A 61,935-nucleotide genomic window follows, 5' to 3' on the forward strand; every position below is an offset into this window, starting at 1 on the left:
GAGTATTAACGGGAAAAGTTCTAGAGTGATGGCACAGAGGCGGAATGTTGTAAAAAGAAACAATGTTTATGAAAAGAAATTGAGCAAAAAGCAGAAGAAAACTCTCATGGTTGAAAGAAACACCGAAGTTAAGAAACAAACACTACAGGAAGGAAGAGGAAAGCCAAGGGGGTGCTGCTGTGCAGCAAAGGAACCAGTTCARCAGCACTTTCACCAGACTCAGCTGCTTCCGAAAGCCACGTTCTCCATGACTGCACAGACGGATGGTGTAAAGATCTTAAATGTCCAGTTAAAACTTTCTTCCCTCCACACCTTTATCCCTTAAGCTGTCTCACTCACCAAATCTTTGCGTTTGGAAATGCCCTGTTTGTCCTTCACTACAGGTGCCAGCACAGCCCTTAAAACCACAGCAAACATTGTGTCTCCCTCCCAGGACAGGTCCTGTGCGGCAGGGAAGGGTTAGCCCCATTTCATGGGAAAAAAMCATAAAAAATGGAAGTCATTAAACATTTTGCAAAGTTACAGGCCTGTGGTTTAAAATCCATGAAAAGATCCCAGGAAATGCTCCATACATTCTTCTGCAATCTAGTTCCCACCTACTCCAAGTGGCAATGGAACTGAGAACACATCAAATGTATCAGAGTCATGAACACTACAAATCTTGCAAAATGAATTTTCTGGGATCTAAACTGTACTTGATCTTTATAAATAAGTTTTGCTACAATGATCAAATCATCAAAACACTACTAGGGAGCAAAAMTTCTGTGTTGAGGTGGGCCCCAGTCTGTGCAAGAGACCAAAGCACTGCAGTGAGCTGAGTGTCCTGAGAGCTCAGCAGGAAACGACTCAGACAGGGTGGTTTTGCCTCACATGGGAATCATTCTAGAGAATTTAATGTGTGCATCAACCCCCCAAACCACAACCTTCTGCACATCAAAACCAAATGAACCTGCAGGACAAGAGCAAGGCAAACATATTCTCCTTAACCAACAACTAGAAACTCCTCAGACAGGATTCACAACAGATCAGCCAGTTCCCTTTGAAATGCCTTGTCACCTCCTGACCTGTGAGATATATGAAGGTCTGGGATACTTTTTCTTAGGATATTTGAATGGACAGATTTGGGAATCCTTGACTATCTGATTGACCTGATCGATATCCTTGACTGATCTGTTCCAGTGTTCAGGCGCTGCACAGGAAAGTTGTTTTTCCTCGTGTTCAGGTGGAACCTCCCGTGCATCAGTTTGTGCCCATTGCCTCTCGTTCTATTGCTCGGCATCACCGAGCAGAACCTGGTTCCAACTCTTGACGCCTCCTTTCGATATTTATACACATGGATGAGGTCTCCTCTCAGTCGCCTCTTCTGAGGCTGATCAGGCCCGGCTCCCTCAGCCCTCCCGTGTGAGATTCGCCCCAGTCCCTCGCTCAGCTCTGGGGGGTTCCCTCGGGAACCGCCCGGCGCTCCCAGGCCAGGCCCGGCCCCGTCAGAACTCCCGTCCCCGCTCCCGGCCGATCCCTCTCCCGTCCCCGTTCCCGGCCGATCCCTCTCCCGTCCCCTCTCCCGGCCGATCCCTCTCCCGTCCCCGCTCCCGGCCGATCCCTCTCCCGGCCCCGTTCCCGGCCGATCCCTCTCCCAGCCCCGCTCCCGGCCGATCCCTCTCCCGTTCCCGGCCGATCCCTCTCCCGTCCCCGCTCCCGGCCGATCCCTCTCCCGTCCCCTCTCCCGGCAGATCCCACTCCCGTCCCCGTTCCCGGCCGATCCCTCTCCCGGCCCCGCCGCCCGGGCCGTGACGCGCGGGCCCCGCTCCAATGGCGGCGGCGCTCGGTGTCGCTGTGGGCGCGGCGCTCCCCGCCGGTCGCGGCTCCGCGGGGCCGCCCTGCCGGGGCGCGGCGGCTCCTTCCGCCGGGAGCGGCGCCGGGCGGCGGGAGGCAGGTGAGGGGCGAGCCCGGGGGCCGGCACGGCACGGCACGGGATGGGACGGGGCAGCGGCGCTGGCTGATCGCGGGGCGGGCCGGGCCGGGCCGGGCAGGGCAGGGCGGGTGGAGATCGGGCCCCGCCGCCCTTCCCCGCGGCCCCGGCGCTGTTGGGAGCCGAGCAGAGCCATGGGGAGGTGCCGGCAGCTCCGCGCAGCGCCCCGGGGAGGGCGCGGGGGGCGCGGGGGCGTTGCGGGTGTTGCCGCAGCCCGCGGGGAGCGGGGATCGGGGAGCGGGTCCGTGCCCGGCCTCGGCCGTTCCTAAGCCGATCCGGCTTTAATGCCCGGCCGGAGGGCCCCGTGCGGGGCTGCCGAGCGCGATTTGCGCCCTGTGGCGTTTGTGCAGCGCTCCGCGATCCCCGCGGCTCCGAGCGGCGCGTCCGTGTCTGGATGGGGGGACCGGAGCAGTCTCGGCTCGGTTCGAGTGACACGGAGCAGAAATGTGTGCGCGGTGTGCCTTCCACACGACGGCTTCTCTGGTGGTTCACATCCTGCCGCCGCCGCGGCCTGAACTCGGGGACAGCGCCCTGCTCTCCCGAGSAACATCATTGCTTTCATCATACGAAAGGAGCTGGGATATTTGTATTGCATTCAGTAGCAATCAGCGATGTGTCGGGCCGCTGGAAATTTTAATTAATWATATGTCATCTTCATTTAAGTAGCATTAGTTCTATCAGAAATTASCTGGCTGAGCTGTGGGGTGAGGAATAATTCAGCAGATCTGATTWTTTCCAGGCCCAGGCTGAGAATATTTGACAACTTCTGCCTTCACTGAAAAGCACATAAAACACAAGCACTGAGCATCCTTCAAAACTCAGCAATATCCATCTTCATCTGCAGCACAGCCACTGCAAAGGGGCCTRAAGTGAAGTCTCAAAAGTTTATAATCCCAAACGCATTAAGGATTTTCCCATGATTCCCCAAACACTGTCTCAAAACTTCAGATGAAAGAATATGCAGAAACTCTCGCTTGTCTTGGCTGCCTTGAGTATTTTAAACCAGTTGCATCTGCCTGGGTTATTTTGATTGTCCCATCTGTTTTTCTTAACTTTATAATCTTTGGAACTCTCACATTTTTCTGAATTGTTCCAGGTGTTTTTCTGTCTGCCTGAACTGTCATTCTGGGTACAGGCCATCATTTATGTATTTGCCCAAGCATCACTTTTGTTACCTGGCTAGGTTGCAACCCTCATTGCATTATCCACAATGCTTCCTTTRCTCCAGACTCTCTGGCATTCTAGTTTTAAGATTAAATGCTCAATATTTTCTTGTGTTATAAACACTGCTTGGTGGATTTGTTCTGATGGCACACAGAAGTGACCTGTGTTGGCCTTTCTTGACTTGTGAAAGGACTGAGAAGGGCAGGGCTGCAATGCCCAGAAAATGACAGGTTATTATGTGACAGAACTGGAATGGAACTCACACAGGTCTCTGCTGCCAAACCATGTTCTGTGTTTGCCTAAATTCATCACACCTACATTACTAAAGATCAGATCCTGAAGTTGGATCTGATCCAGAATGCTTTGAAAGAGATTCCCATGGATTAACACTGGATGAGTGCTTATGGAGAAGGGTGAGCACCACCAGCATCACCAGATCTTGAGAGAGGAGCTGCCTGCTGTGGAATGGTCTCTGCTGCTTCATCCCCGTGCAGGGCTGATATCCATCCCCAGAGCTGTTCTGTTCACTTCATGAGCTCCTGGAGGATGGACAATAGTGGGCTGCTAGAAAGGTCTTTCATGTGGCTTTTCAGGGTTGGCCACACAGCTCTGACAAAGAGATCTTGTCAGAGATCTGAGAACTTTGCACAGGCTCTTTTTAAAAAATCATCCCTTACATCTCTATTTAATTTGACTGATGATGGCTCAGAGCACAACTGATCTGCAGTAGGTTCAAGAKCCATTTTTATACCCAACATTTCCATCACTAACCTCATTTTTGCCTTTCAGATATGGCCATGCCCAGTTCCCTTTTGTGGGCTGTMGACATTTTCGGGAGGGTTTACACTCTGTCCACTGTTGGCCAGTACTGGGAGCTCTGTAAGGACACCCAGCTGGAATTCAAACGGGTCTCTGCTGTCAAACAGTGCTGCTGGGGAATAGCCTGTGACCATCAAGTGTACACCTACGTGTTCTCGGGAGATGTTCCCATCAGATACCAGGAGGAAACCTATGAGAACCAGGTATGACAGGTACAGTACCTCTGTCACACAGCCACATGCTTGGACTGACAGCAAATCCACAGGATTGTGTAAAAATTAYAGACAGATTTTCAATCACTCATTTTCCACATGCCCTAAAATGTAAGCCAGTATTACAGGAGAGATTTTGCCAGTATTTCTATAGTATGTAGGAGTTTGGGGGGAGAGAAAAATGACAGCTGTATTGGTGAAAATCCTTGTGTTATTTGTTCTGTAACTGATTCAAGGCAGATTAGAGAACAAACGTCTCTGGTATAACATAAGATCCAGGGGAGATTTGCTGATACAGTTCCCTGGACACAGTTGCTGGCAGAGGCAGTGCTGTTTTTCTAGTGCAGACAAGACATGAATCATCTTTCTCTAGGAAGCAGCTTAGAGATACCAAGGCCATCTCTACAGCATTACCCTGAAGCTGCAGTGTCATGGTGCCTGCATCACCMAAGGAAAAAAGAAAGCATCAGATAGCATCAGATGTTCCTGTTGATGGAGCTGAAGATGACTGGGTTGGGATGAGCTCTACAGTCAGCCCTTCTTTGAGACTTAAAAAAAGCTTCCTCCAAAGGCTCTCAGGGAGGGGCTCGTGGAGTGAACACTTTCTCATTCAGCCCAGGAATTTATTCCTCTTTTACTGCAGAAAGTAAGAAATGTGTCAGTTGTGACTCCCTGTAGATGTTCAGTGAGATAATCCCATCTCAAACCAAATCTTTATTATTTCTGGCAGCGCTGGAATCCAGTTGGTGGCTTTTGTGAGAAATTACTGCCCAGTGACCGCTGGCAGTGGAGTGATGTGAGCGGGCTAAAACACCAGCAGCTTGATAGTTTCACACTGCCTTCACCACACTGGGAGTGGGAGTCTGACTGGTATGTGGATGAAAATATTGGAGGGGAACCAACAGAGAAAGGGGTAGGTGAACACTACCAAAAAGAGATCTGTTCTGGGGATCTTTAGTCTATAAAATGAAAGGAATTTTTATAGAAGTGTAAAAAAGTCTGTAAAAATAAAACTTGCCCTAGGTGCTTCTTTCTGGGAAATAACTAATACAACAGAAGGAAGGATCTTGTGGCTTTTGAAGTTTATAGTGGCTTCTATAGAAGCCTTTTTCTTTTGATCAGGCCACAAAATCCTGGCAACTGAATGCCATTCTTTAAGGTCTTTACTATGAAGAAACTAAAATGTTTTACTGTGTCTTGTTTGTTGTGTGTATATCATGCAGAGGAATTTGGGTATGATGCATAAATCATTCATGGAATTAGCTGATCTGTTAATCAGGGCTCTAGAGACACACTGAGTGTCTTGTGCAGAATTGCTCTGAGTTATGACTTCAAACTTTCCCTTGATCCTGTTTTTCATACAAGAAAATCTCTGTTTGCAGGGCTGGACTTACGCCATAGACTTCCCCAGCACCTACACAAAGGATAAGAAATGGAATTCTTGTGTCAGACGCAGGAGATGGATCAGATACAGGAGATACAAATCACGGGACATTTGGGCAAAGGTTCTGGATCTCTTTTAAATATTAAATAAACTGATTGTCTGAAATAATCAATTATAAGTGCAGGGAAATTTTTATGACTTCTCTGTAGGTTGAATTTGGATTCCTTCACTTTCAGCTTGCTATTCTTGTAAGCATAAATGGCAGGCTGGAATTTTTCATAGAAGCCTGTGGTAATAAGGTGCCAAATTCATGGTGTTGCAATTAGAGAGGGATGCTCAGCTCCTCTGCAAATTTCAGACCAACGTTTTTACTTCTTCTGGTTGTGTGGCAAAGCACTCTTGTTCAAGGTGGCACCTGCTTTGCATCATTCACCAGCTGTGTCCTTTATCTCTGTGAAAAACTGTTCTTTAATAATCGTTGTTCCATTCTAAGATCATCCAAAATTTATAATTAGTGATCTTTCAGCTTTCCAATTCTGTGTGCACTGTTCTGTGAGTTAAAATGTCCTTTAAGGTGCAGAACAGACTTCTCTGTGCTGCCTTGGCAGCATTTCCCTCCCTACATATGGAAGCCTTGAATGAGAGGGAGAATGTCCAGGGAGTGCCACATAACATAACCAATCTGCAAGGAACAATTTAGGCCACCCGTTTGCAGTGTCTCCTGTCCTCATTCTTGCTTCTCTCTGCTCCAGATTGTGTCCCATGATGAACCAGACCAGCTGCCAGACCCCTTCAATGACATCTCCATCGGAGGATGGGAGATCACGGATGAGCCCCTGGGCCGCCTGTCAGTGTGGGCAGTGTCTCTGCAAGGAAGGGTATGAGTGAGATTTCCARTATCAATTACTAGTGAAAAGGAGTTAAATACTTGGAAAGCAAGGCAGGGTTGGTATTGTCTTATGTTGGTAAGGAAATMCACTGCTTTTGCATCTGGCAGAGGACAAAAAGCTGCTTTGGGACTCCATTATGTAACAACTTGTGTTGTAAATGGAAAGGTTTACTTGCTGTTTTATGGAAGCTTTTAACCTCTATGAACAGGTGAATCTTAAAACAGGTGAATCTATGAACAGGTGAATCTTAAAACAGGTGAATCTTATGAACAGGTGAATCTTAAAACAGGTGAATCTTACTTAGGCTGAGTAGTACCTTATATCTTGGAAAAATGCCCAGAATGCTGCCTGTGGTGCTGGTAATCACGAGGAGGAGCCTTAAAACCTGACAAAGGTTCTGGTGAAACATTGTGCTGTGCTTTTGGGGTGGAGAGATAGGGATGATTCAAGAGTTTACAAAATGGTTTTCAGACTTACTGATCAGCAAGTGGTCACCTCCTGACCTGCCAATGTGGCATCCAGCTCTGAAATGTTTTCATTTTATTTTCTATTGAAAACTGGACATCTTTCTTTGTTGTTGTTGTTGGTTTTAGGCCTCCCACGAGGTCTCCTCTTTTGCTCTGTGCTATAAAGAYGATTCTTGTTTTTCCTTGCTTTATCCTTACAGCATGAATCTGATGCTCCTTTGTCTCTAGACATTTTCTACCTTGTGGTCTCACAGGATAGAATGTAATTCTTTTAACAGATAGCCTGAGCTTTCAGTCACATTTGGCACTGTCTGGAGAGGCAAGCAATCTTGATTAAATTGTTTAAAATAAAATTCTCATACTTTCTAGTAATACGTGACAAGCATCCCAGTCTACAGGCTTGCTTGACTGCCATTGTAAGATTCTTTTATCTCCCAAATGAATGTCCCCAGGGGAATAAAGTACTTCTAAAAATGAAGATTTAGCACTCAGCAGTCATGCTGTGGAGCACTCATGTGACTGCCACAGGATGCTTTCTATGTTTGACCTTCCTATTTGACTCTGCTCTGTAGAAAAGTGCACAGTCCAAGACTMCCAAAGGCTGCACACAGAATGGAATGTTTCCCCATATTGTGGCAAGATCTGTTCAGTGAAAGTGAGGTCAGGCTGTCAGCTAACAGTAACATTTCTGTGTTATGTATTTGTTCACTCTTGGTTTATATAATATGCTCTGAGATACACTGAAGTGGTTTAAATGTTGAAATACACACAGAACTTGTAGCAATAGGTTCCTGTACCCAATCCAGATTCAGTTCCATGATAAAAGCTGCTCTGTGGAACAGCCTCCTCCCTTGGTACATAAGGAAATAGCTTCAGCTGCATAATCAACATAAAAAAAATGTACCTTTAAAGGTCAGAGTGCCATAAACCACATAAAAAAATCCTGTTGTTAAAGGAGAACTGTTCTTTCCAGTTTGTCTTTACACTTGTGTCAATGGTTTCATTGTTGTAGTGGGTTTTTTTCTTATTTCATTTGTTTTTGTTTTTGTTTTTTTTAACTGGTCTAGGTATGGTACAGAGAAGATGTCTGCCATCACAATCCAGAAGGTTCCACATGGTCCTTAGTCAGCACTCCTGGTGAAGTTGTACAGATCAGCTGTGGACCCTATGACCTCCTTTGGGCAACTCTTTGGGAAGGGCAAGCTATTGTGAGAGAAGGGATTGACAGGAATAATCCTCAAGGTAAAGCTGGTTACATTTGGCTGGAAACCCCTTGGATTTGTATAGTGTTGAAAAAGAAACTACCTACAATGCCTTCTGGGTTCTSTCTTTTGCAGGCACTTCCTGGAGTATTGTAGAGTCTCCAAGCTCTGAAAATGGGATTATGCACGTGTCTGTGGGTGTTGATGTGGTGTGGTGTGTTACAAAGGACAGAAAAGTAAGAGGCTCATGCTCTGCTTCTGCTTTTTTCTTCCTTTCCCTGTCTGCTGTTCTCAAACAGGAGAGTAACTTGCACAGGAAGCATTGGTGATTTGGACTCTGTCTCTGTGGTTTAGGGAAATCCAGCTTTCCTTGCTGTTACAGGAATGCTCTGTGGTTTGTGATAGTTGAATTTAATTTAAGGAAGACTTTCTGCTTTTCTCTTGGAGGGAATTTTCTAAACTCAAGTCAGACAGATTTGGCAGGTGATGGGGATATTGGTGGGGCTGGATATGAGGCCTCTTCTAAGGGATATTAGGCATCAAAATTGAAGTGACTCCAGTTTCCACAAGGACTAAATTTTACATCAAAAGCAGCATGGGGAGTATTCTCATCTACACTGTTTGCATGATTCTTTTATCTTCCTACTGCAAATGTTCCCTCTTCATCAGRGGGGTTTTGTTATTTATTAGGTGAGCTATCTCTTATGTGGATGTGTGTTTATTTTTTTACTGGAGTTTTAACTTAGACTCATAGAATGTCTTAAGCTGGAAGGGACCCAAAAGGGTGATGGAGTCCAACTCCTGCTCCCTCACACTGATCTCAAAGCYAGGCAGGAGCTGAGTGCAGTTTCTCTGGGCAGTGAGTCTCTCTTGTCAGCTGAGCCATGGGAACAGACTGTGCCCAGGCTGCTCCATCTGCCAGCTCCATCCACTGGAATAAATGGASATCAGCTGGTGTGTTTGCCTTCAGATGTGCCACGGTGCACTCAGGCATCCTCATCTTATGGGATTCATCCAACTGTTCCTAAGGGAGCTGCTGCTGCATACAGAGAGAACTTTTTCCAGGTACCCAGCCCATAGACACTTTCAGGTTGGTAAAGTCAGATCTAAAGGCAGACAATTTRAAGAGCTGTGCTGCTAAAGAGATCCCTCTGACAGTTGCCTCTGGCAGCTCTGTTTCTAGGGTTTGAATGTAAGAACACTATTTAGAAGTCCATTCAGAGTGATCAAAAATAGCCTACATGTTGACATGTAATAGTATTTTTCCAACAGCAGAGAAAGCAACTTTCTCACAGAAAATCCTGAAAAAAGTCTCCTTGTGGGCTCCTCTGGCTGCAGGTGGACACACAATGTGGGTATTATTGAGAGAATTGTTTTACCCTTATCTGATAACAAAAGGAATCAAGGAAGTAATGGACTTCTTAGGACAATGTGGCAAGTCAGTATTAGAGATTAAGACTAATCCACTAAAGAAACTAAATTCCAGCTACTGCAGAAGGAGAAAAATTGAGACTTTCTGTTGTTGTTGTAGGTGTGGTTTAGAAGAGGAGTGAACTCCCATAATCCTTGTGGGACAAGCTGGATTGAAATGGTCGGAGAGATGATGATGGTGACTGTGGGATTAAACAACCAGGTGAGAGCAGCTGGGAGGGTGCAGGCTCTGCTCCCAGTGCTGAGAGCTGTCAGCCTGGACAAAGGGACCCAGAGCTTGAACTGCTGGGAGGGAAAGRGGCTGAATTCTGCACTGAAGGTGACAGTCAGCACGTGTCCTGTGTGGCAGACTGGTTCTGCTACAGAATTTTGTCCTGCATCAAAAATATCAGCATTGAGGAAGAACACAAAAGGAAAATGCTGCATGCAGCAGGTTTTTTTTCTCAATTCTGCAGCACTGCACCTTTTTTGTATCTGATAGTGCATCCCAAACCACTTCCTTCACCAGGCCCTTTCCTTCCCTAGGTCTGGGGCATYGGCTGCGATGACAGAGCCATTTATTTTCGTCAAGGTGTCACACCAAGTGAGCTCAGTGGGAAGACATGGAARGCAATTGTGTCTGGCAGAGAGAGTGACAGATCTCAGACTGGCAGCTCAACAAGTCTGCTCAGGTACTTTGTGAAATACCTGCTCAAGATTYTGTATAGCAAGAGTTTCAATGCTAGGAGATACTTCTTTACAGACAGGAAGGAGTGGGGAAGACAGCTCTAATCATTATGTGTGCCAAAAGGCATTTGCATTTTTGCCATCAAAATTGACAATAAGCAGCAGTTGTTGCACTCAGAGTAGAAACTGAAGCTCCCACACTGGAATTCACCCCACACCTGTAGTAAAGCATGTTCCTCTGGGCTTCACTGTCACTATCTGGAAGTAGTTTCTAATAAGAGAAAATGCTGTCTATGAAATATCATGGAGTGTCAACTCCACTTGGGAATTACTCTTCCTGAGTGTCACTATATGTTTCTTTTCCTAGGGAGATTAAATCAGTTATTCCCCACTGCCTCTGGCCTCTGGGCTGTGCAACACATGCCAGTGGATCTGGGAGTGCTGCAGAAGCTTCTTATTTGAGTCAGAGTGTGTACTGAGAAGTCTCCTTTAGCAAAGACAAATCATAAAGTTAATAATGGGCTTCAAAAAATCCTACTCATTATTTCATATTCAGAAAAATGGGATGTTGCTTCAGTGTTTTCCTGAGAGTGGTAGGCAGCCAACACCACCAATTGTTTGAAAAGATYAATGAAATTCCTTCCTATGTTTCAGTTTTACTAGACCAATTTGCCWAATTTGTGTTGGACTCTTTCCCCTGATGATAGAATTTGAGTACAAATTTTATCTGTATACTATTCTATACAAATTTTAAAAGAGARGTCTGCTGTTTCTGTCATACAGTGAAACACTAAGTGAATTTCTGTGTRTCTGTGATCTAAGGCCTGTACTAATTTCCAATGTTTTGGATGATAATTAATTATCTATTTGTCCTTCAGTGCTGGCTGTTTCTTTACTGATGATATTCAGAACCAAACAAGCGCGGTCATTCAGGGTGATGCAGATCCTTCCTCTGATACAGAGCTCGCCGTGCCCACGAGCCCTGGCAGTGCCCTGCTGGGAGCTGCAGCTGCTGGGAACAGCTCAGGCAGCCAGGCTGAAACATCTGCACCTCTCCCCGAGGATCCTCTGTGCTCTGAACAAGGAGAAGCTGCTGCTGCTTCAGCCACTAATGAGAAAGCTAACCTTGAAATGAAACCATCTACAAACCCCAATCCTCCTGCAGAAGCGCAGTGGATAAACATTGACTTGAAGGAGGCTCAGAAGCAGCCAGTGCTGTCTGTGAGCAGCTTTGCAGACACCTCCAGCCTCTCCTCGCTGGGCGCGTTCTCGGTGGCGGCTGAAGACGCGTACGGAGCCGATGAGCACCCGCTGTGGGCCTGGGTGTCAGGGGGAGGTTGTCTGGTAGATCTGCACAGCCCACTGAAATGGTTCACTGCCCCAGCATCAGGTACTGCCCAGCACACCCCAGCTCCACTCACAGCTCAGTATGCTCTGTAAGAAAAACATTGGTTKGTTTTTCTGGTGCAAAACTTGTGCTAACCCACTTTCTCTTACAGTTTGCTAATAGGTTCCATGTCTGAGCACAGTATTTAACTGTAGAGCACTCTGGGCTTCAGATATATAAATGTAAAAGTGATATTTTCACTTGAGTTCCTGTAACWATTGTGTAAAGTAATCTGTGCTGGATCTACATCTCATCTTTAATTGTACTGAAACTGCAATTTCGGGCTAAACTCATAATCACTGAACAGTAACAGAAAGCAGTGAAAAGGGCTCACTTGGGAGATGCAGATGCCAGCAAAAACTGCCTCWCTCTGCCATTCCTAYTGAGATGGGTAAARTAAACCATGGACTGTGGCATCCCASTATTTAACAACAACCTAACTYKKGATGCAGTGTATTATCTAATTGTCTTGCAGTTCAGTGACAAAACTCACATTTTAACAAGGTTATGGCTTTAAAAGTTTCTATAAAATCATCTAGTGATCCTATTTCTATGCATCATTTACAAATGTTGACTATAATATATTGATTCCAAATTATAATCATTATAAAAATGTTGTTAGACTGGGTTGATTCAGTCTGGTGTTTAAAGGAGCATCATCTTTYACCTTTCACAGAACTGTACTCAAAGCTCACTGGAGTTTACTGGTTCTTTCCTAGGTTTGTCATCATCTGTGCAGTCTCTGTCCCTGTCTATCACTCCTGCACAGACAGCAGCGTGGAGGAAGCAGATTTTTCAGCAGCTCAGTGAAAGAACAAAGCGGGAACTGGAGAATTTCAGGCACTATGAGCAGGCTATTGAGCAGGTAAGCAGTGAGGAAATTCATCTCTTRCCTTCTAAACACATCTGGCAATCAATAACACATTTCTGATGTACTGGTTTGACCTTACTGTCAGCTTTATATTCTTGCCCTTATTTCTTTCTGTGACATCTCTCCTGGATTATTAATGTCTGAGCTCCCTGTGGGAAATTAAGAGCTTGTCAAACATGGAGCAGCAATATTCACCTAAAAGCATTATCAGCTGCTTTTGTTTAGGAAGAAACAAAGCATTGGTCATCATTATTTGAGTACTGTAAAACCTCAGATCCTCAGAGAAATGTTTGCAACAGTGGAAAATTGTATGAATTATTCCACCACAAGATGAGGCATCTTAATTGAAACAGTGACTCAWGTAGGTGAGCCTCCCTCTCTGTGGCCATTAGGACTGATCTAACTTGCATAAATAAATGATGCAAATGTTGGTGGCAGYACATAAATAACTGCACTTTTGTMTGATGTTCCCTTGGTTGGGACTCCYTRGGTCYTTTCAGATTCATTCATATTTTTGGTCMCTTCATTGCTAATTGCCAAATGACATCTGGAATTCATTTGATTAAAAACACTTGGAGTCCAGGGGTTTAATCAAACTTAAAAAAATTATATCAAAAGCCTTTAAACTCCAAACAGAGGTTGTAACAGGAGCAAACTTGAGTCAATCAGTACCTGTGTACTACTGAATTCTTGCACAGGTCAAATGTTACTGCAGCTGTACATGTGCTGCTTCAGTATCCTTCTATCCACTTTTAGGAGTTTTCATTTAGTCTTCAGCTTCCCAAATACTCTGCTGTGTTCTGTATCAGAATGTGTGATACAGATGTGTGAATTTGTGATGAGCTGTGATGCAGACTAACCTGCAGCAAACACAACTTGTGGTCACAACGAAAGGTTTTGGGAGAAAAGAAAAAGTCGTTTCTTTATTGGTGTAATTTTGTGTTTGCTTGTAGTCGGTTTGGGTTAAAACTGGAGCCTTGCAGTGGTGGAGGAACTGGAAGCCTCACAAATGGATGGATGTTCGAGTGGCACTGGAGCAGTTCACTGGGRGCGATGGGATGCGTGACAGCATCCTGTTCATCTACTACATGTACCACGAGGAGAAAAAGGTGTGTGGACACCCCTCAGAGAGCTGCTTTTGGCAAAGGGAAAGAGTTTCATTAAAAGAGGCAAATTGTGGCACGCTACTCWTCTSAGGTTTGGGAACCAATTCAAAGGTWGCCCTGGGTACCAGCAAGCYCCAGGCTTTTCTGAGCTGCAGCTGTGTTAGTGCTGAACCAGAAACACCCAGATAGAAACCACTCTCATTGCTTAAACCATCAGTTCTGCACTCATTAGGAATTCTTCTGGAAGTTCAAAATGCTCTTGGYTGTGAAGAAAGGGCCAGGCTTGGCTGGACAGGCTCTTCACAAGTAGGATTAATGCCTGCAGGCCATAGGAATCAGATGGGAATTGAGTCCCATCCCTCTGCACCAGGAATCGATTCTTTGCTGTCCTTGGCAGGAATGTCTTGTTTGTAGACCTGAAGTGCAAAATGCTGGCTCTGTGGAAGGTTTGCCTTAATCACAGTTTTTTTTCTCTTGTCTTAGTACATCCACGTGTTCCTGAATGAGGTGACCATTATAGTTGAAGTGCTGAATGAAGCCAAACACTCCTTTGCACTGTACACACCTGAGAGGACAAAGCAGCGATGGCCAATCCGCCTGGCAGCCACAACAGAGCAAGAAATGCACGACTGGGTAATTCTGGGCATCTCTCATTTCAACTTGCCAATATATTCTGTAAAACATAGAAGSCAGTCTCTGAAATCTCAGCGTTACATTTACACTCTTGAGGTTACTCATCTGGTTTTTAAGTTTAGGTATTTAAACCATCTGATCAAACTTTCTTAGAGGCACCTGAGGTTTCTTGTCTCTGAAGTCTACGTGGTTTCTGGTGCTGCAGTTATCCACAGCAGCATCACTATTGTTTTTCCTTCTCTTCCTATCTCTGGATATGCAGTAGGGCAGGAATGAGTTAGGATTTGTTTTTAGTGAGTGTGTTCTTCTGCCTTGGTGGAAGAGCCATTCTCTGTTGTCACTGTTGCAGTGTTTTGTAGAGGCAGAGAGGCATAGATGCACTGGAGCAGGGGGAGACCTGAGAGCTCCTTCATCCTGCTCAGCTCCTGCAAACCAGAGTGCTTCCAGTGGTTGTGTAATAATTTCTGAACCACTGAATTCTAGTGCCTTTTGAGAAAAAGCTGCAAATTCACTTAGCTAATTTGCAAGAACGTGCAGAGGTAAAACTTTGTTTTACAATACTGAGCATCTCTATGGGAATTTTTGTTCTCACTGTAAATGGAAGCTTTTTTTGCTTCTTGTTTTGTAGCTGTCTTTGCTGACCATGTCTTGCTGTGAAAGCAGACGGATTCAAGGCCCTCCTTCTCACCAYGCCATTTGGTCAGTCACTTGTAAAGGAGACATCTTTGTTAGTGAGCCAAGTCCTGAGCTGGAGGCCGGACCCCAGCTGATGCCGTGTGATCAAATGTAAGAGGCTCCAGAAGCTGTTCTTTCTGCATGGGATGCCATCCAGCAAAGAATGTCCTTCCTGTCACTTCAGTGCTTCCATGGGCTGTTGGAGTGTGTGGTGCACTGCAGATGTCTCACTGACAGGGTTAATGGCTGCCTTCTTATTCATAAAATCCACTAAATCATATTTCAGTTCTTACATGTTGGAGATATCCTTGTGATTTCAAAAGCCTTTCTCACCGAGATTCCATGTTTTGTAATTGCATTTTTAACATCATAAGAGATAGCCTAGACTAAAAGTAAATCTAATCACTGTAATTGGAATATAATTTGAGCTTTCAGTTTTATCTGAGTCRAGAAATCTGAAATTCTCAGTCCTCCACAGACACTGCAGTCCAGGAGCAGTTCCTTGACAGTTTTTATGACAACTGTGGTACTGCAAACCCCTCAGGCAGAACAGTACCATCTGCTTTTTGGTAGCTGTTCAGAGGGAAATGCTTTCAACTGGCAGCTGCCTTCACTTACAGGTTGCACAGTGGTTGGACGAGTGAGCAGAGGAGGTTGCCTGTCCTGTTGGGCTGTTGGTGGGGGAAGACAAGCTGTCCTGTTGGGCTGTTGGTGGGGGAAGCCCAAGCTGTCCTGTTGGGCTGTTGGTGGGGGAAGCTCAAGCTGTCCTGTTGGGTTGTTGGTGGGGAAGCCCAGCCTGTCCTGTTGGGCTGTTGGTGGGGGAAGCTCAAGCTGTCCTGTTGGGCTGTTGCTGGGGGAAGACAAGCTGTCCTGTTGGATTGTTGCTGGGGGAAGCTCAAGCTGTCCTGTTGGGCTGTTGGTGGGGGAAGCCCAGCCTGTCCTGTTGGGCTGTTGGTGGGGGAAGCACAAGCTGTCCTGTTGGGCTGTTGCTGGGGGAAGCCCAGCCTGTCCTGTTGAGCTGTTGCTGGGGGAAGCCCAGGTTGGGCTGTTGCTGGGGGAAGCTCAAGCTGTCCTGTTGGGCTGTTGCTGGGGGAAGCTCAAGCTGTCCTGTTGGGCTGTTGGTGGGAAAGCCCAGGCTGTCCTTTTGGGCTGTTGCTGGGGGAAGGCCAAGCTGTCCTGTTGGGCTGTTGCTGGGGGAAGCCCAGGTTGGGCTGTTGCTGGGGGAAGCACACATTCCTGATGTGAGCTGTTGAGTACAGTGTCTTTTTGCTGGCAGGTTTTGGCGTCAGGTGGGAGGCCACCTCCGACTGATCGAGTGCAACAGCCGGGGCGTGGTGTGGGGCATCGGCTACGACCACACAGCCTGGGTCTACACCGGGGGATATGGAGGGGGCTTCATCCAAGGTACAGCTGCACAGTGGGAACACAATTGGTGCTTATTGGAATTTCAAATGGAATGTCTTTAGCTGTACTCTAATCCACGTTATTTATTCCTCACAGGACTGGCCAGCAGTGCTGATAACATTTATACACAGTCAGATGTGAAATGTGTTTACATCTATGAGAACCAACGGTGGAACCCRGTCACTGGATACAGCAGCAGGTTATTTACTCAATTTATTGCATTTATTTACTTTGGTATTATTACTGTCAAATGAAATKAGGGCTTTGTTCCAGCTTTTTGGAAGAGTTATTAGACTTACTCTGTTCAGTCTCTTCCAATGTTCATAGTTAACCTGTGATGGATGGAGCAGTGTTTCTCAATTTTCTAATTYGTAATTATCCATTCAAAATGCAAATGTTGTGGCAAAACATTACAGATTTGTGCTTTGTGATTGCACAAAGTGCCTACTTGCAGTATCTTTCACTATTAAGGCCATACAGGAAAGTTATTAGGATTTATATATTCATATAAATATTGTGCTAAATACACTGGGCCCTTGAATAGTGTATTTGAACAAAAGTATTGAAAAATACATAGCCACATATTTGGGATTCACATTCCAGTTTCAAATAGTAGTGAGGAGTATCACTCTACAGAGAAAACTGTCCTCAAGTTTGGTCTAAGTGGAAGCAATTGCACAGATTCTTTCCCACTGTGCTCATCACTCACATATTTCCAAACACAGAGATTAATGCTGGCAGTGTTTTGTGTGTGGCAGTAGGAAGGCTTTTCTTCTCTTGACTTTTAAACTCCCTGTTGTAAATGAYCTTGCATTCCTTGTGCACTGCTCCACCACCACAGAGGGCTGCCCACTGACAGATACATGTGGAGTGACGCCTCTGGCCTGCAGGAATGTACAAAGACCAACACCAAACCTCCTTCTCCGCAGTGGTCTTGGGTAAGTTTTGCCTTACAAATTTTTTTACTAAGAAGTTCAGGCTTAGCAAGTAGGATACAAGACTTGAGTTCAAGGGATCACATTTTCTTCCAGGATTTGTTGTAACATTTAACACTGTTTTCCCCATTCATACAAAATAATWATCTTCCACAGTCAAAAGAATGTGAAGCATTGATTGGAGTTTTTTGTTTAACGTGACTTAAGACTTTTCAACTGAATTAAAAAGATTTGAGAACCTCTGCATGTATGTATTTCAGGTATTAGGTTTCTAGTAAGTCACTGCTCTCCCAGTGGTGGAGGGGAATAGAAGGAGGGCTGTTTATCCTTCATGAGGTGTTGTTGTTAATGGCAGTGTCCCCTCAGGTGTCAGACTGGTACATCGACTTCAGCCCGACGGGCGGCACGGACCGGGAAGGCTGGCAGTACGCAGCTGATTTCCCAGCGTAAGGAAACCCCTGCTCCTCAAAACCAGACTGCAGCCCTCGTTCCTGCTCACTCCTGCTTGGCACATTACCTGTCCTCTGACAGGACACAGCAGTGCTCACTCCTGCTTTGCACATTACCTGTCCTCTGACAGGGACACAGCAGTGTTCACTCCTGCTTGGCACATTACCTGTCCTTTAACAGGGACACAGCAGTGCCTCGTTTCCCCCTTTTGTGGGCACAATGATACTTGCAGGGAGGGAGGGCAGCAAGGTGAACTTGGCAAACTGTCACTGACATTGGGGATGCTCTCACATCCTCATGAACACTTSAAATCTGTTTTGGTAGGTCCTACCATGGCCACAAGACAATGAAAGACTTYGTCCGACGGAGGCGCTGGGCAAGGTGAGGAACCTTGATAGAAATAAGTTTTGAAYTTGAATGTTAATTGCTCACTACAAGTCTACTTTAGTTATCAGGTTAAAAACCAACTTCAAATTTTAAAGACTAGTACTTAATGAAAAGACTTCAGGACTGGAAGTCAACAATAGACTGGGAAACAAATTCAGTTATAGAAAGTGTGTACTTCTGACAAGTTTGGGTTTTTTCTTTCAGAAAATGTAAGATCGTCACCAATGGGCCATGGCTGGAAGTGCCTCCTGTTACCCTGTGGGACATCTCCATAATTCCCAGCTCAGATGCAGATGATGAAGAAGCAGTAGCACTGTGGGCCATCAGTGACAAAGGAGACGTGCTCTGCAGGCTTGGAGTGACACAGCAAAACCCAGCTGTAAGGCTCCCTGTTGGTTTTCATTGATTGTTGAGTATTTCATGTAATATGCACAGTCACACAGGGCCCTCTCTCAAAGCACCTTGCTATTTTTCATCCCTTTGTGTCCCAGACTTGGAAGTCCCTGTCACTTTGCTGCCCACGTTCCTTAGAATAGGCTTCTCTTGCATAATCTGCCTGAGCTTGTGCCACATCACCTGCAGGAGCCTCTCTCAGCTCCTGGCCATCTTCTCATGAAGCATTTTACTTCCACTTTCTGCACTGGTAGCAGAGTTCCTCTTGYTCTGTTTGTTTTTTGAACTTGGTGCCAGGTGTATCTGGATTAGGTGGTTCCAGGCTGTTGATATCAGCAGTTTATCCTYCTCTGGGCCTGAAGCTGACTCTGCTCATTTAAGAGAGCTGGGCCTGGACAAACCTACAGATTGGACTTCTTTTTATGCACTGGGACAGAAATAATGGGCAAATGTCCAGGAAAGTGTGCAGAAAGGGAAAGATTGTCCCAATAACTTGAAAAACTTTTTCCTTTTAATAGACACGTGTTGAAAGCAAGTCAGGGTGGATATGCACTGATTTTAARCCATACTTACAGCAGAGAGAAGAATCTGCTGTATACTTTGGAATTTGGAAAAAAAAGCTGTAAGAAATGGGAAAATTTTTCAGTTAATTTTTCCTCCCTGTTCAATCAGTTACAATGGCACTGATCTGTAAGGCAGTGCAGCAGTGAGAACTGGGATACTGTGTCTGGAATTTGAGGCACCATTTCAGCTGATTTTTGTGAGACACCTGTTCTGTATAAAGCAAGGGATTAATCAAAAAAGAAGGCTCTAGTCCAGAACAGTCCATGTTCAGAGACATGCAGATGCATAAAATCCAGTGACTTTCATAGAAAAGGCTCTTCATTGTCCAACTTTTCAAAGCATTATATATCCAAATATCTTTGAGGATCAGCAACGCTGTTTCTGTTCAGTTGTTTATTCTCCAGGAAAGTTTTCACCATGTTGTTTTTTCTCACTTGGTAATAATCATCAATATTTTCACGGAGTTTTTAACAGTTGCTTCACAATTCATCTGCCATGATTTGTTAGGGAACCTCCTGGCTGCACGTGGGAACAGATCAGCCCTTCATTTCCATCTCCATCGGAGCGTTTTACCAAGTGTGGGCTATTGCTAGAGATGGTTCTGCCTTCTACCGGGGTTCAGTGTCTCCAMACAAACCTGCAGGTAAGAACTTGTACTTTATCTTATCTTTTGCTCTACTCCACTGCCACATCTGAAAACGTCCAGTCTTTTTCCAGAGGCTTTTCCCATAGCTGTGCTAAAGAGTGCATACAAATAATACATAACGAGGGCAGTTAATTTGCTCTTCACTTGTGTAATTTAAAGTGTTTGTAAAAAATAAGTGGTTCGAAATATATGAAGTGCGACATCATTCACAGCTTTCCTGCACAGCAATCTATTTCAACTGCAAGCATTTCCTAATTCTATTTCCTCAATGTTTAACTCAAGATTTCTGACCTTTAGGTGACTGTTGGTACCATATCCCTTCACCTCAAAAACAGAAGTTAAAGCAAGTCTCAGTAGGAAGAACATCTGTGTTTGTCTTGGATAAAAATGGTAAGGATTAAAAAAAAAACATTAGTGCTACAAAAATGACATCAGTATATACCAGATTTAAAAAGGAGAGGCTCTGAAAAGCATCTCTGCTCTTCAATGGCACAGCTGAATGTCAGGGAAGAGAACTGCATGGCAGGCTTTGGTCTGGAATCCTGCTCCAAAACAGATCAATCAAGAACCACCTTTTGTCAAAGAAACAAACCTTTAACACCAGATTCAGAAACTTTCATCTCATTTGCTTTTGTTTTCTAGTGCATWCTTCCTTATCTGAACATTTTTCCCCAAGTTTTACACAGAGTATTTGCTGGTTTTGATAGAAAYACAGATTCCAAAGTGGGAATTCATTTTGTCCATCTCTGTAACACATTAGCCAAAATGGCATTCCCCCAGAACACAAAGAATGAGCTGCTGATTTATGTTGTTTACAGCACYTCAGACAAAGAGCCCTGCTGGGCTGTGACCAGCACTCTTGATTTCACAGGCAATCTTTGGTACCGGCAGGGAATCACCCCCAGCTACCCTCAAGGATCTACCTGGGATCATGTTTCCAACAAYATCCGTAAAATGTCTGTAGGGCCCCTGGACCAGGTGTGTATTACACTTCCTACTATCTCATTAGCTTCTTTAAAATTATGTAAAACACACTTTAGTAATTAAATGTTCTTCAGCCTTAGTTTAGTTTGACTTTATTCCACCAAGTGTTGATCTAAATGTTGGAATCTGATAACAGGACAAAAATCATACCAATGAAATAGTGATGCAGCCACGCCYTCTGCTGTAAAAAGCCTCCATTAATTATTTTTCTGGGTTTTTAGCAAGGCTATATATTTTAACAAGGCTTTGTATATATTTAATCTCTTTCCTGCCAAATCTTATCTGGCAATGTTTTAATCATAACACTGCTCTATAGTTTGTTTGGGTGTCTCTCTGCCTAAATGAGAGCATTTTCAGCCTATTGAACACCAGGCCTGATTTCTAAAAGGAATCACACAGGGATTTTGCATCTGGGAAGAGCAGCACATTTGATTGCCTGTCTTTGCTCCCCGAGGTGTGGGTGATTGCTGACAAAGTGCAGGGCAGTCACAGTCTGAGCTGTGGGACCGTGTGCCACCGCACCGGCGTCCAGCCCATGGAGCCCAAAGGCCTCTCCTGGGACTATGGCATTGGGGTAAGTGCAAATAAATTCTTTATTTGCATTGGGTAAGTATTCATTTGAAACAGAGAGTTTAAAAATTATAGTGGAATGAGAGCCTTTTTTTAAAAGTGTATTCCTTCCTGGTCTGCACATGATTGTTTCTCATTGTTGTASCCTGTGTTATTCTCAATGTTTTGAGAAAGGCTATTTCAAGGTTTTGCCACCTTTTAAGTTGGTGGAACATCTGCAGTGGCTCTGTTAGGAATGCCTGACCCTACTAATCTCAATTCCCTGTGATAAAAAATAATCCTCAAGTTTASCACCTCTCTAACTCCCCGTCAGGGCGGTCTGTTGTATTTTGTTTCATTTTGCAAGAAGCCTTTAGTTCATCCCAGATCAGGATTACTTTCCCCATGAACAAACAGTGTAAAATAATGGTGTACATAAAGCATCACGTCAGATACAGCCCTGGCAGGGTGATGTTTCTCCTTTTGAATTTCTGTATCACTTTTTTCCCAGGGTGGCTGGGAGCACATCACAGTCAGAGGAAATGCAACAGAAGCATCTCGGCTCGCTGTGCCCGACACCACCGAGGAAAACCTGGCAGTGTCAAAAGAGGGAGAGGATGAGGAGGGTAAAGGGAAAACAGAACACTCTAAAACCCCTCTGATGGTCAGTGAAAGTCAAGAACTGGACAGAAATGCTGTTAATTGTTAATTGTTGCCATCTACGTGTTGCTAACAAGCAGCAGTCAGTAATTTAAAARGAAACTAAATGTCTACTGCTTGGAGAGAGAAAGATGACATGTTTGTGCTACTAAAATGTGTGACTGAACTGGACTTTGCAATGGGGTATTTGAAGTACTGAATCTTTCTAATGCATCTTGTGTAAAATGTGACTTGATAGAGTTCATAGTTTTGTCAAAGCAGGCAAGGTTTTTCACCACAATGTATTTCTGACCCTTCACATAGCTGCTACACACCATACAAATGTGAATGATGATCACTACATTCTTTTTTTTTTTTTAACTTTCCCTACATTTCTCTCACACTCACCCATCTTGCACAATGTTCTTGAGCCCCGATGAAGATGTTTTGATGTGAATGAACAACTTTACTGCTATCAGTGGAGCTTATCAGCATACACTGATTGCAATTCTGAATGATGCTCTACTCTTTGCTTTTACTAATTGATTTATTCATCCCCTTTTCCAACATGAAACCACTTTCTATTCTCCAAAAAAAGCTTTTTTTCATGACTTATTTGGACTTTATATGAATAGTTTACATTCATTTCTCTGTGTGTGACTGTATATGAAGCTATTTTTGTATGAAAAACAGTTTGGTGTGGTCTCAGTACTGTATGTGTAGAAGTAAAAATTATGTTTGCACGTATTTAAGGAATATATTTGGTATTTAAAGCCAAGGAAAGCACTGTTTCCAAGTCCAAATGTGAATGAAGATTGAAGATGCTTCACTGTTAAAAAAGAACCTGTTGATCTTTCCAGTATGTGATTAGAGATCTCTGGTTTATACATACATTGTGGGAGAACCATAAATAATGTGTTGCATTAATTACCATAATAGGTTTTGCATTACTTGCACAGTATCTTGTCCAAATAAATAACTTTATGACATGTATTTTTAGAGAATTATTAGGATTGTATTTTTCTCTGCATTGTATCAAGATTTTTCCTTTTAATAGTCAGTGTTTACATCTCCAACAATCAACCTGATTGCATACAATAAGCTTTATAATGTACCTTTGCATTTTYCCCTACATTGCCAAGTTTCACTTACTTTACTGCAAAATACTGGGTTTAAGTGAAAAAAAAGATAAGTTGTAAGTTGTTTATGTTTGAGTACTAAGTATTTGCCTTCTAAAACTATTATTTAGAAAATTATTTAATTTTAAAATGTAATGTCATTGTTGTGACTAGTTAAAATAAGAAAAGTGACTTTAAATTGAAGCAATTTTGAAAAATAAAATAATTTATCAGAAAAAAATGCTTCTTACAAAATCCCTTTTGACATGTCCAAGAACACAGCACAGGATCCAAATGACCTCTAGTGAGGCACCCACACATATAAACCATGGTGTTGTTCTACAATGATAGAAAACTTTTTTACCACAGAAGGTGATATGGGGAGAGAAAAAAAAAAAAGCTCATTTACCTTTTTGAAGATGTTCTGCTTCATTTATTGTTTTATGCTGTCAGAATCTAACACTAACGCAGAAAGAACCTGATCAAATCACAGGCTTCAAAAGCAAATAATTTAAATTGGCCAGATCATTGTCCAACTTAAGACTATGCTAAAGCATTTTTATCGTTGTTTTGGCAGAAGTAAATAATTTGTCTCCTATTTATTGTTTGTATTACAATGGCACCCAGACAGCCACTAAAGAAAACCTTCATGAGGCCAGATGCTCTGGAAACAAGGATCAGAACTGTCCTTACTCTGGAGAGTTTACAATCTAAGAAAGCTTTGCAGATGTTTGYATCAATGGATGATTTTATGCCTTGCAAAGTTTAAAATTATGAGAGCAGATCCATAGAAGTTAAATACCAAGATAAATATTCAGATTTGGTGACTGATTTCCCATACGTGCCCCTTCAGTCACCCAGTCAGTCAAATGCTGTCATCAATTTTAATCTTCTCTGGAGCACAGCAGATGAGTCCCTGAAAGGTGARCAGAGCTACAGCCAAGATCTCAAAAAACTCCAGACAACTCAGGTGACACAGACCTGAAARGCTCAACTCACTACTCCAGGGAGGGCAATTTTCAGAAGCTACTAAATGGCTATTTTCAASTCAACTGCAGTGTTATAGGATAGGTTTCCAGACCCTGGCACACCACACAAATACATTCATTATGCTCCAAAAAATTCTGATGGTTTAAGATATTTTTTTGAATGTGCCATATAAACTACAGCAATGAGTGGTTGTCTTGTTAAGAAAAAAATTAGGGGAGACCAGAGACAAAAATAATCTCTTTAAACTTCTAGGTAATGATGTATAATGCTGTAAGAAGGAAAAACAATCACAGTAGCAGCTGGGGGTTGGTGTTTTGGCTGAAGTTASGAATCTATGTGGAATATTTCTGCAGATGATCCTCATGGTCACCCTCCCCATGTTGCTGTTGATAATGCTGGTACAGTTTGGACCCCCAGGCTCCCCCCATCCCTTCTACTGCTGGAAAGTGTCCGTTGGACATATTGAGTATGATGGAGGTCAAGGATTTAATGTAATTTTTGGCCAGCGTGAGGGTCTCTATTTTGGAGAGCTTGTTCTCAGCTCTGACGTGAGGGATCACCTCGCGCAAAGCCTGGAAGGCGTTGTTGAGTTTGTGCATCCTCTGCCTCTCRCGCTCGTTGCTCTCCAGTCTCCTCAAAAGCCTGTCCTTACTGCTCCAAGGACGCTTGGCTCTGCCTGTGGGCATCTTGCTGCTCTCCTTGTTTCCCCCATTCCTCCTTTCTTTGTGTCGCAAACATTTCACCAGTTCCTTTTTCCTCATTGCCGGCTCTTCGGAAAATGTTTCTTTATCAACGGTTTGCCTTGGCTTCTTTCCTTTGGTTTTAGTCTTCATGTTTTGTTGGGTGTACTGCTATTAACCATCAACGTGCTGTAAAAACATAACACCAATACTCAGCTGGGAGGAGAGCTYGCAGAGGGAGCAGAGGGCAGGCAAATGGAAGCAGTGAAGCAAAGATGCAGTGGAATTGCCAACTGGTGAAAAACAGATGCCTCTACCTTCTTAGAAACAGGCCTCACAGTAGAGAGATTTTTCCTTTATCACATAAGGGAAAATGGACTCCAAGCTGATGCAGTCCTTCTGTAGACAATGAACCACATCAAACTGCACTGAGTACAGCAGGCAGGTTTGCTAACAGATCACCTCTGGTGTTTGATCTCATACACTCCTGCTGTCTCCTCACTACCCCATGATAATAAAACCATGCACCACTTCAGTGTGCATACACTGGCTTATGGTGGAGTATTAGACAGACCCCTCAGGCTCTTATTCATAGTAATTTCTCCTTGAACTGCTGGTAATTGGTTTTTGTAGGCACAGGTTTCCACCATGTGAGGAGTCCACTAGAGGGAAACATGGCACACGCTGAGGGAGAAGCTCTGAGCCAGCCACGTGTTTGCAGCTGCAGCRTTTCTGTGTTCTGGGCTAGTCCCCACCGTGCACACACAGAAAAAAAAAAACCACTTCTCTCTTCCAACAACAATCCAATAACWGCAGGGCTTAATTACAGTTACTGCCCCAGGATCAACAGCAACAGAGCAGTCTAGTCTCCAGGTTATCCAAAAGACACAGCAATGTTCCTTCCTCTGCATTAGATGACAGCAGTGACATTTTACCCCCCTCAGCTCAGATTCTGTGCCCACACTATATCTGAAAACAGCCTCAAACAGCAAGCCTGCCTCTAACAGCAATGATCAGTGTTACCAAGGAATTCCCAAAATACGTTCCTTCCATGGGCTTCCAAGTTCATGTACTCATAAAAAGGTTTGACCTAAACAAAATACATTTGAATGTCTATATTGTCTATATTGTCTATTTGAATACTATACTGTAGGAGCAGTTTGAGAGTTGGTGAGCCAATAAAAAATGAAGAAAAAAGGAACCCAGGCCTAGCTCCAGATGTGAGACTGTCCCGGTACAAGACRTGAACCGTGGCTGGAGCAGGTGGTGGCAGTTCCTGGCTGTGCTGTGGTGAATAAATAGCACCTCCTGTCTCGTTTTGCATTTCTTCAGAGCCATGTTCAGCTGCTGGGCTTGCACAGTGACTCAGTTCTCTGCCTGTGAGGGCATCCTGGCCATCCCCAGCTTCCTCACTGCCTGAGAGGAAACTTTACCCACCAGGACAGGAATTCACAAAGCAGCTGGGTCAGGGCAGCACTCAGGTGATGACAGCTGTGAGACTGCACCAAGCAGCAATCAGCTTGTGCTGGGGGAGCCTAAAAAATGCTGGAGATACACAAGTATCTTCAGTGAGAAAACAGGTCCAAGGGGAAGCATTGGGYTTGTTCTGGACTCTTTGTGTAACTCTCTTGGCAGAAAAGGCACAACTGCGGCACAGAGCAGTGGAGAAGGAGCTTCCCCAGCCCAGCACAGAGCGCTGCTGGGGAGAGCTGCTGTTTGGAAGAAAACAGCTCACAGGACTTGGTGAAGAGCAGGGTCAAGGAGGCAGCCAGGAGAGAAAGGTGGAAGAAGATCCAAGGGAAAGGAAACTTCAAACTGTGGAAGCAAAGTAGCCTTTAAAACTCCAGGCTGGGCAAAAGCAATTTGGTATCTTGGGATAACGAAGTGCTGAGCTGGCAGAGCGTTGCTGTCAGACTGCCACTGCTAGAACCCAGAGAAGCAACCTTACAGAGACCCAGCTGAGCTGAGGGGAGCTCCAGAGAGGTGGTGCGAGTGTGCAAGGAGCAGATTCAGCTTGGAAGACAAATAGATTGTGGGGGGATCAGGAGCAACAGACTGGAGTGGTCAAGAGAATTCGGAGAGAGAGAGAGAGCAGCCAGATACCAACACCTTTAACAGCCTCTGCAGCCGGCTAGCAGGGCTGCCATCCCTCCTCTGTGACTTACCACTGCACCAGCGCTGAGAAGGCGCCTGGGCCCGAGGGGCAAGGCGGCGGAGAGCCAGGGGCAGCCACGAACAGCAGCACGGCTGTGAGGGGAACACGGAGGGCAGGCTGCGCGTCCTCGGCTGAGGGAGGCTCTGTCAGAGGGGCCCCGGGCTGCCCCGGCCTGAGGAGCGCCGGGCAGGCGCTGCCCCGAGCCCGCGGGCGGAGGCGGCCGCAGGTGGCGGTGCTGCCCCGACACGTGGCTTTAGCGGCGGGGGCGGGCCCGGCAGCTCCGCTCCGAGCGCTCCGAACCGCGGGCAGGCACCGCACCGGGCCGGGCAGGGCCGGGCAGGGCACCCCGCACCGCACCGGGCACCCCGCACCGCACCGGGCACCCCGCACCGCACCGCACCGCGGGCTGCCGGTGACACCGGTGACACGGGGCAGCAGCACTCGGCGGCACTGCAGCAGTGCCACTGTCACCGCCACCGCCTCACAGAGCTCTGGCACCGCACAGGGGGCACCCAGAGCCTCCTGCAGCCGCTGCARTGTCCCGGGTGCAGCAGCACAGAGTCTGTCTCGGCTCTGCTCCGTGAGCTGTCACAGCACCCGTGTGAAAGTCCCACAGACACGGCACTGCCACCCCTTGCAAGGAACGCTGCTGCTCCTAAGTTCTCAAATTCTTTGATAATAAGTTCTATATAAGGTGACCARTTTAGTGCCATGGGATCTTTTACATCTGTTGTCATTAATGACCACTGCCTCGGTCAAATTTCAGCCCAGTAGTTATATTTTACCTAATGAAGTTAAGTCATTTTGATATCAGTTGCTCATTCCCAGGTCACAACAGGTGCTGGGACCCAACAGCTGCGATGTGAGGTGGGGGCTTCCACAAGAGCTTCCCTCAACACAGCAGGGATGTCCTGAGCCATCCTGAACCTAATGGGGCAAACCAGCAGTGCCCTGAGCCATCCCGACCCTAATGGGAGAACCAGCAGTGTCCTGAGCCATCCTGAACCTAACAGGGAAAACCAGGAGTGCCCTGAGCCATCCTGAACCTAACAGAGAAAATCAGCAGTGTCCTGAGCCATCCTGACCCTAACGGGGAAAACCAGCAGTGCCCTGAGCCATCCTGAACCTAACAGAGAAAACCAGCAGTGCCATGAGCCATCCTGAACCTAACAGGGAAAACCAGCAGTGCCCTGAGCCATCCCAACCCAAACAGAGAACCAGCACTGTCCTCCTGCCTCACCGAGTGCCCAGCCTGGAACAGCCCCAGTGTCCCCAGTGTCTCACCAAAGGAGCTCCCAGTATACACCAGTACTACCTTTCTTTACCTGGTGATCTTTGGTCCATTCAGMACATGCAGTTAGAGTGAAAAACACAAGGAAGTCTTCTAGAAAGAARTTCAATGAGCACTGAAAAAGCATCATTAACCTGTTTTCTGAGCTTACACATTTCAAATCCCCATTCTTCCCACAGATCTTTAACTCTATGATTAAAAGCAATATTCAVTAGTCAGAATTACCTGTTGCAGTTTTAATTATTACCTCTCTATGACACACTTTACCTGAAATTTCCACAAGGCTGACACTGGAAGAAATTAAAGCTGACTACACTATTTAGCGTGGAYTCATCTGCTGGAACTGTGGCTCTGAGCTTTTGGAACTTTCTCAACCTCAGGACACTAATAAATGTATCTTACACTGGAACTACACTGCTGGCATCTGTTTAAAAATGAACAAACAGACAAAGAGATTATAAATATATAACTGTATTTTATTTTTAATATTAAATATTTTTAAATTACAAGCAGTTTCTTGAATCACACTATGCATGATAATCAATATACAGTAGAAATTACAATTTAAAAATGTACACAATTTAAAGACATTTTGACCTGAAATTTCATTAACTATGATATATTGCCATAAACCTCATACCTGTATTAAATTACAATAGGAAAACCTCATACCTATGATTTTGTTACATAGTTTCTCATTTACAAATAGAATTAAACATTATATATACACACACATCAGTACCATTTATCATTTAAGTTACACCTACATCTGTGCAAGTTCAAACAATTTCATAAACAAAACTAACTGTAAGTCATATTCAAGTTTCTGAAAAACAGGCTGCTGGTATTACAAATACTTATTTTCAATAAGTTTATATGATGTTTAACTCTCCTCTAGATTTCTTCCCCTTTTGTACCAAAACCATTAACATACAAGGATATTTGCGTATGACTTAAAGCTGAAGTAATTTTGTACACTCCATTCTTATTTAAGGCTATTTCTTATAAGGCTAATGTACTTGGATTCCACCTTTCCCCAACTCCAACACAAATAGCCAARTCACTGACAATGCTGACATTTTAGGATAGTGCTTAATCACAAAAAAAAAATTCTTTCTACCAACCAGCCTCCTCATGAAAGATTGAGTATTACATAAAATTCTGCTAAAAATACTGATAAAAAGAATGAGGCTTAAATGGCTTTCATTAGTGCATCAACAAGGATATGAAACAAATGTTAAATCCGCTCATTTCTATGCAAATGGCAATTTCCATTAATGCAGTTACACACGATGTATCTGCAGCTGGGGGATTTGGGAGAGTACAGGTGTCCCCACTGAAAATGGACACTCTTGTCACTCTCTTGGCTTCTCACTACAGATCCTAATGTTTAAATAAGCTTCTTTAGGTGGGAAAAATCACATCTTTGAAATGCCTTTAGTAGCCAAATTGAGACAATGCCTTCATTCTTCAAACAATCCAGGTATTCTACTAGAGAAGGAATTAAGCTGTAACCAGTCCTCATAATAAACCATTGAAAATAGATACATGTACTTCTAAAACAGAGACCAGGCTTAAGTAGCTAGTGCAAGAAATTACAGAGAGTGTAATGAATGATTTGGAACAAATCCCCTCATTATAATGTAACATGTTGGAATTACTGGTTCATCTTCATTGTGCCACTTGATTRCCAGGCAGATATTGAAGTATTGCTAGTAGTTGATCAGATTTTAAAGTAWCATTTTTTACCTCAAAAGACTGTTTATATTATTGCAATCCATCTTACTGGATTACTGAAATTAAAACTCATGTTTAAGTGATGTTAAGTTAACTTTAAATATTTCTTTCTCTTCATTGTACAGCTAAAAAGGACATTACCTTGCTTAATATCATACACATCTAGTTTTGGAAAAAATGCTCCTTTGGCAATTCATWAGCAATGAGTCCATATGGACAAAGGAGTAAACTTTCACTTCYCGTGTAAGATTTTCTTTAAACCCAAGTAAAGAATAAAAATCTTAGATTTCCATCAAGCAAATTCTTGATGTGCAAGATAAACATCTGATTTTCCAGACTTACAAGAAACAAAATGCACAACCAAATGACAGCATTCTGGAGTAKAAGCTTTTATTTAACCCAGGATTATTTTTGAAATCAAATGATTCAAAATTAAGGCTGAACTCCCGGTCTGACAGGTTTTTCACTACGCACGGCAGACAAGCCCTCATGTTCTTTGCAGACCATTATGGAGTCTCATTCTTACTATGGTGAGAATTAAAGACAGCAGATGAGACACCCTAAATCTAGCTGTATCAAGGAGTTGAATGTTGGAATTATGGAATTTCTAAGCCATAATTTGTGCACAAAGTCTATTACCAACATTTTAAAATATCTTCAGTAGTGCACAGCTTCCTTAAACCCTCTACAGTATATACTGTAAGCCTGTATTAAGAACTACTTGACTTTGCCTTCTAAATAATGTTTTGGGAAAGGTCCATAGGAAAATTCAGTTCCTCTYTTCATACCAAAGAGCTGTTCTAACTCTGAACCTGAGTGCCTCATCAGAAAAAGGTATCTCAACAATTCATTGGCAACTTCAAACAACATGRTAACTAAACCATTCCCTTTTAATCAGTACGGAAGCCATTCTGSTTTAAGGGCTAAATGATGTTGGAAAAAAAGCAGTTAACATATTCCTGTCATTTTTAAAACATACTTACAAATCAAAATTAACACAGAGGTATACAAAAAGAAAAAAAAAAAATCACACATCTGAAAATATCTAGTCCTCCCATCTCCATATGATGGAAATTCTCTGGTGACTGGATCTGGACACAGAGCACTTGGACCACCATTATCTCAAGCCCTGCCAAAACAGCCACTAAAATACAAAGTACTTCACATTTCAGTACATTTGTATTTCYGTGCAGGTAAACAAACACAAAGCCAGGTAAACTGTTCCTATCAGTGTTTCCTACAGATCTGCAACTGCGTAAGGCATTCCAAGAAGTCAGGGATTTGTTTCTCWACTGAACTCACTTTGAAGTAATAATTAAGGATATCTTTTTCAGAGCAGTTTAAAGGATTAAACCAGCTAAATGTAAGGTAGAGCAGAAAGGTTAAACCCTCACACTGTCTTCCCTTCCCTACAGGCTTCAGAGCAAACCCATTGTACTGCATCCTTTGKTCAGGATTGCATTTCAAGAAGTGCCATGGAACTCTGCAGACATCTTAAAATAGATCTGGCCCTATAAAGGGTGCAAAACTGGGCATTAACCATTAATCAAAATCTTAATTGATTAATCTTAACATCACCGAGAGGTAGATTTACCACAGGCCTCTGAACGGAGCCCTGATCTGCAGTCAGCAGAAGAGTGAGCTTCAAAATTCACAAAATGTACAACTGAAGGGCCGAGTGTACCCAAATCCAGTCTATTGAAATCAGTCTTTTTATAAGATTCATCAATTCCAGAGTTTTATACAGCCAATTTTCCCTCCTCTTCCTCCAAGGCAGAAATTGTAGTAAAAACTGGAAGGCCCTTAATTGTGATATAGTCAGATGCTATTACAGTTTAAGCAGTCAGTAGGATCATATGTAGGAATTAAGAGACATTATCTCTTTCATCTAAAAATTCCAGAGTATATCATATATTCTTTTCCAGTTTCCTATAAAACATGAACACTAACAACCATTCTATAACCATTATCATTTAGAAATGGTACTGAAGATAAGATTTCAGCAAGTCTAACATAATACTCAGAAGTTATGTACGTTTTACAAGTACCGTGCATAGCAAAGGCTACAAAAAGGACAAATTAAACTGGATAACTGGGCCAATTCAACTTGTCTCACTTTCCTTGAAAGATTGAAGATTTTGATTCTGTACATCATCAGGAAATAAAGGAAGAATAATCCATAGTGCAATTGTAATAAGCAAAGTAATATGTAGTGATATCTTTTTGAATAAATATGGCTCACTACTGATCAACTATCATTCATACAGTTCCATCAACACAGCCACCTGTTGCACAGGACAGTTATACACAATTCTACAACAGGTGTATGTTCAAATAGATAATGAACTACATGGAAAAATATAAAAAGAATATTATACAATCTCATACATAAACCAGACTGTAGTGTAATTGCTTTACTTGTTTAAGTTATCTGAAAAATATTTCAAGTACTTGAAAACAGCGGCAGAATYGTCTTTCAATGAAAAGCAAAATTGCACTGATTTAAAAATACATTACAAAGTTAAATACACATTCAAATTAATGTCCTGATTCAACATTGCTTTCAGTGTTTACTTTCGTTTCTCAGTACTTCTTGATTACCTGTGTTACTCCAGGAGGATCCAGAGTTTAGATAAAGAAGTTTCAAACTCAAAATCTGTGTATTTTATGTCTGGAGTCCGGGCAAGTTCAAATTGATTTAATCTTTTTCTCCATCTTCACTGCTTCCTATWAGAGGAAAAGTCATAAGATACAGTGAGATTCTTCTGCACAACCCTCAATTCTTTGTAAGATTTCCTAGAACTTGGCATTCTGCACTTTTGCACTTCCAAGTTTTGGTTAATTTTTCCCTATGCTTTCAACTACTGTAAACATTTGGTTCATTTATTCCTAGACATCTGCTTCAATCACACAGTTCAATGTCACTTCTTAGGGCACATAAGGCAATGTAGGATCTCCAAAATATTCTCTCTTATCTGTAAGTTACTAAGCAGCAACCATTATCTAATCAAGAAGCACAATACAAGAACAATACAACTCTCCAGAACACTGATTACTCACTTACAGACACTGACCATTAGCAAGGCTCTGCAATCAGTAATRTTTACTTTTAATAGTGCAATGTGTTATCAAGATTCATAATATGCCAAACTCATTCAAGTCTGCTTATTTTTGCTTCTCTTAACCCTCAAAAATGTATCAAAGGTTAAAAAAGCTTTTTGTTACTGACAAGAAGGCTTGTTAATAAATACTGCTAGTACTCAATATGAACAGATTGTTCAGCTCTCCTAACAATCCTACTCACAGCTCTAGAAAACATGCTGCAATTCTTGAGACTGTGTCAAGAATGCACTGTCTGAAAAGCAATRTGAAAAGAAACTAAACTGTAAAATAAACTTACACAATAATAAACATTATATTCCTGGCTTCCTCACCATGGGCAATGAAAACACAATTATACTTAAGACAGTGCAACAACCAGAATTATGAACTGCCAGAGTGTGGCAGGTGGAACAGCAGTGCTCCAGGATTGCAGAGGTTTCATTTACACAAACAGTTTGTGCCATAAATGTTTCATAGGTTGATCAACCTCAAGTTTGTACCAACTTAGATGCAAATAATCTAAATCTCCATTGAAAGCTATGTTTTAACTGAAACACAAGAACAGACATACATTTTTAACACTACCAAAGTTTATWTCTACATTTGATATTTTAAATAGARCAAGACTTGTTGTATCTGTTACTTTTATCTTTAYATAAAGGTTTTAATTTGTAGCTTTAAAATCAATGATTATAAATAAATCACTTACCTCCTTGCTCTATATCTGAATCTGTAAGATGTGTAAGAGAAAAGCTTGCCATGTTTGCAGGAGAGATGGAGAATCTGGAATAAGGGGATGAGTGTGACCAGTTCTGCTCAAGAGTCCGGGAAGGTGGAGGTGGAGAGAAGTACTTGGATGGCTGAAGGGGTGGTGTAGAACCAATGAGACTGTTAGCTGCCTTGGAGATAAAGGATGGCTCTGGAGAAGAGAAGTCATCATCCCACTCAAAACCCCCACCTTGGGAGAAAAAAAAAAGAAAAAGAAAAAATTACAGTAATGTCATGTAAGGTCAGGCCCAGTTGTACACGAAGAAGACTGGAGGACTGCATTGACCCCTAAATGTCACCCACAAAGATTTGTCACCCCCACTTTGGTTACCCTGGATACTCTCAGGACACCTCAATCAATACATAACAATCAGGATCACAGCCCAGCTTTGCTCCTGAGGAACAAGGGACTGTGAGCCCAGGTGCAGTGAGTGCTTAGGATGCCAAATGGAAGCCAAGATGGCACAGTCCATTTACAGATCAYGTACAGTTTAATGACTTCTCATAAAAGTCTGCATAAAACCCTCTCAGCCCTGCTGTGTGTATGAATAAATACATTCATGTACCTTCTTCATCTGTTGAGCTTTCTGAATTTGCAAATCTGTTCAAGTAACCAAGACTGGAAGATGGAACAGGAGAGCTGCCAGCACCTTCCCCGTTCATGTCTATGCCACTGCTTCCCAGCTCCTTCGTTGGTGTTTCCTAAGGCAAACAAAGGCCCTTCTTTAACTCTTTCTACACACAAAATAGATGCCAGCACCCACAAATCCACTCCCCATCCCACCATCAAGTCTAATGTGGAATTAAAAGATCTGCAAACTGTTACAACTACACAACAAAACTGAGTTCTAGATTAAGGACATGCACGTACCTCTACTTCTAAAGAAAGCTGTATCAAATCTATGCTAATATGCACACAGGAAATTACTATTTAAATATTATTTATGATATAAAATGGTTTCAWATTTCTAGAATCAAAGCTAAGATATCTTCCAGTTGAAAATAGTTCCTTTATCTTAACATGGGTAGGAGTTTTTTCCTCTTTAATAAAGCCTTATCCCATCTCCCAACATTTTTTTTTAATCCCTTTATCAAGTTCAGGGTAAAGAGACAGACTTTGTTCAGCCGGTATTGGAAGCAGCCAACATTTTATCAGTTATTGTAATAAYAACTAAAGAGTTCAACAGCTAAGAGCAGTTTAAACACAGCTAAGTTTTTTCCTTCCCCTCTAACAAAAAGATCACTATTCYACAAGCTGCCTAAACACAAATAAATCACCTATGTTTTCTATTCCAAAACACAGTTAACTCTAATATTTCTGTGCGTCATCATAAGCAACACTTCCAAAGCTTGACAATGTGACCGTTCTTTTAAACTCACTGGACAAGTTTAGTTGCCTTAATGTTAAAATACAATCCCCTCTGTATCCAGTTACAGAAGTTAAAAATTGATAAAGCTGATAGGGAAACAAAGTAACCTTGAATTTTATAAGTCAATCAGTGTTTCACTGAACATGAATCCCACTGGATTAATAAAAATTAGCATTACCATCTAAATACTGTTCTCATCTTTGATTATGATGCCTTAGGTAAATTTATCTTATTGCTAACTAACACAAGATTCAGAATTAGATTTCAGTTTGAGTTTTTTGGTTAATTGTTGGCTTTTTTCACTTTCTTCCTTTTATAAAGGTATCTTAAAGTCTTCAAACCCATTAAACAGATAAGCTGCTTCTATAAACTTACAACAACATTCTGTCAAAATAAAWGAATTAAATCCTGTCCACAGCAATKCCATCTCAGATATTCAAATTAAACACAGCTTACAAACAGCAGAAAAACCATCACTAAAACCACGTTCCATTCAGCATGTGCCATCAAGGGTCCAACARCAATGCAGATTCAGGATTTGGCAACCAAACCAAAACCCTCCTTCACCTCAAAATTAGTGCTGTTATTCYACCAGCAGCACAGAACTGCACATGCCCGAGTAAAAAGTTTCTTCTTTATATATAAATATTATTCTTTCACATATACTTATTTTTGTATAGCATTAATATATAGAGAGAAAATAACCCACATCACAAATAGGCTTTAACCCTGCCWAAAGAAGAAGATACTCTTGTAACAAGGTCTTCCCAAATATAACCCCCTGTTTCAAGAAAAACAAAGAGCAAACCAACAAAAACTTTACTTAGTAATGAAAAAAAAGGGTACCTGATCAAACAAATAGACTGTCACATCATCAAAGAATGTCACAGCCTTTTTCTCATCTTTCCAAAGTTCATGTTGCCTTTCATTAAGAGGTTTTGGAAGTTTCAACAAGCTCCTCAAATTTTTTCCATCATCTTTTTCAGTAATTATCTCAGGTACTTGATGAACAGTTTCATCTTCACTGTCAGAACTCAGACTATGCATATGAAAAGTCCTCATGTCATCCTCAGAATCACTGTTTTCATCTTCCTCATCTGCATCATCACCATCTTCTAAATCGAGCATTCCAGACACGCTGAGTTTGCCGAGGTATTTTCCCTCAATATCTGGCTCTTTCAGTTTTTGTCCTTCCATGTGATAGAAGGATTTCTCACTGTCACTCAGGTCTAAAGGACCATGCATGTTGTGCACAGACTTTAAGTCTCTGTGTGAATGAAGYTCTGAGGTGTTAGTGCCAACACAAGAGACACTTTTATGGGAAGTCTCAGACAGTTTGATTTCATCCCTTAGGTTACCTTCCATCACTATTTCCAGGGAAGTCAGAGCTGCCTCAGCCCACTCATCAGGACACCCCTGCATCCTCCCATCCATCTCTTGGATCTCTAAATTGTGGTTTAGTTCTAGTTTTGCATTTTGATCATCATCATCCTGGAAATTCCTGCCATCACACGTTTGCTGTCTCTCCTCAAAACCATTAACCTCCTCAGGGTGATTCTCTCCTCTGGGGGAGGAAACACARACAGTCTCTCTGGACAGATTCACAGACTCTTCTGGCTTTTTATCTGGCTCAGAATCATTGTCAGAGAAATAGGCAGAGTCTCTATASGAGTTTTGATTTCCACTCAGAAAAACCACTGGGGTTATTTCAAAATTGCTGTTCACTGCATCCAAACAGGCTGCTGCTTCTGACACAATGATGACTGGATTGGAAGGCAATGCACTGACACTGTTCTCAYTCACAACACACAGAGCAGTGTCCACACTGGGAGCATCCTCAACAGGGACATGGGAAGTCCATTCTGGAGATTCCAGGTTCTCTGTTTCATAGCCACTGTCAGCAGGTTTATCTGGTGGCAACAGTTTCTGAGGGCTTTGAGCCTGTAAAGATTCTAAAACCTCATTTACATCTAAAGAATCCAAAGAATCAGGTGTCTCTAAGGCTTGTTCTACAGTCTGKAGAGGAGAAGGGCTGTCTTCCAAAAGACTATCCTGACTTGTACAATCTGAAGCAGCAACAGAAATTAAGGTCACCTCTTCTGGAACATCCTTGCAGTTCTCAAAATGATTCGATGTTTCTYGTATTTCCTCCAATAAACATTCTYTTTTTTTTAATATGGGAGAACTCTCTTGCAAGTTTCTTTTCCCATCTTCCTGATCACTACAGTTTTCTCCATTAAAAGTTATTTCATCAGACTTGAAAAGCATTCCCTGTTTCATCTGTGCATCACACTCATCTGTTTCAACAGCAACACTGAAATAGGGACTATTTCCAACATTATTATTTTTGGCATTATAAGATAGCTCTTCTTGACAGAGAACATCGGTGTTACAAGAACTTACTTCATTCACTTCTACATTTAGAAGTTTCCCCTCATCCTTCAAAACAGGAAGATTTGGATGTTTATCACATGACTTWTGTTCTGTGGGGGGACTAGAGGATGCCTGCATCTCTACAGGAGTCTGAGATGGAGAACTGGGATCTTTGTTCAYTGTCACCGGGTTAAAATTTTCATCTTTCACTGTTTTAAGACTTTCATGTATTAAAGAAAAGACCTGTGCATTCTCAGCCAGCACAGGCTCAGGCTCTACAGAGTTTCTTAGTGAGGTTTCTAAGATACGTTTTAGAACACCTTCTGAGTTTGGCCCAAAATCACTGCTGGTTTTGTTAGGCAATAACCCGGTTAATAAGTTTTTCTCTTGAAGAAATAAGAAGTTATCAGAAAGTTCTTCTAATGTTACCGGCTCAGATTGGTTAGAGATATTTTCACACATGGAAGCTGTTTCATTTTCAGAAGCATGACTAGAATGCTCYTTCTGAGAACAGCCCACTGCCTTTCTAGCATCTGTGTTTGAATTCAAAACAGCTGGCTTAAAGTCTTTAGGAGAATCATTTGTTTCAGCAAACCCAATTATTTTTCTGTTTGCCAGTTCTTCTGATCTGTCAATGTCATTAAATATACTCTGGAAAGGACTTTCTGGGCTACTAGTAGCAGGCAAAATTTCCTCTTTAGGATCTGTATTGTAGTGGAAGAAGTCCCCATCGGTACTAGACTCTTCAACATCAAGATCCCTGAGAACCGTGAAATGAGAACTTTTTTCTTGTCCAGCATCRTGATGATCAACTTCTGTTGTTAATACAACTGATTGGTTATCAAAATTCATGCTGCAGCCACTTCCTTTTTCCTCTAGCTGGATATAGTAATCATTTCCAACAGAAAGTTTGTGTGCATCAAACACAGGTAACACCCCAGGGACAGCAAGTGATGCCTCTTGACCACTTCCATCCTGTGCTCCTGCTCCTTGCTCTGAAAGGGAYCTCTCAAAAACCTCCACGGGATAGAAAATACTTGTGTAGGTCATGGCTTCATCAGGATTCACGTGACCACACTCATCAAAGTGATCGTGTTTAGCTGCCTCCCAGATGTACTCAAAGCTCAGCCCATGGCTCGTTTCAGTCACAGTCAGAACCTCCTCCAGCTCATGGCCAAGTCTRTCTCCTGTGAAGTGATCCAAGATTGGGAATGCAGAATTATTTGCTTCTCTRTTGGAGGTGTTTGGTTTCAGAGCATTCCACTGCTGCTCAAAATCAATCTCGGAGTCCCTTTGGCTTTGCATGCGGAGGTAAGTTAAAAGYCTGTGCACTTCTTCTGCCGTCGGTCTCTTTTCGGGAGGCAGCCAACAGAACTGCAGAACTTCATACCTGTACAAACAAAAMCAGCTTTCAGTGGGTTTCACACAGAAATGGAATTTATAGAGTTCAGATACCTAACAAGCCTCAGAGTACCARTATCACTGGCAGGAACATCCATTTATAGCAAGGTCTCTCAATCACTGTAGCTAGAGTATATTTGCTGTGAGCATGTCTCCACATAGCAATTGCAATGTATTTAAGAGAACTTTGAGAAACTTCTTCACCAGCTTTAAGAATAAAAAGAAACATTTCAAGTTTACCATCTATCAGAGTATGGCTGCTCCAGACGTGGCTTGAAGGGTTTAACCTGCTTCTCCTTGATGACGTGGGTGAGGACTTCCCTGTCTGAGAAATCCGAGTAAGGCCGAGCACCATTCTCAAACAGCTCCCACAGCGTCACACCCAGGGCCCTGCAAAGGACACCAAACCATGGGCATTCTCACAACTATTCCAAAGCTGCTTTTCTAACAAAGTAAAGATCTGCAAAGCATAACTGGCAAGAAGAAATAAATACCACTTCCCATTGTCTCTAGAATAACTTTAGAATTTGTTCACTCATTTATCTGACAAAATGCTAGAACACTGATGAACCTTAAGCTGCTGGCTGCTTGYAGTCCAGATGAACAGTAAGAGCTGAGGAAGCCTCCTTGGAGGATGGAAGCAAATTAATATTTATATAATTTCTACCTCACTTGCTTTCTCCAACCCTGGTTTTAAAATACCAAAGTCTAGTTTATCATTTATTATCCTTAGAAATATAAATGCAGGAATTAACTACAGTGTTTTCAGAAATGTCAGCCTAATCCACAATTTCCATTATCYAAATTTCTTGGGGCTTGAGAACTGAAGTGGAACTTGGCAATTTCGAAAACTTTCATCTTCAAGATTTTCACCAGCCATTGTCTATCAGCTCCTTGGCAGCAGAAACCAACAGTTAATTGCTGCCCTCAAATGCTGCAGCATGAATGCAGCATTTTCATTAAAATGCCACTGTTCTACAATTGAACTTACTCAGGCTCTAGCAGGATCAACTTTTTATGTCACTCACGGCTACTTATTCTTGGAAAAATCATTCACCATTTCTTTCCTGGATAAACATCTGAAGGTATGTTTATTAGTATAAACACCTATTATTCTGCTAAACATTTCTGCTTGCTCCAACTTTGAACAGATTKCTAAGCATCTTTCCAAAGCACAATACAGTTTCAAGTTTACTGAGATTAACCTACTGTACATCTGATGCATCAGGCCAATATTATTTACTCCTTTATGGAACATTTGAAAATATTTTCACAAATATCTCATTGAAATTATTTTAAAACCTTCTACATACCATATGTTACTGTATTTGTTTTGCTCTGCTGATAACAGTCTGTCTTGAAARCTTGTTACTAACTCAGGTGCAGTCCATCGTAGAGGAACAAATTTCTTCTCATCTGTCTCAATATARTCTTCCTAAATTATTGATTAAAATGAAAAAAGAAAAACAAAACCAAAAACAGAAGAAGGCTGAATATACATCAAATCAACTTCCAGACACTGACAGTCTTTTCCTTAACGTGTTTCTATGCAATGCCTAGCAAAGAATTAGAATTCAAAAAAATAATCCCATTTTCTCCAAGTAGCAGAGAATAATGCTATRGAGGAAAGTACTTCACTGGCCACTGCATAGCAGAAACTTGAATGCCAGTTACTGGGTTTTTTGGTACTTAAAAAAAGTTTCTTTAATGTCTTTAATTTTTCACTTTCTTGATATACTTAAGTATTTTGAATATTTTCTTTAAGAAATTTGAACTTTTCTTTCGAATGTTTCCTTAAAACATATGAGTTTGTTCATATTTCAAGACTACTACAAATAATATCAGAAGGGGGTAGATTTTCCAGAAGTATAAACTCTACTCATCTCTAGAAAGATCAWCTATTCTACTTTATGAACTTGCTGCAGTTATTTCCCAGTTATACTCTGAAAGCTCATTATTCAAATAAAAGACAATCAGTTKATAATTTTCAAGTATGSTTGYTRTRACYTTGGGCCCCAAATCCTTTAAAGAAKTGGTCCACRACTAAATTAACTCACCTTGTACCTACTGAATCCTATACCGTAATCTCCTACTTTGACATTTAAATCAGATGTAAGGAAGCAATTCCGTAAGGCCAAGTCACTGAAAACACAAACAAATCAACAGTGAGACAAAGCAGAGCTCTTCAGTGCAAATCAAGACAAATGGGTCAACAGAAGTKACAATTCTTACAGCAGTCTGATCACAGTTTGAAGTACAAAAACCCCAGACTATTATGCTGTCCTGTATAAAAATGTTCAAGCTGCAGTCATTTCTCCAGAGCACAGACTCTTAAGCACTCAAACTTCACTCAGAATTTACATGCAGTTATTTCATGCTCCTCATAATCCTCTGGTGGAGATTATGTGGGCTGTTCCCAGGCTGCAGTGATGTCACCCCTCTTCACACCTATCATTGCAAGGCTTGCATTTTAATTGTCATAAGCAAAATCTACCAGCACTTCAGATTAGGTTCAAATGTTAATTCACAATATGATACTGAGCAACCAGTAATATCTTACATCTACAGCTCCTTMAGTAACAAACTCACATTACAYATSAACCMAAACTACAGTCTTTGRAAAAGACCATCAGRRAAAGTCATGTATTTCATAGCAGTCMTTTAATAAACAAATCACAAAGCTCTTGAACAGACACAGAATTTGCTTCCAGTTTCCACCACAGAACCAGACCACAAATACTCACGAACCAGCAGTGCTGCTGTAATAACACCAAGACACAGTTTTAGAAAACCCATCATGCAAACTCAGAAATTTATGCAAGTTTAATGAAGCTGGAACTGGGGCTGCGACAGCAAAGAGCTCAGCAGACTAATTGCTCAAACATTTCACTTCTCACTTTCACAGAGGGGGACCAGACAATTAAGTGCCCTGGAAGAACTCTACCTTTGCTTCTCTGTGGCTTAAAAAAAGTCTCTGAAGTACAAATGGTCTGAAAGCCACAGTTTGCCTGCTACAAAGAAAAATGCTGATGTTTTCCTTTCCAGAGTCATTGAACTACACAGGTCACAAACACATCTTTAACCTTCAAGTATGTCCCAGAGCTGGCCAAATTGTTGTATACTATTTAAATAAATATCCTGGAAAAGAAAAATTGTTGGCTGCTTGAATTTACCACTAACAACAAAATCACTGATGCTGGAGCTTTACCACTTACTCTGACAGCATCAGGATAGTGTTGCTAGAAGTAAACATTATAACAAGAATCTTGTAGATGCACAGAACAATTATTTACCAAGCTTAGCTGTATTTCAGTGAAAATGTCCTGTTAAATTTAATACCTACAGAGCCATGCTGCTGCAAGACAARAAACTGATCCCTCAATGAGACAATTGGTATTACCTTCAAGTCATCTGAAATTGTTAAATGGGTGAAAAGCTCTGTTCAGCAGCACCAGCTGAGTCCAGGCTTAGGGTTTTTCAGGGTTTTGCTGCTGTTTTACACCTGCACCTTCTAAGACTTAGGTTCGAGAGTTCATTTCTCCCTCAACACAAGGCAACTAGTTTAATGAATAAATTTTCCCAGCGTTTTGCAACTACTGCTACTCTTTCAGTATTGACTACATTAACTTCAATTAAAAATAGCTATATTAATTAAAAATAAATCTAGCATTTCCCCCAATGAGAACAAAATTCTTCTCCTAGTATGATTACTTGGAAATCTGTCTGCTCTAGTGAAGATGAAAAGGCTACAAGAACAATTCAGTGAGAGAATATCCATTTTAGTCAGATTTTCCCTCTTAACTCAGCTTCTTCATTACTGCATTAGCAAGGCTTTCTTTTCCATTTTTAGTTACAAACAGGCTACCAAAGAGAAGTCCTAAATTGCTATAACCTAATAAAAAAATTCACAGCAGTAAGATCCATCCTAACTGAATTTTAACATCTCTCTCTCCACAATAAACAAAACAAATTTGACTTGGCCAAGAATTAAACAAACATCAGGGCAGGCTTGGCAGCAGGTTGTGTTCTCTAAGAGCAGGTGATCAGCTTTCAGGCAGGTGGGGCTGCAACACCACACCACTGCAGCTCAATTAGCACCYTCATTAGCATCAGACCTTCATGCCTCGGGGTATGTCACAGTTAGAAATGTGTGGAAACACAATCTTCAGTAGCTCTGGATTTGAATGAAAATCCCCAGTGAATTGCAGAGTGCCTGGGGTTCCCTGGGAGCCTGGGAGGGATATTTCAACAGGGACCTTACCTGTGCACAAAGTTGTGTTTGTGCATCACAGCCAGGCCAGCAGCGATCTCACACGCCATCCTCTGSAGCAGCATCAGCTGAGGCTCTGCTTTCATGTGCTCCTGCTCATTGCAGATGTAAGTTTTCAGGTCACCCTGCAAAARAAGGTGAAGATATTTATTAGCCTTATATGTTGGTTGAATCTGAAAAAATTATTTTTAATAAATATCCAAGAGACCACATTACTTATTTACCACAGTTGTGCTTAATAAAATAAATCTCCTCAAGTTTCCAGTCTACATAGAGGATCTTACAGAGGCCACYCAAGGCATACTGAATTGTCCTTAAGGGTTTTTAATCTAATCATTTAGTAATTAATATCCTAGATCAGGCTGTCACATCAAACCTGTCATGCACTAATAACTTCCATTAAAAAAAGAGTTTGATAAGCCTCTGCCTTGAAATGAGACATTTTCAAGTACTCCCAATCAGCAAAGCTGTCTGGAATTGGTAAGGGAATGGAAGGGAGAKACAAGAGAAGAGGGTTTCAGACATTGCCAGCTCACCAGAGCTTTCAGTATAAAAGACATGGTAATACACCCAATTCCAGTCAGAGAATTCTGATGATGGCAGCACTTTACTGAACCCAAGCAATGCTGAGCAATAGACACGTAATTAATGAGCCCATCAAAGCACTCCATMAATTACTAAAAAAAGAACAGCTTTGAAACAGAGGGAAATAATTGAATGCTGTCCAAACATTCAGGAAAAGGAAGACTTGCACTAAGAGAATCCAAGCAAGGGAAAAGAACAAGTTTCTGACGGCACTGCTGTTCCTTTTCTCACAGTTTTTTTAACCCAGCAGTCCTGTATCTTTGATATTTAAAATATAGACTGTCTCTAAGTTTAGCAAATTATTTCAAAGACACTGTAAAGCATATATCACAGCTTGTTTCACCAGCACAGCATTCTGGGCTCTATATCCACTGTCTTCCCAAACTTTGGGCCAGGAAGTTTTTGCTGGAGCAAATTCCAAACAACCAGGAAAGGACCAGAGTTTGTAACACAAACAGTTTGTAACACACAGCAGAACCCTGAACTCCCAGCTCAGCTGACTGTAGGTGGCAGCAAGAGCCTGAACAAAGCCAAACTCTCCAATATTGCCATTCATTAAAACAGCAACTGCTTGCTTAGGGCTTGTCCCAGGTGGATTAAGTTCCAAGGATGCCTGAAATGCACCCAGGAATTACTTTTTAATTTTTAAATGCATTGGTAACAGCAGTGCTGTGTGACATCCCTTATTTAGTAAATTATTCATGTAGGCATATATTTTTGTAGGAAAAACARCTTTTACTAAATCCAGCACCTTGAAACAGACTGATTCTATGTTCCCATTCTAATTAAGGCTACAATCAAGGTTAAAAATATAAACCAGGTATTTTTGGTATTGCTTTAAAAGGACGTTGCTTGTACCAAACTGGGGTGAACCAATGGTCACAATCCAGTGCTGAACTGCCCTTCAGAAGAATTGGACAAGCTGAGGGATATTTCAACAGGGACYTTACAAAACTCCAGAAAGACAAATGCAAACTCTTGCACCTGGGAAGGCAAAATCCCTTGCAACAGCACAAAAAGAGCAGTGGTCAAAAGGGATCTGGGAATCCTGGTGGACTGGAGACCTCCTTGATATCCTGAATTACCCTATGATGCTTCCCTGCCTAAAAGCAGAGTGTAGCAACACAGCAATATTATCCCTGCCCTRTTTTGTGAGCCACAAAATGGCCCTTTATTGACAGACTTTTTAACATAAATATCAAAGGTTATATATATCTGAATAAATGCAGTTCTGCAAAATTCACTGCAGAGATATCTAAATATAAAAAGCTCAATAATCATGCTTGAGAAAGGCTCTACTTTCTCTCCAACCTCCTCTGCCACTTTGCCTTTTTCTCCCCTCCTGGGACTCCATGAAGAACTAAATTTTGCCTTTCCTCCCATCCTTCTCAGTTCAGCCACCTTTGTAAGTAAGTTTTAATACGCTTTTTCTCTGTAATAGCCAGAAGCACACTTACAGTCAGTATTCTTTGGCAGCTTTTTGTTTGTGYAAATTCCCTATTGGATTCATCTGAACACCCAAACAATTGACCAACATCACTTTTTAACCAGAAGGCACTGCTGATGATGATGGTTTTAAAAGTGTGAAGTGGTTACCAAATTACATCTACTGAACATTTTCAACCAAGTTGTCATAAACTGACAAATCCCCTTCATGTTTAAACCACACACCAGTGATAAATCTGCTATTTGGCTCATATTGACCATGATCATTAAATAGATTCAATGAACTCTTTGATGATGAAGTTTTCCTTGCAAAAATTCTTTTTTGATGACGACATGTTTTCAAGTGGCAGTAATTAAAAAAAGAACCAAACACTGCAAGCAGGTACCCTTCCCTAACAGCAACATCCCTAAAGTAAGCCACAGAGCATTCCAGGCAAATACTGCATCCTGCTGATCTCATCTGCCCAGGGAATTGAAAAACTTGAAGAATTTCTGTAAGAATTTGATAGGCAAATCAGCYGCACAAGATACATGCAACTTCCACATTTGAATAACTTTCCTTTTACTCATAAATTATGTCAATCCATTAGAGGATTTGCTGTGCTGACAAAATGCTGGCCACACAGGGCTCAGTAATATATTAAAGTTAATAAGACAGCAACCACTATTTTTAACCTGGCATCATTCTGCAATGTTTAACAGTGAACAGTTAACTATTCATAGCAGACTGCACCAACCTACTATGCAATTAATAGGGGAAAGRGGGTGTGAAACCCTTCTGGGCTTTTTATATTTACTATTTTCTAAAYAATTTTAATACAGGCAAAGCATAGAATTCAGAAGCTTAAATTAATTATGACCTCTCTTGCTTCTTTCCCAGCTCTGCAAAGCAAGTGATACAGAGCAACTTGGATTATATTACAAAACAGACCAAATATTAGCCAGAAGAGCTCTTGCACATGCAACCAGCAATCTTTTGTAACAGAAATGGATCAGGAATTTCTGTGGCCAAGAAAACAAGTCAGCCAGSCTGCCTGACATTCAGCATTGCTGCCCTGACAGCTCTGGTTTCTCTGCACTACAGTTTCCACTCTCTCTGCTCAGGACCTTTCAATGCCAAGGAGCCTGGGAACTGATAATCCAACAGGGCAGCCTGAGCAGCCAAGACAAGGTCAAGTGGCCCTAAAAAGGCTACAAATCCAAGWGAGAGAAGTAGCAAAATGGGGACATGCTGTGATGGGCTATGAGTATGAAGGAGTGTGAATAAAACAACCACTGTACCCTGCAGATCTGCTGGTCAGCAGAACAGCCACATTTTTTGTTACTTAATATCCCAAATTTGCAAAACAAGGTCAACACTGCCAAGAGAGCCTCAAAAGAACTGTCAGCTGAAGACATTAAAACTTCCTATCCAACACAGCCAACATATTTGCCACTCTTTTCCCAAACCATTGAATTCTAAACCACACAAATACAATGGATTAAAACAAGTTTACTTTGCTGGACTTACACAGACACCACCATAACATAGGGGGAAGAGCTTTAGCTCAGCATTAAACCACTGGTAGCAGAACAGGACCGTGTTTCTCATCTTTCCCATTTGAACTAATAATCACCACAGACTCTGTAGTCTTCAGTCAACCACTCCAGTTGCACCTACCCTTCAGTTTTCACTGCTGAAGAATCACTCCTGTCTGTTTTGAAAGCACCTCCATGCACCCCAATTTCAGGAAAAAAAGTACAAAAGGCTTTTGAGATCAGTCACTATGAGTCTAAAGAATCCAACTAACTGCCACTGCAACCACAGTGATAAAAACCTTCCTGACACTCCCCTAAAAACATTTTAGCCACACTTTCTATTCCAAATGGTGCCATCATGCTTTCTTCACATTGCTTCTTTCCTGTCTTTTCTCTGTCCTTACTCCAACATTTCCACCTCCCTCTCCAGGCCCTGGAGCACAAGAAGAATCAGTGATGTACAGGGAGCCACTGAACACTGTCCTGGCTGCCCAGTCCATGTGTATTTATGAGCACAGTAAAAAAAATACAATCATGTCTAGGAGACACTCAGCTCTACCAAGGAAGAAATCTTACTGTGAGCCAGACTTTCATATTAAAGTTATGTTTAACTGACTATAATATATATTTTTCTAAAACCAAGTTTTAGTTAACTTGGAATAGAAAAATGAGCACAGACATTTATTTTCCATTCCACAGAAATTGGAACCTAACTACACTCAAATTTGTAAAACTACCACTTTAACTGTCAAGCTTACTGCCCCCAGTTAAAGTGAAAATCTATTTTATCCCCTTAAGTAAAATCCTTTCCAGATTACTCTGCAGGATCATGACAACTTCTGGCATAAATAATCAGGCATCAAACAAGGATATTATTTTTTTTCCTGAACACCTAAAGTAGGGCAATCTTTAAAAGCTACTCCATCTTCAAATTTAAAGTTGGATTAAATCACATAACTATTTGAAAAGATGGCAGCAATTAAATCTGATGTGGATGTATATCTGATAGACTCTATAAATGCAATTCTCTTTGCAGGGTCCTTTTAAAGAAACTCCAATATGAATAGCAGGTTTAAAAACCAGTAAGAAGYATTCTATTTCTGCATTGAAGAACTATACAAATCTTATCTATTAACCTTAGGCACAGAGTTTTTAATTGTTAGCAAACCCAGAACATTTCACTTTGATCAGTCACTTAAAAAGTTCAGGCATTCCTTCCATCTGGAAAAGAAGGATTTTATCAGCACTTCTGCCTCATTAATTTGCCACAGCTAATACATTTGAGCAGAAGAGCAGCAAGGAAAAATACAGTTATTTAAGGTCACAGATTGATTGATATTTCTCAAAAAACTCAAGTTCATGCTAACTAATTTAAATTGCCTTAAGCAATGAGAAGCAGATTTTTGCACCTGAGTTTAAAGGAAAATTCTGCAGTAGTGAAACTGGTAAAAAGGATCCTGTTACAATGTATAAATGCAAACTATCTTCTTTCCAAAAGACTTTGTAACATCCATGCACTTCTGACTTCACTTCTATCTTGCCATTTTCCAAGGAAYTCTGCTTTAGATGACATCTACACACCAAACTTTAACAGCAGCTACTGAGCCAATGTTTACACAGACACCTGGACTGTGGGGTTTGTTTGGTTTCAGTAATTGTTATGCTACAATAAAACAATTCAGCTCTTTCCAGAGTGGATCCAAATGTTTGTCTCTGCTGACTCTGCACACTGAGCACAGTTCAAAGGTTCTCTCTGTGCCTCCCCCTTCTCCCAACACTCCAGTACATTCCAAGGAATGCAGAAAGGCTTTGTGCTCTCCCTCCCCTTCAGTGACCACTGCACTGTGTTCCTGGCTTTTCTCTGGTGCCAGGAGGAACAAGGCAGGTGCTTGTGGGGTAGAAAGGGCATGGGAAGGGAAATAAAAGGATGAGAATGCAGAGACAAGAATAATACAGTAAGAAAAAGGATTAGGAAGAGAATGAGCAGAGAAACTGAAAATTCTAGCTATTAGAATTCATATGACTGATATCAGAAGCGAGCCCACCATTGCATTTTAGCTCAAAGCTGCACAGCATGGGTAAAATTTGGGCACTGTGGATGTGAGGAGGAGGCAGGAGGCAAAAAAAATCTTCAATTTTCCTCAATTAACATTTTGACATAAATGGTAATAAAAGCACATTAAGACTGTGGACAGCAAATATCATTTCTGATGTGAAGTTAGTGTCTGTGATAGTGGACTGCAATAAAAAGCTCCCTTCTATGACATCCTCTGCCCTCCAAGCTCCCTGCTGAAGGCAGACTGAAAGAGATTCAAAGAACAGGTATTTGCCTCTTCAGAACATTCCACAAGAACTTAGAACATGAATGATGAATTGGAAAGAGTACAAACAAAAAATTGTAATTGCAGCGTCTCTAAACAAGCAAAAAAAAAAAAAGTCTTCTGAAATTCTGGTTATACGCAAAACTTTCCAGAATGAAAAAGGGCAGTAAATATAACACACACAATTTACACCAGTGAAAAAACAACAGCAGCCTTCTGTATAAGTGCACTTACCAAGTCACAGAACTCAAAAACTAGGAGATAAGGAATGGCTTCCACACACTGCCCAATACACTGGAGAACATTTGGATGCTGAAGAATGCTGGAGTGAAAAAATACAGTTAAAGCCAGCAAGATCACAGTAGAATGCAACACACTGAAATCCCTACCACAAATTTCAACACATAACATTGGCAGGGGGTGGCAGGAACAGAAGGTGCAAGTACCAAAGGCACAGATTCCATTTGTACCTTTGTATCTCCTTTGTAGTGCTGAAGTGTATCACTGACAGCAGCCAAAACTCCGAGGATCTCAAACCCACAAAAGTCAGGATTTACCACATGAGAGTCACACCCATCCTCCCACCACCCCTCATTCCAAAAATAAAATCATGCAACTGATTCATGAACCACACCAAGGTACAGAGCTGGCTAAAAGATAAACCTTTTTTTAACCAGGTTTGTTCCCAGCCAGATCAGTTACTTTTCCTAAATTGCTTCAAACCCACTTTTGCAAATGCAGCAGAAGGCATGAAATTTCTTCTGACAACTGTCAGCAACCCAAACCTAAATGCAAATATAGCCAGGATGYTAAAAAGCACCAAGAAGAGAAAACTCTTCAGTGACCAATCTTTTACAGCACATCCAGGCAAGATAAAGCACACTATAAATGATGTGAACACAACTTGTGCTCACTTTGGGTAGAGCATATTTCACATTTTAAAGACAAACATTACAGTTATATGGGAGGRCAAGTAGAGACAATAACACTGAATAAAAGCAATGTCCATCATTCAGCTGCAGGAGAATGAAGCTGTGAAACATTACTTACTAATATGGCTCTCCATTTCTTAAAAACTGTTCTTGCTCCTTGGGACCTGCACTTGCCTTTAACTCCTTCACTATTACCCGAGCTACACTAGTGCCTGTGTAGATCTCTCCAAGGAGAACCTGAAAAAGAGATTGTGTCTTCATTAGAGGGGAAAAAACATTTGAAGTCTTCCTGCAAAGAAAAGCAAGAGCTAAAGATACGATGTAGGAAAGAATTTCTGGCTTTTTTTACAAACACAAACAGAGCTTTGATTATTAAATATCCATACTTAAATCCTGACAACTGATTTACACATCAGCTTTCAGAAAACATGTTTTCTAGTGAAGACCACTTATTTACTTAATTTTTTTCCTAAGAAGAATAGGTATAAACAGGAGTGTATTAAATCCATGGAAGTGAAATGTCTGACTAGTCCCTAGGAAGAATCTACAGGCAAATTTTAAAAAGCATTCATTAGTGCTGTGATTACAGCTAAAGAGTGCATGCAAGGAAATATCTAATTTCAATTTCCATTTTTCTTATGCTATTGCTCTTTTTTTTTTCAGTACTATTTTGAAGTAAATATGGAGACCCAGTCAGCTGGGAATAAGCTGCAACCTGTGCAATCTGAAGAGATAACTCCTCACCTTTCCAAACCAGCCATTTCCAATTTCCTGGATGTAGTTTAGACTCTGACGTGCAACTTGAGACTTTGATCCATCTGTCAGACAATGAAACAAATGGAACACGGATCAAACCACTCAGATGGCCAAAGTTATCAACTGCTGAGGAAACAAGGCAAGCTTCCACAAGGTTTATTCCCATTTAGGTGCACACATATTATAGGATGCTTAAATTTCCTTTACCAAAACTGTATTTTAAAGAACACATTCCAAAAACCCTTCCACACAGGGAGATGAAGCCCAATGCTCTGCCTCACCAAGCTGACTTTTCCAGCAGCAATAGTGCAGAGTGACATTAAGAAAGTGATGCAGCTGAACAGTGGTGCTGCTGTCAAGTAAGGGATTCACTGTTGTTTCCATTTAAGGGTGGTGGTTAAAATCCACTGACAACTTAGCCATGAAGAAAACCACTAAAGAGCAGAAGTCACAAATGTCCCAGGGTACTTCAAACCCTTTAGGTATGTAATGCCACACAGAGATAGAGATATAATGACAGCAATCTAGAGAAGAGATTTTAAGGCAGTTTTGCTCTCTTAAGCTCTCTTACCCTGCCACAGGTTAACATCTTAGAAGTAAAGTATTTCACATTTTATCCTATACCCTACAAAATATATTGGCTCAGCTTATGAACATTTGTAACAAGTTATTTGTTACAATAAAGTCAAACACAATCAGCCACACTCCATTTTTGACACAGAAAATGCCTACTTTTGTTTTTTCATTGAAAACCAGCATTTTACCTGTACGAGATGGAAACTGGGAGGGAGTTGGTAAAGCAATATTGGGAACTGAAAGGGTGAACACTTCTGCTGGAGACTGAACAGATGGAGTATCTTCTGCTGGAGGTGTAAAATCTATTTCATCATCAAAGTTATCTTCAAATTCCTAAACAAGAGATAAACAGGTAAACAAGCTGATCCTGCTCTTTCAATAAGCACTAACACATTTCTTTCAGTTTGAATAAGCAATGCTAAGGAAGAATAGCTTTTTTCCAAGAATAGTGACAGACAGTGTTCTAGTCCTTATTTTCCATTAATTGCTGACTTAAGRGATGAAAGCATTGCATTTAATAATSAAGGGGGGTTTGTTTAGTTGGGTTTTTGTGGCTTTGGTGGTTTGGGTTTTGTTGGTGTTGGTGGTTTTTTGACTCTGTTTTGTTTTGACTTTAAATGCTAGCCCTGGCTTTGAATGAATTACTGTGAACTGCTGAGGCCAAATATTCCCCATGTAGAAATGAAAGTAAAACTCAATTTTACAATACTAATAACTGATATTCCAAAAGTAATTATTCTCTGATTATAATTTCTCAACAGTTTTGCTACAGTGGATCTGCACTTTCAGTATTCTTGTTTGACAGGAGTGTCTTAAACCCTGCCAGAAGACTAAGAAAAACAAAAGAGAAACAACAGAAAGGTTCTTTACACCAAAACTGTCTTAAGGGTGTAACTTTTACTACTGATCCTGATAGCTAATTATTATTTTGAAAAGGTATTAAAGATCCTTACTGCAGCAGGGACCAATTAGTTAAAATAAATGGCTGCATCAAAACTTCAGTCTGTGGGAACATGGCTGTTCCAGAAGAAAGGACATACAGTGACACTGCAGAGTATTAGCACAAGAAATGAAGTATTGTGGATATCAGGATGCAGCTGACAATATCACCTGTACACACATTAATAACTCTAAATCTTACCTTGAAATCTATCTCAGGATCTTTACAGCAGGACACACAGTTTGCAAGCAGAATCACCAGGACTACCAGGGTGCACAGAGACAGAATCACAAAAGACGAGGGAACTTCAGCTGTAGCTTCTTCTCCTAGAAATAAACACATATACAGTATTATATAAATATTTTCAGCACTCCAAGAAGCTTCTCCAAAACATATTATCCATCTGCATTTATTTAAAAATGGGAGTCTGAAGATTTAAACCTGTGGATGTGATCAAAACTAAGAGGAAACTGAACAGAAAGGACAAACTGGTAAAACACACCTGCTCCACCACCCACGAGCACCATTCTGCACTTATTTTATTCAGCTAAGAGGCCTCAGCCAAGATGATTTATTGAAGCTTATGATGAACAGTGATAGTACCAAACATTGGGATTCCTTTTAAGCTGATAAATTTATATAGATACCAAACACAGAGTAGAAATCTGGTCTTTTGGGAGACATTTCCTCTGAGTTGAAACACCTTACCTACAGGAACAGGAGCTAGAAAAAATCCTAATTTAAAGTGCACAAAAATTCAAAATATATCACTACAGGACAGTACTCTGTCTTTCAATAATGCATTTGTGAATCTCCTAAACACACAAGTTGCTATCACAAGTGCCACACCCAATTTCTACTTCTTGCAATTCACTGTGTGATTTGTCTCCATTTCAAGAATTTTAGATTTCTTGCCATTTTGCAAACACTTCCAAATAATTTTCCAGAATTTTRTATAAAAACATGGTACAACACATTTCCTGAGATTGTCAGGTTATTACTCACACAGGATCAAAAACCTCAAATGGCATTTTAGAAAAATCTTAAGTTATTGCCAGGGGCATTAAACCTATTTTCATCCCTGTTTTTGTCTTCAGTAGAGAACAAAGACATGTGGTTCCCTAGGAGACCAGAGCACACATCTTGAGGAGTTGTTTTTGCTGTTGCTGTTTCTTTCCAAACAGGTACTGCCACAGGGATCAGAAGAGTAGTTGGACCATAGCTGATTAAAATATGTTTAGATATGACATCACTGTTGGAGTTTAACAATGTCAGGTGACCTGGACTGATTTTACAGGAGCATTTCAGTATCAATGGGAACGTCTGGCAACAGAACACAGTGTAAATGAAACCTTGAAAACAAGACAAGCAGAGGCTGATCACCAGTTAAGGGACACACTAACTTCTCCATATATTGCTTAAACCTTAAAAAAACTATAAAAATTAAGAGATTTACAGAAAAAGCTACAGCTTTTCATCATGTTTCACAAAACACTTACAGAATATTTACTTATTTTAATTACATGTAAAGACTAAATTGACATAATCAAAATCTTGCTTTMAAGTGTGTCAGCATACTTCCAGGTCACATTTTCTGCACAAATAGGAATATTATCAATACAACAAATAAAAGTTAGCAAAAATGGAAGGTTTTCCAACAAGTGATTCTGTTYCTAGYTTCCACAGCAGCTTTGGCATTCCAAMCTCATTAGGGACTGGGAATACTCCACTGCAGAYACTGAGCATTGTCCAAACACAGAGCAACAATGATGTGAGGCCACTCACCAGCTTTTAGTCAGAATTCTGAAGAGAACAAAGTATCTCTGAAGAGGGCTCTCAATAGAACAATTTATATTAATTTAAATCAAGGCTTCTATGTAACACAATGGATATTTTCTCACTCTAAACATCAACAAGAAAAAAGAGGAAAGTAACAACTGACATGTATTTACTTCCTCCAGATGTTCAGTAGGCTGACTAAAATTACTGAGACTGAAAATTATCTGAACTGCAAATGTAAGTATTTTGTGAAGTCATTAATTAGCTAAATTACTGTAACAAGTACACCCAGGTAATACAGTTGTAGATAAAATTTACAAAATCCCTTTCAACTCCTAATTGAAAACAAATAATAAAAGGTAGATTTACTACCAAAAAGTAAATATTAATGTTATCAGGTATAACAAATGAAAAGTATTTCAGACGTTTTTCCAAAACCATCCCACCTGATTTCCAAACAACTTCCTCACCTTCACCACCAACTTGACTGAAATGAGAAGGCAAATCACCTCAGCCTATGGAGTGAACAGAGGCAGATTCTCCTAACAAACACCCAATATTCATTATTCAGCTAATCATTAATGGTCTGTTAAGATGGAAGTCATCTCAACTTCCAAAAGCACAAGGCCATTTTCACATAGAAAGTTATAAAAGATGTTTTAATATGAGAAAAATGCCAATTATCATAGGCAAGTTTCGGCAACAGCTACAGAATAGCATTTCAGATGACTCACACAAGTAAGAGCTACTTACTAAGAATTACAGAATCCAGCTCTGGATAAACTTTGAAGCTTCTTACATAGTAATTAATAAGTCATATTTTTTATTTGCAGGTTTTTGGTTTTTTTTTAAAATTAGGTATTAAATTATGGCAACCTGTAAGTGGGCTAAAATTTATTAAAAGTAAAGCTGTTTTAATAGCTTACATGAATACATATTCAGTGATAGAGGTCACTGAGTAAGTATTGGAAGTGGTCTTTGTGACAAAGTGCTAAAGATCTGCTGCAGTAAAACCTCGTTTGCATTTTTCAACTATTTCCATCTAATGATTAATTCACTGGAGCTTAGTAAAATAACTTGGAACTACAAGATGTTTAATACACCCTTGTGTTTGTAAATTGTGAAAGTATGAAGGAATGACAGTTATTTATTTTACAATCCTGACTGAAAAAAGCAGTCAGCAAGAAATCCATTCTAATAAATGCAGAGGACCATTTTATACAGTCATCACACAAGAATTTTCTTAAATTAAAAAAACTGTTAGAAAACATTGCAAATTTGAATAATTCTAATATAAAATAAAATCTGGATAAAATCCAATAAACACTTAGAACTGCAGAAGATTCTTAATATCATACATTCTACAAGTAGAGAAGCTAATAGATTTACTCAGCATATCAGTTTAAAACCCTCCCATATTTAATGCAACCCTATGCAATAACAACCTAAGGCATCTTAGGCAGAAGTTGGAATCTCTTCTTTAGGAAAAGAACCACCAAACAAATTAAAACAATACAACCTCTAACAAGGCAGCAGTAAAACATTTCCTGTCAGCTAACACAAACAGTCTAGACTACTTTGCTTCTGTACACCCAAACTACTTAAGCAGAGGAAGAGGCCTGGATTATATCAGCACTGTATTAAAATAAGCAGGAGATGAACAGCACCCGCGTCACTCTGTGTTAGTGCAAGGTTAGCACAACACAGTGCTTTACAGAGCTCTGTCAGAGGACATGTTCCATCCCAAAATGGCATCGAGATGCTCCTAAATGATCAACACAGAAAAGCACGTGTTCTTCCAAAGCTTCACGGGATTAAATACATCTATACATATTCACCCACTTTTCAGGAGTATATGGTATAAACAATCCAAAGCCCTGGCTGAGGCAGCGGTTTAATTAACAGCTACTGAAGCAGATTCCTCAGCACCTCTCCAAAATGCCATTTCCTAAGCAAGTTCCTGACTAAAGCCTAATTTTGAGCCCAGCACATGCAAAGTCAAAGGCTGCACACAAGCAAGTACATGAACAGGCTGACTGAGGAAACGATGATGAACTGTGTTGGCATTCTCAGCATCAAGTACAGACCTGAGAACACACACGTCAGTATTTATTGCAATGTTTCAAGGGGTGGAAAATGTTATTTTCATACAAAGCAACTTCTACAGGCCAGGATTCCCTACACCTTCCTAAGTTTCTTTTAAATCTCAGTTCTTCATAAAAGACTTCTCCAAATACCAAAGGTGACACCTAAGGAAGCACAAGTTCTTCTCTCACTGGAACTGTTCCCTTCTCTGTCCCATTTCCCAGTCTGCCCACAGTACTCTCAAATACCCACATCTCATCCACCTGTGGCATTGTTTGGTGCCATTCATGAAGGCAAATATTCCATCCATGTTTATTTGCCAAGCAACAGCCTCCACTGAGGACAACACAGAACCAGGTGGAGCTGCCCATCGGTGAGGGATGCTGGGTTTGTCTTTCTTCTGCTAACAGATTATGAAAAGCCAGGATGCTTGAACTCTTAATTTTGGCTCAGTGTGAGCAACCACATTATTGAGGTCTCAACCTTCAGAAAACTGGGCTAAAAAATGCATGATACCACCCAGTTCTAAGTTTGGGCAAAAAGAAAAGTAAATGTACATTCCAGACATTACTGAGCGCACTGATAAAAGACATTACTGAGTGCATTAATAAAAGACATTCACTACTGTGATAAAGGCAGCGTAAGGCACAGATAAATTAAGCATTATTAGGGCACAGTGAACTTCAAGGGAGCATCTGATTTGAAGCTTTCAGCACAGTAGTTGCTATGCGACAACAGTCCCACTGCATAAGCAGGAGCCCATTTCCTTTCAAGAGCAGCTATATAACTGGCACTAATAGCTATAACTATTTCCAGCACAAATCCAGCATGACAGCAGTCACTTAAACTGTCTCTTGGACACACTCAAATTATATGATCATGAACTAAGATGCTACTTTATGACACCAAGTCAGAACAGCGCAGTCTTTAAAATACTAATGAATGACCAAATCTAATTTTGCTCCCTAGCTATACCCAGAGCATCTTTCATAAATTTTGTCAGTTTACTTACTCTGCTTTTAACGAATATTGAAGCAACCACATTTAAAAGTGTAATGTCACCCTAATTTATAGTGGTTTTGACAAATATGATTTTAACAGCTATCCCAACTTTCCTAAATAATGCTGTCATTCTCTTCCATGCCAGCAATTAAGTGGGGAAGTGCTATCAACTCCTACTCAGTTCTTCACAAGTCAGATTCAGATCATTATCTTCCCCTCATAAAGAGTTTCTCTTGCATTTATTTAGTCCCCAAAATCTTCAGAGGTTTGCTACTAATAAGCACAAAACCATAGAGGCAGAACCAGGCCTATAAATTCAGATGGCCTGCAGGTAACAGGCAGAATACTAAGCCAAACCTCTATTCAAAATTATTTTAGACACATCTATTGTGTAATGCCTGATTTGTATGACAAGGTAAAGCACAACAGACATTGTAGCTCCTCCATTTCACAACAAAAAAATCCCCAACCAAACTGAAGCACATTCCATTCGTTACTGCATTCCTGTAATTTCATTTTTTTCCTGCTATGCACCATTTAACAACTGAGCCAAAAAAGCATCATTTTTGAGATTAAGTTTCAGCAGAAATGGGTGCAGTACCATTATTTAGTTGTGCAATGCTGTATTATAATGGGCTTTAAAACACATTAGAAGGGCATTCAAATCACCAACCTTCAACAGAGATACAACACAAGCAAACAAAAACCTAAGTTTTGAAGGAGTGTTATTTGCACTTCAGACATTCTTTTGAAAATAAAATGAAGAGAATTTCAGTGTGAGAGAGACACTCCAAATTCCAATCAGCCCTTTGCTTTGAATGGCCATTACCAGTGCTGCAGGAAGAAACATTCCCAAGATCTCAGATGATTTTCACTGACCTGATGTTCTCAGCACAAAGGCAGCACCTCAGTGAAATCTAAAACCGGTTCTAAATGCCCAAAGTATTTCAAGCAGAGACTGGAGATGTTCCTTCATTGAGCAAATCCCTAAGAACAGACATCTAACATTGTACCTCAACTTTTCAGCATTCAGATTTTTAGTACTTAAGCCACTCAACTCAAGCACAAATGCTTACTGTCTTTAAACAATAACCTTGAACAAACTATTGAAAGTTTTATTAATTGAAAAGTTATTTCAAAAGTCAGTCTTCTCATGACATTATTGCTACCCTTACATGGGACAATGCAAATGTCTAATGTGTCACTAATAAAAGGAACCTTCAGTATTTGCAAAAGCACTTTATCACCTGATTTTGGTTTTCCCTCTATGGAAAATCTTACTTTCTAGATACAGTCTCAAGGAAAAAAAACCTCTTAGGGACTTAAAGCTACAGCTATCCAAGTTACTTGTGCACAATTAATCTTTCTGAAAACAAGAAGCAGTAACTAACAGCTTGTCAATATAATGATTTCCTGGCTAAATCTGAATTGTGTCAGGTGGCCTAAATCAAAGTCTGGCACTTGGAAAGATACAAGGAAGATGACAAGACTTTTCAGCATTAGTGTGGGGAAAAAATAATCAAAAGTCAAATACAAGTCTGTTCCCATATTCTTCTCGAAGAAATTGGAACATTTCATCCCTCCACTCAACTCTCCCATTGCAATCCCTGCCTTACCCTAAACTCCATTATTTAAGTCCCTCACGGAGCAGGAGGGTGGGATGCAAGGCCAAGGCATGTGCACAGACAATTCTTTGGAAAAAAAACAACAGATTTTCTTCTTTACAACAGTTGATCACCAGAAATAAGGGTAACAAAGAAGCAACATGGCCATTTCTTACGGAGTTTTTCTTCACGAAACAAATAAAACCTCTCTGACACACTTCTCCAACCCACCCTGAGTTCTGGATATATTTTTACAATGACAAAAGCCAGTTTCACACTTAAGTGTGTTTTTTGTGGCCCTGAAATATTATTATGTCCTGTGCAATAAGTTACAATATTTTCAAAAAAAAAAAATTTAGCTACTTCATATCAAAATTGGATGTGTAATTCTATGTCAACATTTTTTGGCAAATTATCTCTGTTCTCCCATTTGTCCTTAAAAAGAACAGAAGTCTGCAGCATAAGCCAACATTTTTTCAAACTACTTTATCCCATGCACCCCTTAAATGCCTTCACAATGTGCTTTAAATGAGTTTGTACATCTGCTTAAATCCACTTTGCACGTAAGGGTGGCACAGGTTACATATCCTAAGGCAAGAACATCCAGGGTAATGCTGGACTCTCAAGGAGCATCTTGGAACTCCACTGCTCTGATCTTCCTGTTTTCTGAACCCTTGTCCTGGCCTGAATATCAGCTGAACAGTTAGTAACTAGCAAAACTCTGAGCTGGGATTAGTTTTACATTACTGACCTTATTCTATTATCCTACAAGTCTTCCCACTAAAGTCAGAGAATTACTCACACAACAGCATACTGCTCAATTTTAATGAGGACTAAATATAGGCTGGTACTTCCAGCGTTTACAGAATGAGATCTGTTTGAAGTTTCAGTGCTAAAATCTCATGTTTGCACAAAGGCATCTTAAGACAAGGTAAAAAACATCCACATTAAAATAATTCTGTGCCTTATGCCTTCATGTCAGTGTTTCTGGAAAATCTGGGTAGCAATATCTTCTTGCAAATGTATCACTTACCCTTAATTTCATGTGAGTATGTGTGTGTGCATATATGTATATACACCCTCACAAAATTCTGCTGAGCATACCTTATTCTGTACTGTTAGATGTTGTTTTCAACAATTAATTCCCGCTCAAGTATGTTTTTTTTCATCTGCTACATCATTTCTCCAACAGTTAGGTTCTCCAACCATTTCTACAACAGGAGTTGTAGATTTAACAGGATGAAAAGATCACACATCATGGTATCTCAAACCACCAGAAAAGCTTTATCTGCAGCATGGAAACCAAAATGACAGTATCTCTTTCTCCCACCATTTGACAGCAATACAACCTATTAAGATGCACTGGCTTTRAAGAACTTATTTCTTTCAGTTCATGGAAAAGAAATCCATAAATGCAACTTTCATGTGATAGGATTTTCTGGAATCTTGATTTTATGGTAGATGCCTTTCCAACTCCAATGTACAACTGGGTTAAGAAATTAAGGAATGATAGGAAGAATCAGTATTTTGCAAAAAGATCTTATTAGATCTATTTCTCATCCCTATTCATAGCTAAAKGATCCCTAGGAAGAACAGGCCATAGAGTGACTGATTTTGGAGAACTGGATCTGGTTTACAGGCTGAAAGCTCAAAAGTCAGCACTAAAAAAATTTACCATTACTATTTTTTTCTACATGTCTTTCATACCAAAGAAGTCTCAGGGTGCAAGGGTACTCCCAAAAGAGTCATGTCACTATGAAGTCACTACAGCGATGTTTTCTAACCAGGAAGGAAACTTCTGTAATTGTAGCACTGTTGGATAAGGTGTTACTTTGTACAGCATTTCATACTGAAAATCAGCCAGAAGACAATTTCCTGACAATGTGCTTGCCTAAGCTATATACAGCACAACACCTTGCTACAGACACAGCTTAAAGCACACATGCAGACTGAAAGGGCTATCCTGACACATTCTGTACATTTCTGATTATAAAAGCTGACAAAATGTTTCTGGTATCTAGATGTTGCTCAAGACCTTTCACAACAGCAGTACAATGAAAACAAAGAGCTCATACAGAGCAACAAAAGAATTGAAGTTTTTGCAAATTGGATCCAGAACTGTATCAAGCTGCAGATACTAAATTCCCAGACCAAACAGAAATGCAGGCCCAAAATAAAACCTAAGGAAGACTCCAGTACTCCATGTGCTGTCCTTCTGCTGCAGAACTGCAGTGTTAGTGCTGAAACAGAACTGTGATTTCTGCAGCTCTGGCATTACACTGAGGTCCCTTTATCCCACGCAGATAAACTGTGTGTGAATAGTGACTGAGATCAGACTACAGCAAATATCCACAAAATTACTCCCAATCACATTTACCTGGCCAGAATGTTGGATCACACAAAATCTTTTTTTTTTTTTATATAGGGGCACAATCAGCACCCACTAATGGACTCTTTCAACCAATGCCCAGCACCTGAAACCATCTCTTTAAACCATCTCTGCTCAGTGCTGTCTTAATATGCTACAATGACACTTGAGAAATTATTAAATACACCCAAGCATCCAAGACATGAGAAATTGCTTCAGAAAGTGACCTCCTCCTATGAGGACTCCTTTAGTTGTAGTGAAGTCCAGACACTTTACAGCCACAGGCAGAGAAAGCAAAGCAAGCCTGTGAACAAAGCCTTGCATGGAATATCCCTGCAGGCCAAAGTCAGGGTTGGCTTCTTACCTCAGAGTCAAATTCACAGATAGAAACAAAAGATAAAAGACAACTTTACAACTCTAGCTCTACAATTATTTAGTGCTTGGGACAGAAGCTAGAACAAGAAATACAGGGAGAAGTAAACAAGTTCAGTGCTTAGAAAGAGGAGGAAGGACACACTACTCCCATGAAAGGAACATACCACAATTAAAATCCCCACTTTAAAAGCAAGATTTTTCTTAACTTCCAGTGGTCTGAGTCACTAACTTGCATACACTCAGAAAATGGCATTTCTTATTATGTTAAAAGTCACATTTTATACTGTACCAAACCACAGGCCACAACTGCAATTTGGCCCCAATCTGACAGAACAGAAGCAACAATTTGTCAAAAGCAACAATTTTCCCAGGAGTATATATGTAGTACAGAGCTCATCTTAACACACAAAAAAAAAAAGTGACTTCATCTCAAAGTTTTAACTTGTCATCTGAGGACAGCTGACTACACTAGATTTAGCTGCATGAATATTTAGATACTCCCAATGAGTATCTCTGGATACTAAACACCAATTTCTAATCATCTCTTCCTGGATCCTCCATGGCCA

General features: G+C 41.1%; 3 protein-coding genes across 4 annotated transcripts; 1 reads left to right on the forward strand and 2 right to left on the reverse strand.

Moving 5' to 3' along the window:
- The first annotated feature begins 1,843 nt into the window (after positions 1-1,843).
- TECPR1 (tectonin beta-propeller repeat containing 1) lies at positions 1,844-23,178 on the forward strand. Its single transcript, XM_057383290.1, has 25 exons — positions 1,844-1,933; positions 3,923-4,155; positions 4,895-5,077; positions 5,547-5,669; positions 6,301-6,426; positions 7,973-8,147; positions 8,243-8,343; positions 9,639-9,740; positions 10,064-10,209; positions 11,083-11,594; positions 12,311-12,456; positions 13,416-13,571; positions 14,052-14,201; positions 14,830-14,987; positions 16,153-16,280; positions 16,377-16,479; positions 17,122-17,218; positions 17,582-17,661; positions 17,990-18,046; positions 18,257-18,431; positions 19,517-19,652; positions 19,953-20,045; positions 20,527-20,633; positions 21,094-21,213; positions 21,700-23,178. The coding sequence occupies exons 2-25, from the start codon at positions 3,925-3,927 to the stop codon at positions 21,895-21,897; spliced, it is 3,603 nt and encodes a 1,200-aa protein (XP_057239273.1). The 5' UTR covers positions 1,844-1,933; positions 3,923-3,924; the 3' UTR covers positions 21,898-23,178.
- Positions 23,179-23,350: 172 nt separating this feature from the next.
- On the reverse strand, positions 23,351-28,515 carry BHLHA15 (basic helix-loop-helix family member a15). 2 transcript variants are annotated; one of them, XM_057383294.1, is made up of 2 exons: positions 28,329-28,515; positions 23,351-24,804 (listed from the first exon to the last, which is right to left on the reverse strand). In XM_057383294.1, the coding sequence occupies exon 2, from the start codon at positions 24,766-24,768 to the stop codon at positions 24,268-24,270; it is 501 nt and encodes a 166-aa protein (XP_057239277.1). In that variant the 5' UTR covers positions 24,769-24,804; positions 28,329-28,515; the 3' UTR covers positions 23,351-24,267. The 2 variants fall into 2 exon arrangements, with proteins under 2 accessions (XP_057239277.1, XP_057239276.1); XM_057383293.1 differs by lacking the exon at positions 28,329-28,515 and adding an exon at positions 26,781-26,984.
- Positions 28,516-28,525: 10 nt separating this feature from the next.
- LMTK2 (lemur tyrosine kinase 2) lies at positions 28,526-52,513 on the reverse strand. Its single transcript, XM_057383292.1, has 13 exons — positions 52,358-52,513; positions 51,405-51,549; positions 50,629-50,702; positions 50,003-50,121; positions 49,187-49,274; positions 43,074-43,207; positions 40,870-40,954; positions 40,126-40,247; positions 39,053-39,202; positions 35,885-38,801; positions 34,235-34,370; positions 33,610-33,858; positions 28,526-32,525 (listed from the first exon to the last, which is right to left on the reverse strand). Exons 1-13 carry the CDS (start codon positions 52,496-52,498, stop codon positions 32,497-32,499), a joined length of 4,389 nt encoding a protein of 1,462 aa, XP_057239275.1. The 5' UTR covers positions 52,499-52,513; the 3' UTR covers positions 28,526-32,496.
- Between the last annotated feature and the right edge of the window lie 9,422 nt (positions 52,514-61,935).

This window comes from Malurus melanocephalus, unplaced genomic scaffold, assembly GCF_030028575.1.
Source record: "Malurus melanocephalus ecotype Western Australia unplaced genomic scaffold, MMel_1.1 scaffold_621, whole genome shotgun sequence".
NCBI lineage: Eukaryota > Metazoa > Chordata > Aves > Passeriformes > Maluridae > Malurus > Malurus melanocephalus.